This window comes from Ceratotherium simum, chromosome 2, assembly GCF_057802395.1.
Source record: "Ceratotherium simum simum isolate JZ-2026a chromosome 2, ASM5780239v1, whole genome shotgun sequence".
Lineage (NCBI taxonomy): Eukaryota > Metazoa > Chordata > Mammalia > Perissodactyla > Rhinocerotidae > Ceratotherium > Ceratotherium simum.
In genome coordinates this window covers 22,474,860-22,546,948 of record NC_141901.1, presented here as the reverse complement: position 1 = coordinate 22,546,948, position 72,089 = coordinate 22,474,860, and the positions used below count along the sequence as shown (strand labels likewise).

General features: G+C 39.3%; 1 protein-coding gene across 3 annotated transcripts; it reads left to right on the top strand.

Annotated features, from left to right (window-relative positions):
* Positions 1-12,264: 12,264 nt before the first annotated feature.
* On the top strand, positions 12,265-70,476 carry CENPF (centromere protein F). Of its 3 annotated transcripts, none has more exons than XM_014783344.2 (20): positions 12,265-12,405; positions 14,929-15,128; positions 15,986-16,182; positions 20,422-20,543; positions 21,245-21,336; positions 23,018-23,303; positions 24,414-24,616; positions 33,290-33,415; positions 34,785-34,913; positions 38,872-38,994; positions 44,581-44,716; positions 46,470-49,861; positions 51,129-53,975; positions 55,714-55,866; positions 58,469-58,645; positions 58,986-59,147; positions 61,507-61,669; positions 62,865-63,338; positions 65,014-65,192; positions 69,533-70,476. In XM_014783344.2, the coding sequence occupies exons 2-20, from the start codon at positions 14,967-14,969 to the stop codon at positions 69,734-69,736; spliced, it is 9,327 nt and encodes a 3,108-aa protein (XP_014638830.2). In that variant the 5' UTR covers positions 12,265-12,405; positions 14,929-14,966; the 3' UTR covers positions 69,737-70,476. The 3 variants fall into 3 exon arrangements, with proteins under 3 accessions (XP_014638830.2, XP_087295226.1, XP_087295229.1); XM_087439100.1 differs by lacking the exon at positions 12,265-12,405 and adding an exon at positions 12,448-12,691; XM_087439103.1 differs by lacking the exons at positions 12,265-12,405; positions 14,929-15,128; positions 15,986-16,182; ... (5 more) ...; positions 34,785-34,913; positions 38,872-38,994 and adding an exon at positions 39,082-39,371.
* Positions 70,477-72,089: the final 1,613 nt, after the last annotated feature.

Sequence of the window (72,089 nt, the reverse complement as noted above, 5' to 3'; positions counted from 1 at the left end):
AGAAGCCTGGACCTGTACCAGCCACTTTCTTTCTCTGAGGATCAAGTTTCAAACCAAGGAACAGAAAATATAATAAACATTGATTTTAATACTTTGGAAAAAATAAACACTAAGTAAGCATTTTTTCCTAAGAAATGCTACTGAAATTTTGAAAATATATAAATTATTTCACTTCATTCATAAAAATTACTATTGTGTAAGAGTCATAAGAATGTGTTTTGAATTTCTATAAGGTAATTGGTTCCAGAATGATGACATTTTATCTGTTTAAACTATTTGCTTTATTTGCATTTTTTTTTGCCAGTTACTTGTGTGAATTTTCAGAAATATCTTAGTCTCACTGACCTCAGCTACAAAATGAAAATTTTAGTCTAGTGGATGCCCAATGTTTGTTCTAGTTTCCCAATTCATCTTTTATATCTTTTTTGAATGTTTGTAATTTCTTATCATGTGCATGTGTTTTTATTTTATTATTTTGTTAATAAGAAAGATTATAGGGCCGGCCCTGTGGCTTGGTGGTTAAGTGCACGCGCTCCGATGCTGGTGGCCCGGGTTCGGATCCCGGGCGCGCACCGAGGCACCACTTCTCCGTTCATCCTGAGGCCGAGTCCCACATACAGCAACTAGAAGGATGTGCAGCTATGACATACAACTATCTACTGGGGCTTTGGGGGGAAAAAATAAATAAATAAAATCTTTAAAAAAAAAAAAAAGATTATATAAGCAGTTGGGTTATGAGCCATTATTTTTTCTGTTATTTTCCTCTACTTTAAACAGGCAAGTGTTATATTAAAAAGAGAGTAAACAAGAACATTAGCTACACTGAGGGAAGGGACAGAGGGAGCTAGAAAGAAAGGAGAATGTAGTGAGTCAGGGTATGTGGGACAGTAGTTAATTTTAAAGGTTTTCTAAGGTATAGGGAATCACCTAGTGGTGGGAATAGAAAAAGCTCTTTAAAAGTTTAAGACCCTTTTTCTTGTGCTTTAGTTCATATCACTGAGTAGTGTCCATATTGTAATCAATTTACTTAAAACATACCAAGATGTTGAATATTTACTTTTTATAATCAACTTTATTTAAATCATACTAATAAGCCTTTCTTTCCTAGAGGCATCAAAAATCTCCTAATATCAAGCTTTGAAAATTAATTCTTGTCTCAAAGAATGTGTTAAATTCACGGTTCTGTAGTCAAAAGAAGTCTAGATATGCACAAAACAAGCACGAAAGCATGACCCTTATCTACCAGAAACCCCTGGTCTGAAACAACCCACATCAGGCAAACCCATTATGATTACACTTCTAATTTCACAGGTGAAGTAGTTGCAGTTCTGTCTACGTAACAGAAGCTTTGGAAACATTTGGGAGTCCAAGATGGATTTTCCACTTGTCAAAAATAATTAATCATATGTATATGACACCTTCCATTTCGCTTGGGTTCTCCCCAAAGCAGAGACTATGATAAAGACTTGGATGAAAGTAGTTTATTTGGGTGATGATTCCAGGAAGCAAAGTGGGGAGCAGGAAGAGTGAGACAAGGAAGGAGGAAAAGGCAATAGAAGGGTGCTAGTTGGCAATTGTTGTGGTAGGCGCCAGGGGCTTAATTCTAATGGGATCTCGCAGAATTGGCCATGTGAAAGATGGAACGCTAAGGCATTTATCCACTGGCTCCTGACCCCATTCATTGAGGATGGCCCCTGGAAGCTATAACTGCGCCCGCATTTGCAGGCTGTACTTGTGTGCTGGCTTAGCAGCTCCCTCAGCTTCGGAGAAAGCCCTGGATCAGAGAAGTGGAGCAACTCATAGCTTGCACTTGAGGTAGAAAGAGTCTGAGACCACACAGAGTGGTCTACCACACTTGTGGCTGAAATCAGAGGTGGTCCAAGGGAATGTCATAAAAGTACTTGCTATAGACCACAACTTACCCTGCTCAGATCCACTTGTTCTCATATTAAATTCACTGTGTTGTATCTTCAAAATGGCGCCACAATCTCTATAGAGAATTAGTGGAATAATTCTCTTGTACAGGAGAATTAGTGGAATGAGCTATGGTCCGTGCTATTACAGCTGGTCCCAAGGCCATGACTGATATTCATCAACTATCTGCTCCACCACTCATTCTAGATTTTGCCCATCCTTGGCCAGCATCAGCTGGTCAAATTTATTTGCCTGCTGCGGGATTCCAGAACTTTACCTCACAGTGGTCAGGCCTTTGGTTGCCTTGCCTTTGTTGGATGGTAGTGGCTGCAATTACTCGTTCACTGTTATTATCAGACATAAAAGCACATAGGAGTACCCTAGTGATTCCTCTTAGTTCTGGACATATTATTCCCTGCCCCCTTTATGTAGCAGCAAGCCTAGTTTCTCATGATAATTTAGGTTCATTAGCCTCACCAGTATTGTAACTCCTGTCTTTGTCTGTTGGTCTATCCACATAAGGAAACCAGAGACCCAGTTGTAGCTTCAGGTTTTGTGGAACCCTTTTGTGTCACTAGGAGTAGTGTTCCATAATCCCCACTTTATCCAGTGAGCCCAAAGCAGAATGGGAAGCACAAATGGATTATTAGAAGTGATAATGAGAAGAGCTAATTCTTGTCCCATTTCTTGGTGTCTTGACCTGGATATTCTAGCTATTAAGGACACAGCTTGATATATTGGCTTAATACAGATGGTGCATCATGGAGGATAGTTCCCCAACTCTACAGGACGCTATGCCTGAACTAGTGCCTTAATAGGCAATTCCAAAATGGTATCTGTATTTGTTTCCTCAGGCTACTGTAACAAAGTACCAAAAACTGGGTGACTTAGAGCAATAGAAATTTATTGTATCACAGCTCTAGAGGCTAGAAGTCTAGTTGGCAGGATTGGTTCCTTCTGAGGGCCGTGAGGGAGAATTGTTCCATGCCTCTCTCCTAGCTTCTGGTAGTTTGCCAGCTATCTTTCATGTTCCTTGGTTTGTGGCAACTCCATTCTTTACATGGCATTCTCCCTGTGTCTCTGTCTCTGTGTCCAAATATAAGGACATGGTCATATTGGATTAGGGCCCAACCTAATGACCTCTTCTTAACTGATTACATCTGAAACAACTCTGTTTCCAATTAAGGTCACATTCTAAGGCACCAGGGGTTGGGACTTCAACATATGAATTTATAGGGAGCACTATTCAACCCATAACAGTATCAGACCAGCTGCTTCCAGGAAATAGGTAGGATATGGTAGAACTAGCAATCTCATGGTCATGTACACATTTCTCAATGAGTCCCTTGTTCCAAGGCAATTTTATGCAGGATCTCATGACTGTAAACCAGGTATTCTATAAGTCCTCAGAGAGTAAAGCTGGCAGAGGCACTGCAGAAAGAGAAGAGAAGCCCATATCTGGAGTAGGTATCAGTTCCTTCAGAGTGGAAGAGATCCAATGCAATTGACTTGCCACCAAGGAGGTGGTTGTTTCTATTCAAGATAGTTCCATACCGAGGACCCAGTGTCAATCTGACGCTGACAGACTGGTTATGCAGCAGAAATAGTGGCTAGACCAGCTTCGGTGAGAGGGAGCCCATGCTGTTGGGCCCATCTATAGCCACCATCCCATCGCTGACACCCTGGCTACTCTGATGATAAGACCACTGTGCACTTGGGTGACTGAGGACATCCACTGAACAATCCACCAGACAAATCTTCCTGTTCACCCGGTTGTTTTGTGTTTCCTCTGTGGTGGATACTCTGTAGTGAGCTTTAACATAAGACACAAAGACTTACATACTTTGTTCCCATTCCCATAAAGTCTACGTACGATCCTCTCCTTCCAGGCCCCTGACCTATCAGCTAAATCATTTGCCCAGGAGTATATCCTGACTTCAGGCTACTTTTGTCTTCATATGAAGTAGATAATCAACTGTTCTGCTTACAGCTCTGCCCACTGGAGTCCTCTCTTAGTGGTACTATAGGGAAGAGCAGTCTATTTTCAGGGCACGCCAACATACTAAGCCAAACCGTTCGTGACCCAGGGTCAGGCATTTTTCCCCTCTGCTGGCTTGTTTGGGGAACTGACCACAAGACCATAGATGTGCATTGAGAGAGAGCCCTGGTGAAATAGAGCAGGTGACCTGTGGCCACTTATTTATGAAGTTATCTGTTCCCTTTGGACCTGGCTGGGCCTTATCATAGAATGGTTTGCTGCTGCACCAACTAGCACCTCTGACTTGGTGGATCTGAGAATACTCAGATAGTGATGGGCAGTTGTGGTTACATACCTGATGTTCCAAGGTCAGGTGCTCAGTCTTTACTAAAGTCAGTAGCACAACAAGAGCTGCTTTTCAAATGGTGAGTCATTCTTCACTGAAGAAAACATGGCCTTCCTCCAGAATGCTGGGGAGTCTGTGCAATGAATCTCTTGTTGAGGCTTGCCAGAGGGTCAGCCTTATCTGCCATAGTTATCACTAGCATTATTAGATATTCCAGATGATATGGCTAAGTGCAGGGCCCTCCCTTGATTTTGCACTGTAGTGGCTCTCAGCTTTCTCCTGGGCCAATGTTTGAGTTTTCTTGGTTATAGAAATCAAGCTAAATGCAAGTGTGTTGTCCATCTATCTCTCGCCTAGGAACAGAACAAAATTTGTGTGATCAGGTAAAGTTAATACTATAAACTTTACATGCTTATATTAGAAAAAAAGAAAGGTCTAAAATCAATTATCTAAACTTCCACCTCAAGCAGCTAGTAAAAGAGGAGAAAATTAAACTTAAAGTAAATATAAAGATAGCAGAAATCAATAAAATAGAAAGTAGACAAATATTAGGGGAAAAAATCAATAAAATCAAAAGCTTGTTCTTTGAAAAGATCAAGAAGATTGATAAAATTCAAGCTGGATTGATGAGAGAGAGGGTGGGTGGAGAGAATATAAATTATCAGCATCAGAGATGAAAGAGAAAACATAACTACATACCATAAGGCCACTAAAAGGATAATAATAGAAAATTTCAAAAAACCATGTACCAATAATTTTGACAACCTAGATGAAATAGAAAAAATCCTTGAAAGACACAAGTTATTGAAACTGAATAAAGTAAAAACAGAATACTTGAAAAACTCTTTATCAGTTAAAAATTTTAATTCCTAATTAAAACCCCCCATAGGGAAAACTTCAGGCCTAAACATTAAAGAATAAAGGATACCAATTCTACACAAACTCTTTCAGAATGAAATGAGGAGGAAACATTTCTCAACTAATTTTATGAGGCCAGATTTAACCCGATACCAAAATCAGGCCAGTTTATAATCATACTTGATGACATAACAGATGGAAAACTATGAACCAATATCCCTCCTATACATCGTTGCAAAAATCTTCAACAAATATTAGCAAGTCAAATCCATCAATATATAAAAAGAATAATACACCATGACCAAGTGGCGCATGTAACAGTAATGCAAGGTTGCTTTAACATTTGAAAATCAAACAATACAATCTCCATATTAACTGAATAAAAGGGAACTACCATATTATCATCTCAATAAATGCAGAAAAGAATTTGGTAAAATCTATCACTTAACCATGATAAAAGCTGTCAACAAACTGAAACAGGAAGAAATTTAATCTGATAAAGGGCATCTATAAAAATTTGTTGCTATCATCATATTTGGTGGTGAAAGAAAGATTGCTTTTCCTTAAGATCAGGAAGACAAAAAAAGATGTCCACTCTCATCACATCTATTCAACATTATACCTGAGGTCCTAACCAGTGAAAGAAGGGAAGAAAAGTAAAGAGAAAGCGTATAGATTGGAAATGAAGAAGTAAATCCATGTTGATTCACAGATAACATATGTAGAAAATACTAATGGAACTACAAAAAAGCTACTAGAACTATTGAGATACCATGGGTTAAATTGTGTCCCCCCCCCCCAAATTCATATGTTGAAATCCTAATTCCCAGTACCTCAGAATGTGACTTTATTTGGAGATAGGGTCTTTACAGATTTAAAATGAGGTCATTAGGTTGGGCCCTCTTATGACTGTTTGTGTCCTCCCAAAATTCATATGTTGAAATCCTAACACATCAGTGTAATGGTATTAGGAGGTAAGGTCTTTGGGAGGTAATTAGGTCATACGGGTAGACCCCTTATGACCCCTTATGGCCTAATAACGAATGCTCTTATTGCCCTTATAAGAAAGAACACCAGAAAGCTTATTTCCACTTTCTCTCTGTTCTCTGCCATATAAGGGCACAGCAAGAAAACAGCCGTCTGCTGAGAAAGAGGCTTCTCACCAGAACCTAACCATGCTGGCACACCTGATCTCAGACTTCCCAGTCTCCAGAACTATGAGAAATAAATGTCTGTTGTTTTTTTTTTTTTTGTGAGGAAGATCAGCCCTGAGCTAACATCCATGCTAATCCTCCTCTTTTTGCTGAGGAAGACCGGCTCTGAGCTAACATCTATTGCCAATCCTCCTCCTTTCTTTTTCTTTTTCCCCCAAAGCCCCAGTACATAGCTGTATGTCATAGTTGCACATCCTTCTAGTTTCTGTATATGAGACGCGGCCTCAGCATGGCCCGAGAATCGGTGCGTCGGTGGGCGCCCAGGATCTGAACCTAGGCCGCCAATAGCGGAGCGCCGTGCACTTAACCACTAAGCCACAGGGCCAGCCCCTAAATTTCTGTTGTTTAAGCCACTCAATCTATGATAATTTATTATAGCAGCCTGAACTAAGACAGGCCCTAATCCAGTATGACTGGAGTCATTATACAAAGGGGAAATTTGGAGACAGACTTGCATATAGGGAGGATGCCATGTAAACATGAAGATAGCCATCTATAGGCCAAGGAGAGAGACTTGGAACAGGTTCTTCCCTTATAACCCTCAGAGGCAGTCAGCCCTCTCAACACATTGATTTTGGACTTCTAGCCTCCAGAGCTGTGAGACAATAAGTTTCTGTTGTTTAAGCTACCCAGTTTGTGGTACTTTGTTATAGTAGCCCTAGCAAATTAATACAAGAGAGTTTAGCAAGTTTGCAAGATACAAGGTCATTTTACAACAATAAATTGATTTCTATATACTAGCAACAAAATACTAAAAACTGAATTTTTAAAAAACCACTTATACTAGCATGCAAAAAAAATGAAATACTTATGGATGAATATAACAAAAGATGTATGTACACTGAAAATTATAAAATATTGCTAAGAGAAGTGTTATTTAGGAGACCTAAATAATTGAAGAGATATACCATGTTCACAGACCAGAAGCCATGGTATTTCTAAATTCTCCAAATTGATCTACAGATTCAATGCAATCCCAATCAAAACTCCAGGAGGCTTTTGGAAAAATTAATATTCTTATTCTAAAAGTTTTATGGAAAATAAAGGCAAGAATAGACAACAATTTTAAAAAGATCATAGTTGGAGGACTTACATTATTTAATTTCATGATTTACTGTAAAGCTACAGTAATCAAGACAATATGATACAAGTGTAACGATAAACGTATAGATCAGCAGAACAGAATATTGAGGCAGAAATATATCCATGTTTCTATATACAATTTATTTTATTTATTTGTTTTTTTGTGAGGAAGATCAGCCCTGAGCTAACATCCGTGCTAATCCTTCTCTTTTTGCTGAGGAAGACCAGCCCTGAGCTAAGATCTATTGCCAATCCTCCTCTTTTTTTCTCCCCAAAGCCCCAGTAGATAGTTGTATGTGATTGTTGCACATCCTTCTAGTTGCTGTATGTGGGACACCACCTCAGCATGGCCGGACAAGCGGTGCGTCGGTGCGCGCTCAGGGTCCTAACCCGGGCCGCCAGTAGCGGAGCGCACGCACTCAACCGCTAAGCCACGGGGCCGGCCCTCAATTAATTTTTAACAAAGGTGATAAGGTGATGCAGTAGAGAAAGGATAATCTTTTCAACAAATGGTGTTGGAACAATTGGATCTTTCTATGGAAAAATGTAAACTTCAACTCTTATTTCACACCATACACAAAAATAAACTCAAAATGGATCATGGACTGAAATGTAAAACTCAAATTATAAAATTTGTAGAAGAAAACATAGCAAAGTCTTTGCAAATTTGGGATAAGTGAAAATTTCTTAGGTAAGACACAAAAAAGCATGACCCAAGAAACAGAAAATTGAATAGACTTCATCAAAATAAAAAGTTTGTGCTTTTTGAAAGGCTCCATTAAGAAATTGAAAAGACAAGCAATACAGTTGGAGAAAATGTTTGCAAAACACATACCAGACAAAGACTTTGTATCTAGAGTATATGAGAAATCATAGGAAGAAGACCAAGAACTTAATAAAAATACAGGAAAAATATTTTAATAAACACTTCACTGGCTATAAGCACATCAAGAGATGCTCAACATATTGGTCATCAGAAAAATTCAAATTAAATCCACTGTGAGAAAACACACACACCAATTAGAATGGCAGAAATTAAAGACTGACAATACCTAGTGTTGGTGAGGATGGGGATCAGACAGAACACTCATGCATTGTGGGAATATAAAGTATACAGGCTCTAGAAAAGATTTTGGACATTTCTTGAAAAATTAAACATCCACTTACTATTTGACCCAGTAATTTCATTCCTATGTATTTCACAAGAGAAATGAAAACCTATGTCCATGCAAAGACTTGTACACTAAAGTGTATAAAAGCATTACTCATAATAGTTTCAAACAGGAAACAACACAAATGTCAATCAATGGGTAAATGGATAAACCAATTGTATATCCATTTGAAGAAATATTACTAAGAAATAAAAAAATAAATAAACACAGTGTTGTACAACAATAAGGATGAGTCTCAAAGACATCATGCTGAGGAAAAAGAAGCCAGACACGAAAGACAGACTGTAATTCCAGTTATATGCAACTCTAGAAAAACACAAATATAATGTATAGTGACATAAAACAGATCAGTGGTTGGCTGCGTCTTGGAGTTTTTGGGGTGGATAATTGGGGAGGGGGCACAAGGAAATCTTTTGGTGTGAAGAAATGTTTATGTTTTCATTTTGGCATTGCTTACAGAGGTATATATTTTTCAAAATTCATCGCACTATACACCTAAAATGAGTGTATTTTATATGAAATATATCTCAATAAAGTTTTTTTAAAAATAAGACCTAGATTTTCAGAATGGATAAAAACAAAATTAAATCATGTGCTGGTTGAAAGAGAAACAGCTAAAGCATATAGACATAGAAATGCTGCAAATAAGATGAAAAAATATATTCCATCTGATACAACAAGCGATTCTAGAACAAATCGAACCAAAACAACCACCACCACCACCACCACCATCATCACCACCACCCAGATAGCGTTCCTTCCTCATGGAACTGACACTGTAGTAGGAAAACAATCTCATAATTAGATAGATACATGTATAATTGTAAAATGTTTTTAGTCTTCATGTAGCTGAAACATTCACATGAAATAACAAAAAATAAATTGCTGCTTAAAATAAGTTATATTGTCTTTGTAATTCAGAGATAGAGACAGCTTTCATTTATAGAAAGTACTTTTATGGGGTTTTTTTTTGGAGAAAAACAATTGATTAAAGGGAGTATGGCAACTTATTTTATCAAGTCTGAAAAGAAAATGGGATGTGATGAGAGAGATGATGACCACTGCAAGGGAATGTAGATTGAGAAAGCGTTTCTTTCTAAAGGGAAAGATTTGGGGGCTGGCCCCGTGGCTTAGCAGTTAAGTGCGCACGCTCTGCTACTGGCACCCTGGGTTCGGATCCTGGGTGCACACCAACGCATCGCTTCTCCGGCCATGCTGAGGCCACGTCCCACATGCAGCAACTAGAAGGATGTGCAACTATGACATACAACTATCTGCTGGGGCTTTGGGGAAAAAAACAGGAGGATTGGCAATAGATGTTAGCTCAGAGCTGGTCTTCCTCAGCAAAAAGAGGAGGATTAGCATGGATGTTAGCTCAGGGCTGATCTTCCTCGAGAAAAAAAAAAAAAAGGGAAAGACTTGAATAGTTTAAGTGCTCTGAGGAAGACCCAGGAGTGTAGGCAAGTTAAAGATGCTTGTTTGCAAGTGCATAATTGAGGGCCAAGTTCCTGAGAAGCAAGGGGCTCCAGAACACAGAACAATTGTCCGCCTTAGAAAGAGTCAGAAATATGTTTCTTACGGTTGTAACAGGATAAATGGAGAGAAGAATGTATAGATTCTGGCAAGTTTGTAGACTGGGTGGCTGGAAGTGGAGGGTGTTCCTGTCAGAGGTAGTACATTTTCTGTCAACTAGGAGATGAAGTCATCTTCTGAGAGCTACAGGGAAGGTGGTGGTTGGAGGAAATTAGAGAAATTTTGGAGCTGGAAGAAAGGGCTGGGGAGGAGCACTGAGGCCGCACTTAGAGGCCGTACATTTAAAGTAGCTATCTGCACAGTCCTAGGATTTTCCTCCAGCCTCATTCTGCAGCAGCAGTGCTCTTCGGGAGGAAATGGAAAGTTGCATGAATTTGGGGAGACAGAATAAGGGGCAAGAGAGTTGAGGACACTAGCAAAAGAATGGTTTAAGTGATGGATCCTGCAGTCTAAGCTGGAGGGGAAAAAACAGAAAGACTCAAGAGCACTGATTCATAGGCAGAAAGTCAAAATGGTGGATGAACTGTCCAGAGAGAGTGGACTGACTCAGCAAGAGAGTGGATTTAAAAAGAGAACCACAAAAATGAAGTCACAGAAACATCACAGAAGTTGCTCGAATAGTCTCCACCACATAATCTCCTTGTTCAAGAAGTGAATGTATTTCTTTATTGTTTATTATAGAAGAATGTAGCACAAGGCTTGGCTATACAGTGGCCACTAATAGATATCTACTAAGGAATGAATGAATGAATGAATGAATAGTAAATGTAAATTTTTCATTCAAACCTTGAAAATCCTCTATTACATGTCTTTCTAGTTCTGTTTTCCTTAGGCAGCTAATAAATAGTTGAATAATTACCCTGGAAAGCAATGGAATTGTAATTGGTGTTGGAGTCAGACAGAATTTGGTTCAAATCCCAGAACCACCAGATACTAGACTGATATGGCAGTGTCGGATAAAAGTTCTCCTCCCTTACCTGCTCCCCCTTTCTCCTCGGGGATTCAAGGATAGTGGAGAACAAGGCCTTTCTCCAGATGGCAGTTTTTACCTCCCAAGACGATCTTATTTTTAAACTACTACGTGCAAAGTTACTAGGGAATTAAAACAGATTTTACTCTACAGGAATTTTTGAGTCTGATGGGGGAGTCAGACATAGACACATATATATATAAATATACAGCAAAAATCCTAAAAGTGAAGTATAAACGAAATTCTAGGAGAGGCATTGGAAATAATTATTGTGGGTGGGAATGGGGAGATTTTACAAAAGTGGCATTTGAATTGGGTACTGAAGGATGAGCAGAATTTCAGTGAAAGATAAGAGACAGTCTAGGCTGCAGGAATAGTCTGATGAAAGGAACAGAGACTGATACCAAAAGTTTGGAATCTTCTGAGGAGGACAACAGCATCAGAGATATATTAATTTAACAATTCATTGTTTTGCTTCTGCCTTTAGAAGTGTATTTTTAGTTGGATAGGGAAATAAAACAAGTACACAAATACACATAATACTAGCGGGCTTCAAAAAAAAAAAAAGGGAGAAATTACATCCAGTTTTGAAGATTCTTCTGGCTACAGTGTCCTCCCCTGGGATCCCAGCTAACAAGTGTTCACACTCACCTCTTTAGAATATGATCAATAGAGGACAGCTGTTGAGTGAGATCCCGCATGTTTTAGATTTAATTTCAAATTACTTAGTTTCTATGTGCCTCAGTTTACTTTTAAATAAAATAAGAATACTTTCCTCAAAGAATTGTTAAGAATGACACTGGATGTAGAATGCATGGTAGCATAGTACCTAGTACCTTTGTCCTAATTTATATATTTAATAAATAGGTAGATATGTATGTGCAGCATTACGAGTTTTCACCAGACAGCACTCTCGCGCTGGCTGTAAGGCGATAGACCACACCCTCCTAATCAGCCGGCCCATTCCCGGGCTTTTGCGGAAATAGCGGTTCAAAACATCTTCTAGCCTCAGCGAGAGCACGTGGTCTCCGCCTTCCCTAACAACAAAAAGCTCTCTAACTCCGGCGCTGGCACCCAGGTGGCGAGGGCTTGATTTTTAAATCCATCCGAAAGGACCAATCAAAGGCGGCAGTCCGAGTGCGCGGAAGCGGATTGGCTCACAGCTGCTGACAGTGACCAATAGGCTTGGAGGCGAGTTCGGTCGGGGACCGGAAGCGGGCGAATCGAAAACGGGTGGCGGCCGCGGGCAGTTTGAGTCGGAATTTAGGCTCTAGCCCGCGGAGGCTGCATCGGGACCCGACTCTCGGAGGGGTTGTTTTCCCTTCCCCGCCAGCGAGGTGAGCGTCCGGCCTGGGGTCTGGCTCCGGCGGCGTGCGTGGGGCAGCCGCTGGCTGTCTGCCCTAGGGTGCTGGGCAGGGATGCCCGTGGGATCGTGCTCCGGGTCCTGAAGGTGCAGCGGACCGCCCCCTCCTGCCTGACGGGACTGGAGAAGCCGCCCCGGGTGTGATTCTTAGGGGTGTCGGCGCCCCTTTGCTCCGGGTCAAGCTGTGCTCGCGCTAGTGTCCGGAGACCCTGCTCTGTCACCAGCTTGCATTTTGGGGGGTCAGTTTCCTCCTCTGTAAGGTAAAAGGCTTGGAGATCAGCTGGTATTGCCCAGCAGCTTTCCACTTTGAGGATCCAGTGGCTCCTACTTGAAATTTGGGCATCGGTCCTTTGTTGCATGGAGTAGATGCGAGCTTGCGTTTTGTCTGGGCGGCGGTTGGTGTGCCCATGGTTAGTTGCTAGAGCCTGTCTCTCCTGCCTTCCACATTTCGGACGCGTCTGTGTACCTGGCTCTGCTATGTTATGAGGACCCAGAAATAAATGACCTGAGTCCTACCTTGGAGCCTGATCTAGAGGAGCAGGCAGAGTTTTTATTCTCAGGCTCCGCCGTGGCACCCCCCACCCCCCAAACTCGGGTTTGTTGGTGGAAATGGGGGATTCTGATAAAGAAAAAGCGTGCAAACTGGGCCTGCGGTGCTGGGGGTGGCTGTCACACGTCACGTTTTTTTTGGCCCATGGCGTCTTGACGTAATGATTTCAGTGGCTGGCAGGATTCTTTAGGACAGTTATAGTTGTGTGCTTCTGGGGTACCTTACTCCCACCCCTGAATGAGCAAGCTAGGTCGGAATGGAAGGAGTAGCCGACTGGGACCGTGTAAATTGTCTTTTGTTGGCGGAGAGGCGTGAGACTCCTTTCAGTCATTTTTGGGCAAATAGGAGTGGAGTTGAAGATGCTGTGTTCAAAGAGCTGAGATCTGGAAAAAAAAATTAAACTAGCAGAGAAAACACAGCTTTCCAAGGCTTGATATCTACATTATGTGTTTTCTAAGACCGTTGCTTCTCTCGCTCAATTTTTGAAAATCTTTTTATCATTCTTAGTACTTTCATCAACTATTTATTAGTTGTTCTGATAAAAAAATTTCATTGATAAAGTCGATTGAAACAAAACACTAAAATGGTTGTGGACTTCATTTACTAAAGAATTCTCACTGTTGCCAAAATAACTGGAAAATGAGTCCTTTTTCTTTAAGTTCTAAAGGCTAATGAGTAAAGAACAGTTGCCATACTTTTCTCCCAGCTGATTTAAATTTTCTGAGATGTGGCTGAGAAGGAGGCAGGCCACTTCCCGCTTGGTACCATAGGCTGAAATATACAAACAAGCAAGTGTTTTCAAGGACTAAGATAATAGCTAAGGTACAGAAAGCTTATCAGGAGATACTGTTCTAAGGCTTTAGGAGGTCGCCAGCTTTACCATCCCCATTTTACAAATGAGGAAACTGAGGCACAAAGCTGTTAAATAACATGCCCAATGTCACACATTTTGTAGATGGCTGAGCTGGGATTTGCATCATTAAGACTGTAGACCTGTCTCCTGGTAAGGTCTGTCTGGAACATGACTTCACCGCATTTTGCAATGATTCTATTACTAATATGGCATTCACTCTGTTCACTCATGCATTAATTAACAAATGATAACTGCTTGGAAGGGGAGAGAGGACCTGTGCCATGAGAGACTATGACTATGACCAGGAGATAGGACCAGTTATGGATGGGTGTCCTCAGGGAAGGCTTCCCATAGGAAGAGGGACAAAGTGTGAGTGGGAATGAACAATGTACAGAGGGGAAAGAGCATTTGCAAAATAACTTGTCATACATTTTATTTGTTTATAGGACCTCTTTCACCCAAAAACTTAGAGCAAAATATTCATGTTTTGTATAATTAAAACCAACTAAGCAATGGAAGACGAGTAGCCGTATAAGAAGTCAAACATGAGAAATAAGCGAGGCCAGCCCGGTGGGTGGCGTGGCGGTTAAGTTTGTGTGCTCTGCTTCAGGGAACCCCGGGCTGTGGTTCGGATCCTGAGCGCAGACCTACGCACCGCTCATGAAGCCATGCTGAGGCCGTGTCCCATGCAGAGCAACTAGAAGCATGTACAACTATGACATACAACTATCTACTGGGGCTTTGGGGAAAAGAAGGGATAAAGGAGGAGGATTGGCAACAGATGTTAGCTCAGGGCCAGTCTTCCTCAAAAAAAAAAAAATCCCTATCTCTTGTAGTGATTACTGTTAAAAAAATGAGAAATAAGAAAATCGGAAAGCAAGGGGAAGCCAAACAAGCATGTGATGTACTTCACAATCCGAGTTATGGGGAGCGGCCTTTCAGAGGATGGAGGATAGATGTTATACTGCATTATCTTTTGAAATGTGAAGTTTTGAGACTTGATTCATGGAGCTGGTTGTGTAGACTCCTTAGTCTCTGAGACGTTAGGTTTCCTTGTACTATAGTAAGACCCACCGTCTGGTTATTCTTTTCAGTTAATTTATAAATGTTTGAATGATAAAGAAAGAGCAAAATGAGCTGGGCTTTGGAAGAATGGAAAGAAGGCCTGCCTACAAGAGCTCTTCAGAAAATTCAAGAGCTTGAAGGACAGCTTGATAAACTGAAGAAAGAAAGGCAGCAAAGGCAGTTTCAGCTTGAAACTCTGGAAGCTGCTTTGCAGAAGCAAAAACAAAAGGTATCGCAGAAATGCTGGTTTTTGAAACTGTTCACTCATTATTTTTGGGTTATTGATTTCATCTTGGTCTTTTAAATTTGGAGAGAAATGATTTTGCTATCTTCAGCTGGTAATTCTCCCCTCCTTTTTTGCGTCATTTTTATTTTAATTACCTCATTTTCTCTATCTTCTGTCCTCATCTCTGCTAATATTTAGAGCTGCTGAGTTTCATTTTCGCTTCCATTTGGGACCAGGAATTGGGAACTGCCTTTGCATTCTGCACCAACAAGGCCGAAAGTCCCTGGCTCTGAATCTGAGGACAGTATTAGAGCACTTTCTGGTCCAAATGGATATCGCTTTCTGAGAGTGCACTTTTCACCTTGGTATTCCCAGACCTCTTCTCTTCAGGACTAGGAAATGAAAACTTAAACAGTCTTTCTTTCTTACCCTCTGGATTAGCCAACGAGGTAGTGATACAATCACTATTTCTAAAAGGTTTTTGTAAGTGGGAGAATTTTCCAGTTTCTTACAATAACTGGCTTGAGCAGCTGAACTTGAAAAGGAACCACTAAGGCAGATTCATAGGGTTTATTTTTGATTTTTTTGATTCTTGAAAGCATATTAAAGCTTCTCTTTCTAGGATGGGTGTGTGTAGCCCTGACTAAAGACAATGTAATACGTGACTTTGTAGAACTTTCCTGTCTATAGGCTTCAAAGTGAGGTCATCTAAAATTTCTGTGTTCATTAGGCATTGACATCTGGGTTATTACAACCATATCTCAGAAAATTAGTTGTCAGTGTTAAACTCAGATTTACAAATAATACCTGGTAAATTTACGAAGTGGGAGAACTATTTCCTTTTGAACAATCCCCATTAGGTTGAGAATGAAAAAACTGAGGGCACAAACCTGAAAAGGGAGAACCAAAGCTTGATGGAAATTTGTGAAAATCTGGAGAAGACTAAACAGAAGATTGCTCATGAACTTCAAGTCAAGGAGTCACAAGTGAATTTCCAAGAAGGCCAACTGAATTCAAGCAAAAAACAAATAGAAAAACTGGAACAAGAACTTAAAAGGTAATTTTTTAAATGGTATTTATATGAATGTCTGTGTATGTGCGTCAGATGCATTTGTCTTTTCCTTTAAGGATGTAATTATACATTGCAAGATTTTTTTCCCAGCGCAACAAACAATGATTTGAGGAAAATTAATTCTCTTCTTATATACTTCAGTCCTATCATTGCAAGGCTTAGGACTATATAAATTCATTAAATGGTTGCTCGCTTATTCATTTATTCGTGCAGCAAATGTTTATCAAGCTGCTTTATGTGCCAGACACTGTGTGTGTTACTGGGTGATACTAGAATAAATAGTACCCAAACTGGCAATGGTGGTTACTGAAAAGAGGGAGGGAAGTTAAAGCATGGCTTATGCTGATGGCTTATGTTTTCTCTGAGTGGAAAAGCTGTTGTAGAGAATGAGAGGTAGGGAATTACAAAAGGCCTGAGGAGCACCGAGAGCCCGGTTGAGGTTGGAGACCAGGAATTTATAGTGGGACCAATCTATAGATTTGTATGATTTTTTTTTTTTCTTTAGCATCTGGGATGTAAATGCTGAGAAGGTAAACAGGAGGATGGATTTAGGGTTGTTTTTGGCCAGGGTAATGAGATAGAAGACGATGGAATAATTGAGGATATTGGGAAGAGAGTGGTTAAAGTCATGTGCCATGGAATCTAATTGGAGAGGGAGGGAAATGAAGTCAAGAAGAAGTTCCTACTGAGATCCCCATCTGACAGACCCATCTTCCATCTTAAGCATTAAGTAATCATTTTGCCAGTTTCAATGCCATAGTTAAGCAATAAAAAAAAAGGTGCTGATTATTACTCTTCTATTAAAAAAAAAAAATCCCCCAAACAACAAGAGGCATTAATCAAAATAAAGTTAGTGGGTCCTAAACACTGCTAACTTATAAATGGTATTTTCTTGTTCTAATAGTGGAATTTTGTGAAAATAACAAGAAATGATAAAGGCTAAAAGCAAAAAGACTAACAGTTTGTCCCATTGTTGATTTTGCAAATGCACACCCAGAAATTTTTAAAAAATTTATATTGAAATAACAACTGTTTCTTTAAGTCTAAAGTTAACATCTCACATAACCAAAGTACAATGACCAACCCAGAAATAAACAGTGATTCAATGCTATTAACTAAACTATAGACTTTATTAGGATTTGACTAGTTTTTTCAGTAATGTCCTTTTTCTGTCCCAGGATCTGATCTAGGATTCCACCTTGCATTTAGTTGATGTTTTCTTAGTCTTTTTTCTAAGCTATGACAATTTCTTGTCTTTTGTGACCATGACATTTTTGAAGAGGACTAGTCAGCTCCCTTGTAGAATAGTCCTCGATTTGGGTTTGTCTGCTGTTTTTTTCATTGATTAGATCAGGGGTTTTCAGCAATGGTACAGTTGACATTTTGGACTGGATTATTCTTTGTTGTGGAAGGCTGTCCTGTGCATTGTAGGATACCTAACAGCATTCCTGGCCTCTGCCCACTAGATGCCAGTAGCATATACCCCATCTCCAAGGTTTGACAATCAAAATGTCTCCAGGCATTGCCAAATGTTCTCTGGGAGGGCAAAATCATCCTGGATTGAGAATCACTGGGTCAGACTAAGGTTATGAATTTTTGGTAAGAATATTGCAGAAGTAGTGATGTGTCTTTCTCAGTGCATCAAATCAGAAGGTACATGATTTAATATGATTTTTAACCTGATCACTTGGTTAAGGTGTTGTTTGGGTTTCTCTACTGTAAAGCCCTTTTGTAATTAATAAATATCTTGATACCAAGACATTTTTTTTTCCTAGCATAGCGACAATAATCTTAATTCTACCTACATATCATACATATTTTTTAAAGTTAAAACATTTTAAAATCACTCTTATTTGTCTTTTTGTGAAGATAATTTACATGCTCAGAAGTCTTTTTTCTAATTTGGTTTCCTATCCATGTAGGAGGGTAGTATCTCTAAGTTGCATGTAAGAATGATAAACTTCTATCTCGTTGAGTTTTTTGTTTTCTTGTTTATTGTCCGCCATTCCTATCTCCATGAGAACAGGGACCGTGTCTATCTTGTTCATTACTGTATCCATTGCACTTGGCAATTGTAGGCCCTCAAATATTTCTTGAATGAGTGAATGAAAGACAGGCATTTGTTTTGGAAAAGAGGTGTTAGGGAAATGGGAATATGCACAATTATTCCAGCACCTCAGTATGCTGGAATAATTATTTCTTTGAAAGCACATTTTGGCTACTGGTTTTAATAATTTAGACAGAAATGTTTGTATTTTTAACATTTTAGGAAAAGGTACTTTTGTATACGTTTCTATATTTCATTGCAAAATGCCGTTTCGTAGCAACACTTGCAGATATAAAGTGCTCAGGATTGTACATGACACATAGCAGCTGTTATTGTTAGCATTATTGTTATCATTGTTATTAGTTGTTATTAGTTGTCATCATCACATCATGGGGTTAGGATACCCCCATAGCCCATTTTGTTTAAAAATATTCTTATTATGTATGCTGTGAATATAGATGTTTATAAAAGGTTGTGAACTGTATAAACTTGCGACTTGAAAAACTATTGAGTATAGTTTTCAAATTCTCGCTGGTAACCTTCAAGTGCAGTGCAGGAACTTATTTTCTCCATCAGTGGCCACTGATTAGGTTTCAGGAACACCTCGAACAAGTTTGGTTGAACCATTTGAAATGTTAGTCAAAAACTGTAGCATGTTGGCAATCTCAAAAAGTTAAACCTAGTAGAAAACAGCTTAATTTAGTCCTTTTTTGGCTGTAGTGGCTTGTGTTTTTATCCCTAAGATAAAGGAGAAACAAAAGGTTTGTAAAAATAATAGCAGGGTATACTTTTATTTAATATTTAAGATAAATAACTTTTATGTTTTTAAAGTGAAAGAATAGGGAAAAGGGGTAAGACGTGAATTTGAGAGGGAAAAGAAACACCGATTTTGAAAGGTCTTCAAAATTCATCTCTAGAATCACCAAGCTTGTTACACCTTAGGTATTCTGTAGACCTGCACTGTCCAATATGGGAGGCCCTTGCTACATGTGGCTACTGAGCACTTGAAATGTGGCTGGTGCAAATTGAGATGTGCTGCAAATTCACAGTGCACACCAAATTCTGAAGATTTAGTGCAAAGAAATATAAAATATTTCATTAATATGAATTAATAATTTCATTAATAATTTTTATATTGATTACAAGTTGAAATGATAGTATTTTGAAAATATCAAGTTAATTTAATCTCAATATTTTATTTATTTCTTGTTACTTTTTCATGTTACTAGAACATTTCTATTGGACAGTGCTGTTATCTACTGTGAGCTCAAATGTGATGATTTGATTTGCTGAGTGGTTATTTTCAGCTCACACGTTGCTTCTTTTCCCAGATTGAATTTGGAGCTGGGTGGAGCTAGGGCGTGGGGCACCTTCTTCACACCCTGGTTTGAGTAATGCGTCCGTGGCAAAGAGATTGGTGCACATTGTTAGTCATTCTAGTAGGGTATTCATTTTATTTCTTGTGTTAAGCTAAAATCAGAGACATTAGAGACTTGCAAGAATTGAGTCCTCTTTTAACTTAGGTTGTTTGATTCTGAAAGGTGTTCAGAGCTTAAATGGTAGGGATATTCTGTACATATATACAATATACAGCTTACTTTCCCCACTTCTTTGTAACTGTTTCCAGCCATCTCTTTTCTGGATGCTTTATATTAATTTGATTTTTATATCTGTGTTTTAAAAAAGTCATATAATACATGGTTTGTATGTCAAGTCTATGTTATTGTAATGACTTACTATGGTAAGTAATACCATCCATTCTCACAATTTGAATCCAAGCTACAATGATATCCATTTTCTCTTGTGTTCCTGAAGTTCTGGGTTCTATTATATCTCTCTGTCTTTCTTTGGCTTAGAATATAAAATTTGCCTGGAGTGTGTCTCCAATCTCCTCTTTGCTACTACAGTGGTTATTACAGATCTTCATTATAGCCTTTATAACGTTGTAATTATTGGTTTATATTTCTGTTTCCCTAACTAGCCCCAGTTCCTTTGAAGATAGGCGACTGAGTTTATGTCTGCCATGTAGATTAGTTCTTATTGAAAGTCTGTTGGATAAATGAAGTGGTAAGAATTCTTAGAGGGTGGATTCGTTTGTAAGTTTATTACTTGCTGGGTGCGTAGGTATTCTATAGCTTTGGCTCTGATTTGCATCCTCTTGGGTCCTCTTCTAACAGATGTAAAACTGAACTTGAAAGAAGCCAACAAGCCGCACAGTCTGCAGATGTCTCTCCGAATCCAAGCAATACACCACAAAAAGTTTTTGCAACTCCACTGACACCAAGGCAATATTATAGCGGTAAGGATTTTTTCCCTTGGTATAAATAGCTCTTTTATTGAAATTTCAATTCTGCCAAAGAAATGAATTAATTCAACTTTGAATTCAACTTCTAATTTGCTTGTGTTTGGGGAAAAAAACACAAACACTTGTTACATATCCATTTGTGTATCTGTTGAACTCTGTTGAGCCGCCACATTAAACTTGTTAACATTTCACTTTATCCTTCTGTGATGTGTTTTTAAAAATAACTCAGTTTCAGGGGCTGGCCCGGTGGTGTAGTGGTTAAGTTCACTCGCTCCACTTCGGCAGCCTGGGGCTCGAGGGCCTGGATCCCAGGCGCACATCGACGCACCATGTGTCAAGCCATGCTGTGGCGGTGTCCCATATAAAGCAGAGGAAGATGGGCATGGATGTTAGCCCAGGGCCAGTCTTCCTCAGCAAAAAAAGAGGAGGATTGGTATCGGATGTTAGCTCGGGGCTGATCGTCCTCACAAAAAAATAAAAATAAAAATAACTCAGATGCAGAATATTCAAAACACCTTTCTGTGTATTTTGATATTTGAGTAATTTGATCAGTATCTGTTGCCCTAACCAAAATGTTCTTTCTACTTAGTATACTAGGCTACTAATTTCTAGACTATCATAGTGATTGTTGATCTGTGAATTCCTTCATGAAATCAATGATCCAATTAAAACTGTGTCTCATTGTCTGTGTTTAGGTTCCAAGTATGAGGATCTAAAAGAAAAATATAATAAAGAAGTTGAAGAACGAAAAAGATTAGAGGCAGAAGTTAACGCCTTGCAAGCTAAAGTAAGTTAATTACGGGCCTTATCACAGAGTATGCAGTTAAAAAAGTACATCGATATAGGAAGAAGAGGTTAGAAAAAAATCTGTTTTACACAGAGCTAACACATTTTTCTTACATGGAGAAAATAAATTTCCTGCCACATTGTGATTATTTTTTAGTTTTAAAAATAGGTAAGATGAGTAAAATAGCTTGGGGAGATTAATTTATTCCTAAATATTAAATGTTCATCAGAGTCTATGGAAACTGTAGCCATGTAATTATTTCCCTATTAAGATCTAATGATAAAGGAACATGTTTGGAGAGGGTAGGACCAGAGTCATTCCTGACACTCACTGGCTTTGTCACCAGGAAGCAATTGCTTCATATTGGGTTCTTTTGTTACAATGTGATGGTTGCTACGAGGGACATGGGGTTTGAGGATCATTATTTATGAAATGTTTATTTCAGAGGAGAACATTATCAACATAATCTCTTTAATTCTTTTAAGTAAATTCCTGACAAGCGTTCTAAACTCCATTTTGATATGGGTAAATAAGAGAGGTAAGTGAGGAGATTTGCTTAATGTTGACAAAATAAACAAAAATGCAGGTTTTAGAAACCCCTGCTCATAGTTCAGGGACTGACCTTGAAAATATCTGGTATCTCTAGAATTTACCTTTACCGTTTCTGCTCACGTGATCTTATTTGCTTAAAAAAAAATCCACTTTGGCACTTAATGGTACATTTCCACTAAATATAAGAACTTGGTGAGATGGCACAATTCAGCAAACAGTTTAAGGCTGAATTTATAATTATATACCTTAAATATTGAGGATCAAAAAGTACCTGTTAGAGCTTTAACAATTTTAATTTTTTTTATGACCTTGTTTGAGGTCACTGGGATTCTGATATGTAGCAAAGGCACTGCTTATCAAGATGGATAAAAATTAAACAATAATTTTCTGGTTTGTCCTAGAAATATTATATGCTTTGTTATCCAATTCAGTCATTGGTACTGATTCTGCCCCTGACATTGATGCTCAGAGTTCTTTTGTGGCAGAATGTGCGTCTCCATAAACATGAAACCTCTCCCTATGGCAAGAAAAGCACTTGCTATAAAAAATTTAATGCAGCATCTATAGCCAAGTCTTGATATTTGTCAGAACGGAGGCAGAGAGAAGAACAAAAAGAAGAATTCAAAGCAGTAGAAAATCCACCAATGCGTATTATATAACATAAATACCTTATATGACATTTTTTGGGGTGAGTGATGTGGTGGAAAGTGAGAATCTTGGAAGAATTCTTTAGGTTAATAATTAATTTTGATTCTCTTTGTGCAAAGCCACAGGAGGAGGTGACCAAAGATGGCAAAGGAAAATCAATATCAGAATTCAAAATGGCAGTGAATACTCACCTGTGTTTAATGGAGTAATTGAGGGATGCAGAGTAAATACAAAAGGCCCGTTTTAAATAGATTGGGCCTCAAATGGTACTGACTTTAACCCTTCAATGCTGAAGTCTGACCATTAGAAAATCCCTCACTGGGTATTGGGACTCAGTGGTGCCCTTGACTTGATGAACATTCTTTCTTGGTACACAGTGGAAGTGTTGACTTCTTGGCATCATATCTTTATGTTCTATCTGAAAACAAATAGCCTTGAATATTGAGACTCTAAAGAGCTCTAAAGATTTCTGTTTTTACAGAAAGTGAGCCAGGCTGTTCCCCAAAGCACTATGAATCACCGAGACATTGCCCGACATCAGGCTTCATCGTCTGTGTTCTCATGGCAACAAGAAAAGACCCCAAGTCGTCTTTCAGCGAATGCTCAAAAAACTCCGATTAGGAGAGATTTCTCTGCATCCCACTTCTCTGGGGAGGTGACTCCGAGTAGATCGACTTTGCAAATAGGGAAAAGAGATGCTAATAGCAGTTTCTGTGATGATTCTAGCAATTCTCATCTTTTGGATCAATTGAAAGCCCAGAATCAAGGTAATTTCTTGAGCTAAATTAATTCTATATTAAATTTTCCTGAGATAATTTCAGAGGTTCCAGACATTTTTAGTCCTACAAAGTGCTTATGTGTTTTGTTAGACACATCAGTGGGCATCACCCCAGTCTGGTGATGTGAAATACTGTCTTTTCAATAATGAGTAAAGATATCGCAATTTTGGAATGTGCCTTTATTTGTACTGAAAAGCTGGTGCCCTGAAGCCTTCAAAAGTAGGATGAGTGGCTTTACTTTGTCTTCCCAGAAGCAGGGCGAGTAGGTTGGTTGTAGTTGACACTATCCACACTTCTCATCTGGCTCCCTTTGTGGCCTGTTGGACAAGCATGTGGCCTGGCCTGCTTTGGCCAGAGGTGTGGCACGTGTCTGCCGAACAGCTTTGCTCTGCCCTGCCAGGTTGTCCATATGGGAGCAAACCTGTAACCTTGGCTGCTGCACCACACTGCAGCTGACAGCCAAGGCTACCAGGTGGTGTTTTGGAATCTACTCTGCAGACTATGATAATTTCCACTGCTGTGATATATTGAAAATCACCGCCATTGTTCACTGGTGAGAGCTGTCATACTGCCAATGCCATTGGAACCAATGTTGTGTCGATGTGCGAAAAAAAATTATTGTTAATTTTGGCAATATAGGAAGTTCCCAGTCTTGATCTTTACTGGAGGTAAAACTGGAGAATATGGGAGGGTGAATTTGTCACTGCTTAGTGCTCATTTGCATTGATAGGGGCACAAAACAAATATTATTTTGCCAGTGTGTAAAACCAAGTGGTAATTTTAACAAAGGATGTTAAATGTGATGCACTTTTTGCAGCCGCGCTGAAATACTATTCATGATTTTAGAAAAGTGTTTTCTCCTCCAAGTCTCTCTGTGAAAACATAAAACAATTTTTCTTCTGCTTTCTATAGGATATTTGAAAATGAACGACAATGGAGACCAAACATTGAAATTAAATCCCACTAACGTAGCTTCTGTGTTTAATGTGAATTGATTTATATTTTTGCAGAGTAACATAAGTGATATATTCTGTTTAGTTGTAAATTATTCTGAAAAAAATATGTTAATTGAAGTATGGGTTTTGTTTGTGGTTTAAGAGCTGAGGAACAAGATTAGTGAGTTGGAACTACGTCTACAAGGACAAGAAAAAGAAATGAAAGGCCAAGTGAATAAATTTCAAGAACTCCAACTGCAAATGGAGAGAGCAAAAGTGGAATTAATTGAAAAAGAGAAAGTTTTGAATAAAAGTAGGGATGAACTAGTGAGAACAACAGCACAGTATGACCAGGCGTCAACCAAGGTACTTGACTTTTCGTGAGTTACTGAAAAAAATCTCCATTTTTCTATACAATCCTTTGGAAAGAGTACTTTGCACTTAGGTTTATGCAATAAATGTTAGTAATGAACCTTATTAATATATACTAGGCAATATTGATGCAGTTGATCTAGTAAATTCTTTTAGAGTTGGGTAGATCTGGGGTCAAATGCGGACTGCACATTTTCCCAGCTGAGTGACTTGGGCAAGTTGCTGATCTTGTACATCTCAGAGGGTGGTGGAGAATAAAGATTATGTGTATACAGCACCTGGCATGGTGCCTGGCACATAGAAGAGGTGCTTAAAGTAATGGAACTTTAAAAAAGGTTTAGGACATATGATAGAATTTAATTGATCTATTCGTGGGATCTAGTGTATATACTCCTGCCATTTAATCTTAAGACTTTAGTTAAGGCTAAGCTTCTTAGCCTGTTATTTTTTCTTTCTTTCTTCTTTTTTTTCTTTTTGTGAGGAAGATCAGCCCTGAGCTAACATCCATGCTAATCCTCCTCTTTTTGCCGAGGAAGACCGGCTCTGAGCTAACATCTATTGCCAATCCTCCTCCTTTTTTTTTCCCCAAAGCCCCAGTAGATAGTTGTATGTCATAGTTGCACATCCTTCTAGTTGCTGTATGTGGGACATGGCCTCAGCATGGCCGGAGAAGCGGTGTGTGCCTCGGTGCGCGCCCGGGATCCAAACCCGGGCCGCCAGTAGCGGAGCGTGCGCACTTAACCACTAAGCCACGGGGCTAGCCCCTTAGCCTGTTATTTTTGAGGGTTTTTTTTTTTTTTTTGAGTTGTTGTTGCTTTGGCCCTAACCTACTTACTTCTCTAGTCTTGTCTTTTTTTTTTTTATTATTCATTCATTCACTGACTCATCTGACAAATATTTATTGACTCCCTACTATATGTCGGGCACTGTTCTAGACCTGGGATGGAGCAGTGAGAAAATAGACAAAAATCATTGCTCTTGTGGAGCTTCATCCTGATGGGGCATCAGGGGGCAGCAGATATCCCCCATGGATATCTGAGTCACATAGGTAGTATGGTATATGGTGACAACTGTAGAGAAAAATGAATTATCTTTTAGGACCAACCATGATTATTCGGTGTTTCTCGAACCTAATCTTTATCTGGGCCCAGTGTTTTGCTCATCCTCGCCGTTCTGCTTGGCTTACCCTCCTCTTGGAATACTCTTGACCTGTTCCTCATCCTATGAGCTCCTTCCCTCATCTTGTAATGCAGTGAGGTCTTTTCTCCTGGGATTCCCCTTATGACCCTTTTATTGTCATTATTTGTGTTCTACCCCTGGGGTTCCCACGCTTGGCTAATTGTCAGAATCATTGAGAACCTTGCAAAATTAATCCTGTTAGGCCCATGTCTGAAGTGGGCCTAAGGAGTTTACTTTTAATAAGCTCTCTAGATATTTTTAAGGCAGTAGGTAAAAACCACTGTCATAGGTAGACCTATATCTCCTATTTGCTTCTTGGGGACAGGTTCTTTCTGTCTTTTTTAAATTAATCTTTTATTTTAAGATAATTGTAGATTCATATGTAGTTGTATGAAATAATACTTTGTTAAAATGATGGGTTACATTGATTGCTTTTCAAATGTTTGAATGAACCTTGCATCTTTGGATTGGTTGGTTATGGTGTATAGTTCTTTTTATATATTTCTGAATTTTATTTGCTAACAATTTGTTAAGGATTTTTGCATCTATATTTATGGGAGATATTGGTCAGCTGTTTTCTTTTTTTCTGTACTGTCTTTGGTAATTTATATCATAGGTAATACTAACTTCATATAATGAATTGGGAACCATGCCCTCCTCTTGTGTTTTTTGGAAGAGATTGTGTAGAACTGATGTTATTTCTTCTTTATACATTTGGTAGAATTCTCCATGAAACCATTTGGGCCTGGAGATTTCTTTCTTGGGAATTTTAAAATTACAAATTCAATCTTTGAAATAGTTATATAGGTATTAAAGTTATTTATTTCATGTTGGATGAGTTAGGATAGTTTGTATTTTTACAGGAAATGGTCCATTTCATCTAAATTGTCAAATTTATGTAGGTAGAGTTATTTGTAGTATTCCCTTATAGGTCAGTTGATAGTCCCTGTTTGTTTCTGATATTTGTGTTTTCTCTTTTTTTCTCTTTGTCAATCTTGGAAGAGATTTGTCAATTTTGTTGGTCTTTTACTGATTTTTTTAAAGAATCAGCTCTTTGGTTCATTGATTTTCTCTTTTGTTTTCAAATTCATTGATTTCGGCTCTATATTAATTCCTTCTGCTTGTTTTGGGTTTATTTTGCTCTTCTTTTTCTACGTTGCTGAGGTGGGGAGCTTAGGTGACTGATCTGACACTTTTCTTTTCTAATAGAGGCATTTAATGCTATAAATTTCCCTCTGAGTACTGCTTTAACTGTGTTCTACAAATTTTGATATATTGTATTTTCATTTTTTATTCAGTTCAATGTCGTTTAAAAAAATTTTTCTGAGACTTCCTTTTTGACCCATGGATTATTTAGAAATACCTTGTTTAGTTTCCAAGTGTTTGGAGATTTTCCTCTTTCAGTTAATGATTTCTAGTTTCCACTGTGTTCAGAGAACATACTCTGTGATTTGAATTCCTTTAAATTTGTTGAGGCTTGTTTTATGGTATAGGATCTGGTCTGTCTTGGTATATGTTTCATGGGCACTTGAAAAAAAAGTATATTCTGTTTTCGGGTGGAATGTTCTAAAAATGTCGTGAGATCCTGTTGGTTGATGGTGTTGTTAATTCTTCTATATCCTTACTGATTTTCTGGCTAGTTGTTCTACCAATTTTTGGGAGGGATGTTGAAGTCTCCCATAATTGTTGATTTATTTCTCCTTTCAGTTCTATCAGTTTTTGCTTTGCATATTTTGCATCTCTTGTTTGGTGCATATATATTCAGGATTGCTATGTCTTCTTCGTGGATTGACCATTATCATTAGATAATCTCCCTCAGTAATTTTTTTTATTCCGAAGTCTGCTTTGTCTGATAGTAATATAGCCACTCTTTCATTAATGTTTGCATGATGTATTTCTGTCTGTCTTTTTACTTTCAACCTATCTATATTTTATATAAAATGTAGACAGCATATAGTTGGGTCCTTTTTTATTTTATTTTATTTGTTTATTGAGGTCACATTGGTTTATAACATTATGTAAATTTCAGGTGTACATCATTGTATTTCAGCTTCTGTATAGAGTGCATTGTGTTCACCACCAAAAGTCTAGTTTCCATCCATCAACATATATATGTGCCCCTTAATCTCTCACCCTTCCCCTACCCTCTTCCCTTCTGGTAACCACCAATCTGTTCTCTATGTCTGTGTGTGTGTTTGTTTATCTTACACATATGGATGAAGTCATAAGATAATTGTCTTTCTCTGACTTATTTTGCTTAGCATAATAACTTCAAGGTCCATCCATATTGTTGCAAATGGCATGATTTCATCTTGTTTATGGCTGAGTGGTGTTCCATTGTATATGTATACCACATCTTCTTTATTCATTCATTTGCTGATGGGCACTTAGGTTGCTTCCAAGTCTTGGCTACTGTGAATTTTGCTGTAATGAACATAGAGGTGCATATATCTTTTTGAATTAGTGTTTTCTTTGCATAAATACCCATAAGTGGAATAGCTGGATCATATGGTATTTCTATTTTTAATTTTTTGAGAAATCTCCATACTGTTTTTCCATAGTGGCTTCTCCAGTTTACACTCCTACCAGCAGTGTATGAGGGTTCTCTTTTCTCCACATCCTCCCCAACCCTTGTTTTTTCTTATCTTTTTTATAATAGCCGTTCTGACTGGTGTGAGGTGATATTGCATTGTAGTTTTGATTTGCAGTTCCCTAATAATTAGTGCTGTTAAACATCTTTTCATGTACCTGTTAGCTATCTGTATATCTTTTTTAGAAAAATGTCTGTTCATATCCTCTGCCCATTTTTGATCAGGTTGTTTGTTTTTTTATTATTGAGTTGTATGAGTTCTTTATATATTTTGGATATTAATGCCTTATTGGATGTGCGATTTGCAAATATTTTCATTGAGTTGATGGGTTGTCTTTTTGTTTTGTTGATGGTTTCTTTTGCCATGCGGAAGCTTTTTAGTTGAATGTAGTCCCATTTATTTTTTTCTTTTGTTTCCCTTGCCTGAGCTGAGGAGACATGATATTCAAAAGGTACTGCTAAGGCCGACGTCATAGAGCATACTGCCTGTGTTTTCTTCCAGGAGTTTTATGGTTTCAGGTCTTACATTCAAGTCTTTAATCCATTTTGAGTTAGTTTTTGTATATGGTATAAGATAATGATCTACTTTCATTCTTTTGCATGTGGCTGTCCAGTTTTCACAGCACCATTTATTGAAGAGACTTTGCTTTCTCTGTTGTATGTTCTTGGCTCCTTTGTCGAAAATTAGCTGTCTTGGGTTGTGTGTTTTAATCCACTCTTCTACTATCTGTCTTTTAATTACTGTATTTAGATAATTTACATTTAATGTAATTATTGATATGTTATGGCTTAAGTCTGCCGTCTTATTTTTTTTTTTTTTAAAGATTTTATTTATTTTATTTTTTTCCCCCCAAAGCCCCAGCAGATAGTTGTATGTCATAGCTGCACATCCTTCCAGTTGCTGTATGTGGGACTCGGCCTCAGGATGGACGGAGAAGTGGTACCTCGATGCGCACCCGGGATCTGAACCCGGGCCACCAGCATCGCAGCGCGCGCACTTAACCACCAAGCCACAGGGCCGGCCCTGCCGTCTTATTTTTTGTTTCCTATTTCTTTTTATTTTTCATTTCTCTTTTTTCTCTCTTCCTGTGGGTTAGTTGAACATTTTTTGGAATTCCATTTTGATTTATCTATAGTGTTTTTGAGTGTGTTTCTTTGTGGAGCTTTTATAGTGATTGTTCTAGAGATTACATTTTATATGCACACTTTGTGACAATCTATTGGTGGTGTGATTTTACCAGCTCTAATGAACTATAGGCAATTTACTTCTCTTTTCGTCCTTTAAACTCCTCCATTTATAATATAATTTTCTTAGGTGTGTTTTCTACATACATTTAGACCCACATTAAACCACTTCAACTGTCAAGCATAATTCTGAAAACTGAGGACAGGAAGGAAAGCCTATAATATATGCCAATATTGTTGCTTACTTTGTTTTTCCTTCCTCCCTGATTCATTCCAAGTTTCCTTTTTTCATCCTTTCCTTTTCGTTTAAAGGACTTTCTTTAACTGTTCTTTTAGGATAGGTCACCTGGCTGCAAATTCTCTTAGTTTTCCTTTATCCAAGAATGTGTTTATTTCCTCTTTCTTCCTGGAAAATATGTCCTCGGGATTCTGGTTTGATAGTTCTTTTCTTTCCACACCATCATATTTTTCCCTTGAGTTCTGAAGTCCCTGGTCAATCTGCCTTCTCTCCTTGCAGAGTGTCCTTAAGTTTGTTTTAATATAATGTGCAGCGTTTTGCATTGTTCTTGGTGGGAGGAATAGGGAAATGTACATCTATTCTATCTTCCTGGGAGTGGTAGTCAAGGTTCATTTTTAGATATTTTCCAAGTTCAGTGCTTGGACAGAGAAATTTTTGATAAATATTGATTAGATGTATGAAGGTGCAGTGGACGGTAATGGGCCCATGACCTACCTTGATCTGTATATTTATTCTCTTCGTGCAGTCTAAGTTTGTAAATTGGTTTTTTAAGTTAGAAAGACTTGGACTTGAGCCCCGGCTCTGCCATATCCCAATTTTGTTACTTTTGGAGCTATTTAATTAATTTCTGAGCCTAAATTCAGTCGCCTAATCAATAAAATGCTATTAATAACACCTATTTCATAGGATTGTTGTAAAGACTGAGATAATTTTTGTCCAGGTTTTAGCATAGTGCCTGACACATGATGAACATATAATAATAGTTATTATTATATCGAGTTCCTTGTCAATTAAGCTCATTTTCAGTTGCATTTTTGCCAAGTCAGGCCTTCCTATATATAAGAATTATACTTATCCTTTAACATTTTGTCTTGTTGGTTTTGGTGTGATAAGATCACTGAATCCTTGTTCTATATAACTTATTTGATGAGGTCTCTTCTTATCAGATCATGAATTAAAATTTTTGACTAGGACAGTGCTGAGAACACAGCTGTAGCTTTAGCTAGAGAAAGCTCTAGCTTTCTTTCTATTAGAGACTTCCTCCAGGTTCTTGGGACTCATTTGTTCAGTGCTTTCTGGATTGCGTTTTTTCCAGTGAACTACAAATCCACCCATCTGAAAATTCAGCCCACCTTTCTCTGTCTTGCCTCTAAGGATAATATGACTTTGTCAAATGTGTTGCTGAAATAAAATTATGTTTTGTTTATGCTGTTCCCTGAGCTGCCATTAGAATTACCTATTAAATAAAATGGAGCTAATTTAACCCAAATCAATACTATGTTCATTAGTGAACATATGCTGTTTCTAGTAGGCTTCTTTTCCAAGTATTTACAAACTGCATGAGATACAAGGCTTGAATGCATGTAGAAACAGAGTGTTGGGGCTGGCAGCAAACCTGGAGTTCAGTACTCGCATTTTACAGGTGAAAAACTCAGGCCCAGAGTGATGAGTGAGAGCCCAGGGTCATATGCTACATATTTTCAAGGACTTGAGCTCTGTACACTATTTTAGAGCACTATGGAGAATCATGACACCTAGTGGTCAGCTACTCTTACATGGATTTGTGTGTCGTCAGTATGATAATGTGATTTTTAAAAAATTTGAGTGAAATATAAATACCTCTTAAGGATCTTTTTTAACCTACCATTTCTAGCAAGGAAGAATTGTTGATTCTGAGGTCCTTTAGTGGAATGTGTTGCAGTTTGAAGGATGGCCAGCAGAGGGAGCCAAGGGTTCATTCATCTACTCTGCCGTGCATGGTTTTCTTTCCTGAGAATTGTTAACCATCAAAATTTTGGACCATCATTTGGGCAATGATTTTTTGTCTGCGTTGTTTCCTGCTGTAGCCCCAGTGCCTAGAATAGTGCTTGACGTATAGTAGGCTCCCAATAAATATTTGTTGAATTCATTTTTATTATCATTATAGTTCATTTCTGTAGCCCTTTTCCTTGGGGATTTAAGAATTCAAGAATGGGGCCGGCCCCGTGGCTTAGCGGTTAAGTGCGCACGCTCCGCTACTGGCAGTCCCGGTTCGGATCCTGGGCGCGCACCGACGCACCACTTCTCTGGCCATGCTGAGGCCGCGTCCCACATACAGCAACTAGAAGGATGTGCAACTATCACATACAACTTTCTATTGGGGCTTTGGGGGGAAAAAAAGAAGGAGGAGGATTGGCAATAGATGTTAGCTCAGAGCTGGTCTTCCTCAGTAAAAAGAGGAGGATTAGCACAGATGTTAGCTCAGGACTGATCTTCCTCACAAAAAAAAAAAAAAGCAAGAATGATAAGGATAATGACAAAGGTGTATTAACGTCCAAGGCTGTGAGTTGATTTGAACCACTGGCTCAATATTTTACTTTTTGAATGTGGTATTTTTAAAGTTCTGATATTTGCAAAATCAGACCAGCTTTTAATGACCAGTTTTATATTTTCATCTTTGGTTGGTTAATAGTTGGTATCTGACTGGTCTTGTGGCAAAGTATTACATCATGTTTTCTTTTCCTCTGGATTCTCTGTTAAATTTCTAATATTTCTAGTAGTTCTAAAAGCAACTACAATGAGTCTCAGAGAAATATAGTAGTGGGATGATTTGCCAAATTGGGGCACATTTCTTTTAGACCAAAGAATTCTTCCTTCATCAATATAAAGTGTTCTAATTCCAAACAACTTGAGAGTTGTTTGGTAGGGCAGTTTAAGGATTTGAACACCATGGGGAAGATTCAGAGGAATGGTTTTCAACACTTGAAGATTTAAGACCGTTTTGTTCCAATTTAATTTTAGAAGAGCACCCTAAATTTTGATGTGGTTCATGTTTTATTTTTTTTATTTTTTTATTTTTTAATAATAATGGTTCATGTTTTAAAAATTATTTTAAGGATAACTGGCTATGTAAAAAGGCAAGAGAATGTTATTTGTGTTGCTTATGGCAGCTTGATTAAAAAAAACACTTGTGATATATCTGGAATACTATGAACCAGAAATTTAAAATGGCATAGTGGGAGCATTGTGGAAAAAAGCAGTTATTTAAAATTTCCCACAAAGTCTGTTATACTTGAAACAGACTACCGTATGAGGGTAATGGGCACCCTCTGATTATTTTACAGCCTCCAAATCACACAGGTCAACATTACTGCATTTTAACCTCTCATTTCCAAGCAACAAAATGTTAGATGAATCATTCAGATGTGCTGATTTCTTTTTTCATAGCAAATTATGAAATATTTATTTAAATGGTCTAATGCTTTACCTCCTTGCTAATAGTTCCCCAATATAAATTTTATGTGTGCTGAAATAATTACAGTGGTTTTAGGATTTGGCTAATAGTTTTAAACCCAACTTTTTATGAAATAAAAATATTAAAACACAATGGTAAGCTTGAACCAGATCTTGGGATGAATTTTTCTAAAATTCAAAATATTCGCTTCTTTCCCTGAATAATTTTTGTTTTCTGTTGAACATTTTTATTTGTTGTTAGTGTACTGCATTGGAACAAAAACTGAAAAAACTGACCGAAGATTTGAGTTGTCAGCGACAAAATGCAGACAGTGCCAGACGTTCTCTGGAACAGAAAATAAAGGAAAAAGAAAAGGAGTTTCAAGAGGTAAGGTAAATGGATTCAGGAGGAGTTTGTCCGGAAGGCTGCTGTGGGCATTTCGTAGTTTCATCAGTTGAAAAGAGAAGCTGTTGATCATCATTTGGGATGTTCTGCTGGAGAGGAAATGCTTTGTGAGGAAAAGGTCACTGTATTTCCCTTCACACTTTCCATCTTTCAGTTTTTGACTGGAGAAGGGACTTAGTAGTCAGAATCTTCTTTTTTATCCATGTTTTCTGATTTGTTTGAGATTTGGTACTGAGTAGGAAAGGATCGTAGCCAGCCCTGGTGGTCTAGCAGTTAAGATTCCGAGCTCTCTCAGCTGTGGCCCAGGTTCATTTCCTGGTCAGGGAACCACAGCACCTGTCTGTCGATGGTCATACTGTGGTGGCTTCATGTTACTGTGATGCTGAAAGCTGTTCCACCGATATTTCAAATACCAGCAGGGTCACCCATGGTGGACAGGTTTCAGTGGAGCTTCCAGACTAAGACAGACTAGGAAGAAGGACCTGGCCACTCACTCCCAAAAAAATTGGCCGTGAAAACCCCATGAATAGCAACAGAGCATTGTGTGATATAGTGCTGGAAGGTGAAAGGATGGTGCAAAAAGACGGGGCAAGATTCCACTCTGCTGCACACAGAGTCGCTAGGAGTTGGCGTCGACTCCATGGCACTAACATCAAAGGAAAGGAATCATATTTCTTTGAAACACTCTCTGTTGTGGAGGAAATTGTATTACATTCTCCAGCTGTTTTTAAAGCCTGTGGGTTGGCAAATAAATCAGAAAGGTAGTTGATGTGGTGGGGAAAGAAGTTGGCAGGCAAGTTAGGGCTGAAAATGCCCTTCCGTAAGTATTGGTACCAGTTTCCATTGAGTCAGCCTGGAAGTGTATCATACAGATTAAAGGCCTATAGTCTTTCAGTAAGAGCGACTGGAAATGTTAATCTGGTTATCAAAGTTAATTGGTGGCATATACTTCCTATCAGTCTAAATTGTAAGTGGATATGCTATTTGATATTTTAAACCCCAATTTTGAGTGTGTTTGATTTCTCAGCTGAGTTGTGTCCGTTACAGCTCAGCTCTACTCTCTTTTGCCCCTGGGTACTTCAAAACAGAGATGATTAATTTAAGATTGGGGATGAGGCGGAAATAGGCTAGTTTCCTTGTGTTCAACTGGCTGGCTCCTTCCCCTTTCCCTCAGAGACCTGGATTTGATTACCGGGACCAGTGCTCAGGCTGATTATGTTTATTGTTAAGTGGATGGTCAGCTGGCTCCCTATTGTCTCCCACTCATGCAGTCTAGCATTGCCCCTGGGATGTTTGTGACTCTCCCTTGTTGACCATCATCAGCTTGATGCTTGTGTCTTTTGCTTTTCAGGAGCTCTCTCGTCAGCAGCGCTCGTTCCAGACGCTGGACCAGGAGTGCACGCAGATGAAAGCCAAGCTCACACAGGAGTTACAGCAAGCCAAGAATACTCACAATCTCCTACAGGCTGAACTGGATAAAGTAGGGTGCTAACTTACTTGTCTCTCCTCAATAACCCCCTTTTCCTTATACATGTTATTTCTATACCACACCTGACGTGATCGTACTTGTAAAGAACAAATGCTCTATCCTCACTTTCCTTACTTATCAAAGAGGAGAGCAAACTGAACCTTTCGGGGTCTGGGTTTTCTCATTTACAGAAAGGGGGAGTGAGTGAGGGTCTCAGATCTGAAGGTCTGTGGAGGTCTCTGATATTCTGGTGGGTCTTGGTTACGTCACCAGGTGGGAGCTATTCCAAGTAGTTTATTCCCCCAAATAGTCATAGCTCTGAAAATTATAATCAGTTTACTTAACACTCACTCCAAAAATGATCTCATCCAGTATTATGGCTTTACATTATCATCTACATGATGATAACTCCCATGTTTGTATCTCCAGCCTGGATCTCTCTTCTGAATGTCAGACTTGTGGGTGTGTACCTGATATTTCCACTTCCGTGTCTAATAGGCATCTCACACTTAACATGTTAATAATGGGACTTCAGCTGTGTTTTTCAAACTTGCTCCTCCCTTAGTCTTCCTCATCCCAGTAAATAACAGTCCGTTCTTCACAATGCTCAGGCCAAAACCTCTATGTCATTTTCAACTTTTATTTTTCTCTCACACTTCAAAGTAATCCATTAAAACTCTGTCAGCTCTACCTTTATTTACACACACATGTATGCATGTATTTGTGTATGTGTGTGTGCATATATATATTTCTGTGCATGAGTATATGTGTATGTGTGTATTATATGTATAGTATATCTGGACTTTTTTGTGTTAAAATTTATATAGAACAAATGTTGAACAATAAATTATTATAGGGCATGTTCTCTTGCAATCGTTATCTATGTCACGGGCTGGAATCTTGTCAGCCACCCCAGAAACCCTTCTTGTGCTACATACCTCCCTGCTAAGAATAAACGTGACTTTTATGTCTATCTATGTTTTATATTGAATATGATTGCTTTCATCATCTCTAGTGCTATATCTGGTCTAAGACGCCATCATCTCTCACCTGGGTCACTGTATTAGCCTCCTTGCTGATCTCCCTGCTTCTGCACTTTCTCCTCAATATCTGTTTTCAGCTAGCAACCAGAGTGAGTCTTTTCAAGTGTAAGTCAAATCATATCCCTCCTCTATCAAAACTCTGCCGTCACTCCCCATCTCTCTCAGAGTAAGAGCCGGGTCCTTCCAAAGGTCTGCGGGACCCTCACTGGCCTCCCCACCACCTCATGCTCTGGCCTAGTCTCTCCCCACGCCCCTCTCTCACTCTGTCCTAGCCACCTGGCTTCTTGCCGTTAGTGGAAGACACCCAGCACATGGCAACTTTGGCTTGGCTCTTGGGGATACTTTTTCCCCGGACAGTAGGGTACATACCTTCACTTTCTTGAGCTTTCTGCTCCAGTGTCACCTTACCAATGACATCTTCCCTGTGGTCACTACAGATTCCCTACCCTCATTGCTTCCTGTTTCCTTTACCTTGCTTTATTTTTCTCCATGGGGCATATCATCTGACATACAAGACAGTTATTTATTTATTTATTTTTTTGTGAGGAAGATCAGCCCTGAGCTAACATCCTTTGCCAGTCCTCCTCTTTTTGCTGAGGAAGATTGGCCCTGGGCTAACATCTGTGCCCATCTGCCTCTACTTTATATGGGATGCCGCTACAGCATGGCTTGACAAGCAGTGCGTCGGTCTGTGCCCCGGGTCCGAGCCCGCGAATCCTGGGCTGCCGAAGCAGAGTGCGCGAACTTAACCGCTAATGCCGCCAGGCTGGCCCAAGTTATTTGTTTATTTTTATGTTGTCTTTCTTCCATCGCTCAAATCTTCCTGTGAGGACAGGGCTTCATCTGCTTATCTGACTACAACGTGTAAGCACTTCATACCCACAGCTTTAAAATGGCAGAACAGAGGCAGTGCCCTTGGTCATTCTTTTCTTGACCCATTTTGCCTGAGACGGTGACACATTTGAGAGTTTACCCTGAATATATCTGGTATTCATTTTTTGTTAGAGTTACATTTATTTTCTTCGTGTTTGCTTCTTAGTTTATTTTCTCAAATTAAAGATTTACCATTTAGGTAGAGTCTCTTCTTTTATGAAAAATATAGGTTAACTCTCAGTTTCAAGATATGATAGAGTAGGACATGTTGACCTCTCTTAGTAGAGACCAAGGGTGGAGGATTGCAGCTGGGATGGGGAGAGCTAACATTTATTGACATCTGTTATACGTGAGGGACTATCTAAAGTGCTTGTTGTATAGTCATCCCTCTAACTGTCCATCTTTCCAGGTTTGGTAAACAGAAAAAAATCCTCCTTTCCCAGGATAAATTGTTATTAACTGTTTAATGGGTTTCCTCCAAGGCCTTTAAAAAAAATTACTTTTACAAATGTATAATTGGGGCTTTTTAGTTTAATTTTTTTTTAAAGGGGAGTATTCTGTTGGTAGTGTCTGAGCCTTATTTATATTAGATGTTTTGTAGTTTATTTACTCATTCGCGTCCCTCCCCCCATGCATATTTAGGTTCTCAGCATTTTCTTATTCACTGTAGCACTATTGGTAATATCACTGGGCAGGTATCTGTATGCATGCTGATGCTTCTGTGGACAGATTTTTACATGTGAAATTGATGGCTTCGAGGGCATGTGTATTCTGTCCTTTGATAGATACTGTCAAATTACCCTCCAAAAAAATGTAGTTTACCCTCCCACCAGGTATAAGAGAGGCCTGTTTCCTTCCATCCTTGCTAATAGGAGATAAGCCTGGTTTTTATTTATTTATTTTTATTTATTTATTTATTTTTGTGTGTGTGAGGAAGATCAGCCCTGAGCTAATCCTCCTCTTTTAGCTGAGGAAGACCGGCTCTGAGCTAACATCTATTGCCAATCCTCCTCCTTTTTTTCCCCCAGAGCCCCAGTAGGTAATTGTATGTCATAGTTGCATGTCCTGCTAGTTGCTGTATGTGGGACACAGCCTCAGCATGGCCAGACAAGTGGTGCGTCGGTGCGCACCCGGGATCCGAACCCGGGCTGCCAGTAGCGGAGCACGCGCACTTAACCGCTAAGCCACGGGGCCGGCCCTAAGCCTGGTTTTTAAAATTTTGCCAACTAAGGAGTAAAAAATGTCATCTTATCATTGTTTTAATTCATACTTCCTTGATTAACATTCAGGTTATTTCAGAAGTTCTTTTGCTGTTCGTATTTTTTAATAAAATTTTCTGTTTCTATTCTTTGCTCTTTTTTTAAATTATTTTGTCTTTTTGTAAATGGAATCATAGATGTACTTGTTGTATTATGGATGTATCATTTTTATTCTGTCATATATATTGCAAATATGTTCTCCTAGTCTGTTTCTTATCCCAATTTTTTTTTAGTTGTTTATTACTATTTAGTTTTATTTATTTATTTTTTTGTGAGGAAAATTAGCCCTGAGCTAACATCCGATTCCAATCCTCCTCTTTTTTGCTGAGGAGGATTTGCCCTGGGCTAACATCCATGCCCATCTTCCTTTACTCTATATGGGATGCCACCACAGCATGGCTTAACAAGTGGTGCGTTGGTCTGCACCTGGGATCCGAACCTGCGAACCCCAGGCCACTGAAGCAGAGCATGCTGACTTAACCACTATGCCACCGGGCTGGCCCCAGTTGTTTTTTTTTTTTCCTGTGGTTAAATTTTTTTCCTTTGTGGCTTCCTCCTGAAACCCAGCCTTTTTCTTCTCTTATATGCTGTTGCTAAGTGATGTCACAGGTTGATATGACGGTATTTTAAGTTAAACCTTTATAGTGCTGTATTTAGCTGTCTCAACCAAAATTATATAACTGATAGCGATGGCATCAATTTTGTATTCCATGACTTTTTATTATTGAAGAGTCAATAGTTATATAAAAAGTAAAGAACATAAAAATGAAACTTTGCCTTGTTTTCTCTTTGTAGGGCATAGCAGTGAAGCACCAGCTAGAAAAAAACTTGGAAGAGTTTAAGCAAAAGTTCTGCAGAACTGAGCAGGCCTTACAGGCGAGTCAGATCAAGGAAAATGAGCTGAGGCGAAGCAGTGAGGTGAGTGAGGAGCAGAGAGGAGTATCTAGCCATTTCTGTACAGGATGAAGAGGGAGGGTTGAAGAGAATTTCTACACTGGTTTTCAGTGGTTTATCATGACTGTATATAATTTTCTTTTTAATTTGCCAGAAGTATTACAAAGTATTTTGTATACAACCTATGACGTAGAACATAAGTGCTATTTTTTTTAACTTTCTATTCCAGTATAATTACTAATACACATCTAGCGATTATAGGAAGACATGACTTGTATTAAGAATCCCTACTACCTTACTTTTTTTTTTTTTTAATATTGTTTTAGACCACCTGGGAGGTGGAAGGATGGAAGAAAGCAAGGGATTTTCCAAATGGAAAGAAACAAAATTGGCGATGGGATGTATAATTGAAATCCCTTTTCCAAGGGTTGGCTTTTGAGTCATCAAATATTAAAAACCATGTGGAAAGTCATAGATTTAAATGAATAAATATAATGACCCATAAAGAATTTCTAGATTTAAAATTCTTATAAAAACATCAAGTTATTGTACATTATGTTACTCTGGCTTCAAAAGTCAACACTAACCTTAGTATTGAGTATGTACATGGTTGACAGTGTCTTTGAAGATTCATGTTTTTTATACAAAATGGTGGATGAGGTAGTCCCGATGGCGTGGATATGAGTAGCACCCTGATGTTGCTTCTGCCGATAGGATTTTATCCATACTTAACTTTAATTTGGCTTCTCTCTGAATTTATTTAGTGGCCTGGAGTTTATTTTAAGGGCTTAATTAAGAACCGTTTCAGGATGGTTAATAGACTGAAATAATTTGAATAGAGCCATAAATCAGCATTGTGATTTTACGAAGAAGCACAGCAGAACAGTAGAAGTTTCTTTTTCATCAAATGTCACAGGAAAGAATTTTTTCCACTTATTCTTGAACTATTTTGCAATCACTTTTTAGACTGTCAAGATTCCTTTTGTTTAAAAAATTCTCTATAAAGGACAGTTATTTATCCAGGTGAGGAAAATCTGAATGGATTTATCCCCACAGCTTTGAAGTGTGTAGCATGATTGTAAAATCAGAACAGATGTTGCTAGAAGAGGCTCTTGTTAAAGCATCTAGCCTCAGAGGGGGAAGTCTTGCTGGAGACAGGAGGCCACAGCTCCAGGAACCCAACTGGAAGAAAACTTCATATCAGATGATGGTTTCATCAGCAAACGTTTTCAAATGGAAGTGTTTGTTTCAGCAAAACAAATGTTTGCCTTTTGGCCAGTGGGGACCAACCAACAGATGCTTCTGCTCACATTTCCACAGGCGGACTGGCACCGAACTCTTCCCTCTGTGAGCTTTCCTTTCAGCCAGGAACTCTCCCGCGACTCCACTGGCTGCTTGGTGGAAACATTTTGTAAAAGCAATTGTCTGGTGAAGAGGGTCCAAACACTTGTAAAACTGCTTGCTTGGCCAAGGCGCAGTAGTGGGCTGGACATTGCCTTGCAGGTGTTTCTGAAGCCTTGTGCATCCCCACAGGGTCTGGTTTGTCAGCTGTAGAGCTGTCGACGATGAGCTCGAGCCTGGACTGAGTTAAATGTTGCATTTATATTTCATTGATTTCTGCATTCACTGAGGGTGGTCATGTGAAAGTGTCTAGCACAGGGCCAGGGAATTCGTTTAGTATTTATCTTAATTTATGTTTGTGTGTATGTTTTCTTTTGAGGATGATATCAAGAATTCAAAGGATTTAGCTGACTCTTGCATTTTCAATTGGGATTGGGATCAGAAAAGTGATTTACCCAGTTAGAGCAGTGGTATAACTTAGTGGTAAAATGTTGGTGGCTTTAGAGTGAGTGCGATCTGAAATTACATTGTTTTTCTGCCACCTACCTACTGTGTGACCTTGGGACAATGACTTACCTTTCTGAGTCTGACCTTCCTCATCTGCATATAGGGACTAATAATACCTTCCCTTTTCAAAGCTGTATTAATGATTAAATTAAACACTGTAGGTAAAGTTCTTAGACCAGTGCCCACACAAGTGCTCAGTAAATTATTACAGTCCACCTGCTCATTGCTTTGGTCTTCATAACTCTTATGGCCTTTTGAAGTTACCACTGTTTACTGTCACCCTAGGCACAGAAAGTCATGAGCAGAAGACAGTACATATGAGATGTTTCACATTTCAAATTTTGCCTGTTCTGCTATTCTATCACTCTGAGTATCTTTCTATATTTAATTATAAGTAAGTACAAACAAATTTAGCACGCTTGTAGGTTTTGGATGCCGAAATAATGTGACAGTTGTACTGAAATTTTCCTTGTCCGTGTGTAGCAAACTAATATGCTGCTCACAATGAGAAATTATCAGTAGTGGAAACGTGATTTAATGGCCCAATCAAGGGTACAGTTAACGTTTAGTATCAAAGTGAATGGAGGGTTTAGAGAAGCCGCTCATCCAACATCCAGTGCCAGCCCATCGCGTTGGGTTAGCAGTAATGGACCATCATTTGACAGCCAAGATGAGAGAACGCTAGCTTGGGGACCTTCTCGAGTGTGGGGATCTGTATTACACTGGGTCCTCTAAGGAGCTTGGTCTGGCAGGTAAGAATGATGAGGTGGAAGGGGAGAAACACATCCTTTGCATCCATCCCTTGTTCACCATATAGACTTCACCCCAGCAGGGGATGTATTAAGCTTCATTCATGGATGGGATCATGAAGTGCCACACAGTAACTGAAATGTGTTTTGTCTGGCCCTGGGAAATGATGCTTCCCTTGCTGCTCCTAAACCGAAGTTGATCTGGGTGGAAATGTTTGCTAAGCTCTCACGCTGGCTGGTGGTTATAGGGATTTTTGTTGTGTTTTTCCAGACTAGTGTCCAACTTTGCAAATCATATGAGGATGTGAGAGATGCCTAGGAGAATATATCCTTGTATACTTAACTCATTGTTGACAATGAGCTACCCAATCAAGTCTTAAGTGGCTGTAGCCTCGCAGAAAACTAATTGCTGATGGATGGCAGCCTACAACTCCATTTTCAGATGTTCATTTTCTAAATTCTGGCCTTTTAAAATTCTTGGGTTGGTCATAGCCATAGCATTATAAGCCTGCCGGGTCCCAGGATTGGCTGAACATTTCTTCGTTAGAAACAAATATTTACAGAGCTAATGCCAGCATAGAGAAAGACATGTTAATCTTTCCATTGAGCTTACTGTTCATTTAAATGTCTCCAGTTACGGACCAAGATGGATAGAGACCAACAGATACATAAACATACGCTGCCCCCCATCCCTCCCTGGTTCCCTCCCTCCCTTTTCTCCTTGTTACCTTCCTTCCTCTTATTGGGACGCACCCAGCGTTGCACACAGTGTCTTCTCAGCTTTCTTGTCACACCTCCAGATGTAGATGCCATTTGATTAATTTTTTAGGGTAAGAAAATATTTTATAAGTTGCAAAATAAAAATGCTAAGTGAACCTAGGTGGTTAAAGTCTAGTGACTCGCTTACATTGAACTCATTCAGCTGATCTTAGCATTGATCACGCAGAAATGGCTGCTGTTAAATTTTGGGAAGAAATACTAATAATAATGCTCCATTACCCTTGTTAAAGTGCTTTAAGGTATTTTTCCTTTCACATCTGTGGTCTCAATTGAGTGGTGATTATTCTGAGCCTGAAGAGCAAACAAGCAATTATAGTTTCTATAGTTTAATGATGCTAGTTTAAGTCAATAACGTCGTTGCACCTTAATGATCGTTCTTTGCAGAATTTAACACTGACTGGTGTGAACATTAGCCTCTTGGTCTTGATCAGTTGGAGCTGCCCTTTAGTCCTGATTGATCTCTTAATTTGGTTGAGTATGAGTTGAGCTCGTGGAAGGGAGGCAGGATTAAGACAAAGGAGACAGAAGTGTAACTACAACAGGCTCTGTCTTATTTTGTTGATGAAATGAACATACATACATGAATACAGCAGCTGCCAGCAAGTCCTCAAGTACTTTCCATAGCCAGATTCTCCCTCTTCTTGAATTTGGCTTAGCTACCTCTGTACCCATCTGCTGGTAGTAACCAGACTGATAATTGAAGGCAGCCTTCCAGCACAGCGTTGCCAGGGCCATCTGTTTTCTAACGGTGCAGTAGGGTTTTGGAGGATGGGTCTTAATTGTTTCTTTAAGATTCAAAATTTTCCCCTGCTTTTCAGAGGGGTATTTTTGAAGTGCAATTTTAAAAGAAGTTAGCCTTATGAATTTTTTCCCCCCAAGGATGTGAGGTGCTTGGTTCTGTCAGTTTGTAATGATATATGCCAATTCCCCATGGTCCAGAGGGTGGCATATAATATAGGCTGAGATATTTATCAGCTATAAAATCATTGAAGGTTGAAAAACAGGTTGAGGAATATAAATAGAGGATTTATACTGTTTATTATGCAAGTCTTATTTGGTTAACAAGCAATAGTGTTTTTATTTGGCATATATATATTGCTTGGTCTTAAGATTCAGAAAAATAGACAGGTCGCTCTAGCAATAGAATGGAAGTGCACGTGTCTCTGCTACTTTATTGCACATCAATGCATGGATACTTCATTTAATTAGGTACCCAAAGAACCTATTTTCATTATGAAAGCTCAAATTCCCCCATCTAAAATTAATTCTTCTTTCCGCACTCCACCCCTCTGATTTCCCATGGCATCCTCCACCTCTTTTTAGTATTTAGCACATCCTGGTGTGTATTAAGTGGTTGGTATCACATCTTCCCCCACTGGGGGATGCCTGCCCTGAGGGCAGAGACTCAGTCTTATTTATATCTGCATGTTTCATAATGCCCATTCCAGCATCTTGCACATTGCAGATTTTCTTAATAAACATTTATTAAAGGTAATTTTACTCATGAAGACATTCTCATAACAGTGAACCTTAAGATGGCTTTAATGAAAAGTAAAAATTTGTCACATGAATTTTTTGGTTCATTAGCACACCAGATCTTTGCAAAGGTATATTTGATCATTCAGGTGTGATAGGAACTTGGAGCTTGTGTCTTTGAGGATCTTTAGGATTTTCCTTATGAGCAAGTAGCTCTTTAATAAGCATAGGCACATCCAGAAAGTTCAAAAGAAATATATTTCTTTTTCTTTTTTTTTTTGTGAGGAAGATCAGCCCTGAGCTAACATCTGCCAATCCTCCTCTTTTTGCTGAGGAAGACTGGCCCTGGGCTAACATCCGTGCCCATCTTCCTCCACTTTATATGGGATGCCGCCACAGCATGGCCTGACAAGCGGTGCGTCGGTGTGTGCCCGGGATTCGAACCGGTGAACCCCAGGCCGCTGCAGCGGAGCACGGGCACTTAACCTCTTGCGCCACCGGACTGGCCCCCAAGAAATATATTTCTTGAAGGAAAAAGATTATTGTCAGTTTTGGGTTTTGTGCTTTTTTTTGGCTTTTGTTCATAAATCATGTGACAGAAGTAAGAATGTCTAACTTCATTAAGGGCTCAAAGGGAAAGAGTGTTTCCTCCCCCAGTGAGATATACAAACAGTTCCTGTAGGGATCCTTACGAAGGCAGGAGTCATAACTTGCTTGAGCATTGTTTTGATTATAACCAACTAAATGTGTCCTTTAGGAAATGAAGAAGGAAAACAGCCTCCTTAAGAGTCAGTCCGAGCAAAGGGCCAGAGAAGTCTGCCACCTGGAGGAAGAACTGAAGAAGGCTAAACAGTGTTTGAATCAGAGCCAGAATTTTGCAGAAGAAATGAGGGGTAAGTAAACTTTGTGTTGTAGAGTTATTTCTCTAAGCTCCTGTTCCCATGAGGAAGAATGGATGGCCTTAGAAACTTTTTTGAATTTTTCCATATATTCTCCCAGAAAGATGTCTGCAGTTGATGTGGAGAAAGTTTTCCCTCTTCTACTTTTTAATTTCCAGAATGATAGTTGGACATTTTTTATTGGAACACATTGCGTCCCAAACTGCCTGGTTTTTCAGCACAACAGAAGGGTAAATATTTTCCACACAAAAGTAAATTATCAGTGCTGTCTCTCGCCCCAGAGTGCTATTCTTTGTGTCTCAAGTGTGTTTGTTAGTTATGTTCAGACAGATCATCTCCTCACTGATTACCATTTCCCAGATAATGGAAAAACCCTATATTAAATGCATATTTTACTAGCCTTTAATAACCATTGTTTTTTGATGACTTACTTGACTGAATGATTTTATTTCCTTACTTTCTGTGGAGCCACAGAATTATGCTATACACAGCAGATGAATCCACCATTAATTTCACATTTATTTGTAGGTACCATATGTCTTTTACTTACTTTTTTTTTTCTCACCTGAGGTGTTTGCACATCTAGGATTTCTTTTAACCTGACCTGTAGAACGTGTGTCACACTTCTCTGTGACGGTTTTCTTTTTTAAATTATAATCTCTCCAAGACAGCTTTCAGTTTTTCCACGGCAATAGGTAGAAATGTCAGTCTTCAGCTTTCTTGAAAGAACTATTGGAAAAGGAAGGGTTAGGGCATTTTTCAGTGTTGGTCACTAGTGTCATTGTTTTAGGTCCTCACAAGCAAAGTGGATTGATAATAGCCCTTGTGGTGCCATCTCCACAAGCCATCAACTCTCAGTAGGTAGAATGAGATTAGTGGGTTAAAAATAGGAATTGTTTTCCATTTAGTGTAACATCTGAGTTTATAACACGTGCTGCCTTTATCATCTAGTGAGATTCCCAACTGTTATTCTCCCCCAACATACTTGAGGAATATGAAGCCTTCCCATCACTGTTGAACGAAAGCATTGTGGTTATTCTCAACTAGGAGGGGCCAGTGGGTAGAGGTGAGTTATTAGGCAGAAAACAAGGTGGTAATGGAGTTTGAAAAATCTTCCAGATGATTCTCATGTCCATAGACACCACTCTTATTGTGAGGGGCTGCGATGTGGGTGACGTTGTTCCTCAGTAACACATATAGGCCTTGAGAGTTACTGATATATAGCATCATTTAGTCTTTTCTACTTAAGCCTGATCCTATGGATTTTTTGGCTAAAATGGTGGAGTAGTTATTTACTTTTCTGGGAAATCGGAATTACTCCACAGTGAAGTGGGATATTTCCATTTTAGTGCTGCTCTTGTTGCAGATTTCTCTCTTTGAATAAGTATTTCAAAAGGGGAAAAATACACATATACATAAACACATACATAGAAAAAGAAGAAAAGAAAGCTTCAAGTGCTTAGGAAACTAATCTCCTGGTATTTTATACAACAATACTTTGTTAAGCTGCTTAGAAAGAAGATGAACAAATATATTACCATCTTTAAAAGGACCATTTTCTCATTGTCTTTATATAAGACAATTTAGATAATTTAGATAATTATCAGGTGATCTACTTTCCAGGAGGTACCCAGGCAATAATGCCAATTTTTACAGGACTTGAAAAGCCATTTTAGAGTTTAGAATTCTTGTAGAATAAATATTTATTAAACACATGACAACTTAATAAAATTTATTTTTTTAATAGCCAAGAATACCTCTCAAGAAACCATGTTAAGAGATCTTCAAGAAAAAATAAATCAGCAAGAGAATTCCTTGACATTAGAGAAACTGAAGCTTGCCTTGGCTGATCTGGAAAAGCAGCGAGATTGTTCTCAAGACCTTTTGAAGAAAAGGGAACATCACATTGAACAGCTGAACGATAAGTTAAGCAAAACAGAGAGAGAGTCTGAAGCTTTACTGAGTGCTTTGGAGTTAAAAAAGAAAGAATGTGAAGAATTGAAAGAAGAGAAAACTCTCTTTTCTCGTTGTAAAAGTGAAAACGAACAACTTTTAAATCTGATGAAGTCGGAGAAGGAAAGCTTGCAGAGTAAAATTAATCATTTCGAAACTTGTCTTAAGACCCAACAGATAAAAAGTCACGAATACAATGAGAGAGTAAGAACATTGGAGATGGAAAGAGAAAACCTAAACGTCGAGATCAGAAACCTTCACAATGCAATAGACAGCAAGACTGTGGAGATTGAGACACAGAAGCAAGCTTATGTAGAACTACAACAGAAAGCTGAGTTCTCGGATCAGAAACATAAGAAGGAAATGGAAAATATGTGTTTGAAAATTTCTCAGCTTACTGGGCAAGTTGAAGATCTAGAACACAAGCTTCAGCTACTGTCAAGTGAAATAATGGACAAAGACCGGCGTTACCGAGACTTGTATACTGAATATGAGAGCCTCAGGGCCCTGCTAAAATCCAAAGATTCCTCTCTGGTGACAAACGAGGCTCATCACAGAGGTCTTTTGGCTTTTGAACAGCAGTCTGCAATGAATACTTCCTTCACGAATATAATTGCAGAACAAGCCAGCATGCCTTCAGAAAGGAGCGACTGCCATTTAAAAGTGGACCAAAGTCCAAAAAATTCATCCATCTTACAAAATAGAGTTGTTTCTCTTGAGTTTTCCTTAGAGTCTCAAAAGCAGATGAACTCAGATCTGCAAAAGCAGTGTGAAGAGTTGGTGCAAATCAGAGGAGAAATAGAAGAAAATCTCATCAAAGCAGAACAGATGCATCAAAGTTTTGTGGCTGAGACAAGTCAACGCATTAGTAAGTTACAAGAAGACACTTCTGTTCATCAGAATGTTGTTGCTGAAACTTTAGATGCCCTGGAGAACAAGGAAAGAGAGTTGCAGCTTTTGAATGAAAAATTAGAGACTGAGGCAGCAGAGACTCAAGAATTAAGAAAGAGCAATCATTTACTTCAAGAATCTCTAAAGGAGCTGCAACTTTTGTCTGAAACTCTGAGCTCGGAGAAAAAGGAAATGACTTCCATCATTTCTCTAAATAAAAGGGAAATTGAAGAGCTAACCCAAGAGAATGGGACTCTCAAGGAAATGAATGCAACCTTAAATCAAGAGAAGATTAACTTACTCCAAAAAAGTGAGAGTTTTTCAAACTGTATAGATGAAAGAGACAAAAGCATTTCAGAGTTATCTAATCAGTACCAGCAAGAAAGACTTATTTTACTGCAAAGATGTGAAGAAACGGGAAATGCATTTGAGGATCTTAATGAAAAATATAAAGCTGCACAAGAAAAGAACTCGAAGTTAGAACGCTTGCTCAATGAATGCACTGATGTTTGTGAAAATAGGAAAAATGAATTGGAACAGCTAAAGGAAACATTTACAAGGGAACACCAAGCATTTGTAACCAAATTAGCTTTAGCTGAAGAAAGAAACCAGAATCTAATACTAGACTTAGAGGCAGTGCAACAAGATCTGAGATCCAAGATTGCAGATATCCAAAACAATTCCAAGAGTGAGGCTGATGGTTTAAAGCAAGAAATCGTGACTTTAAAGGAAGAACAAAGTAAGATGCAAAGGGAAGTTAATGCCTTATTACAAGAGAATGAGCACCTGATGAACTTAATGAAGACTAAACATAAGCATCAAACTCTAGAATTGGAACCAATTAGGGACTCAGTGAAAGAAAGAGAGAGTGAGATAAATAAATGTAATGTTCAACTTCCGATGGATCTTGAAGTTGAAGATACTTCTTCAGACAGTTATAATGCACAATTGGCACAATTAGAAGCTAAGATAAGAAATATGGAATTAAAACTTCAGGAAAGTGAGAAGGAGAAGGAGTGCCTGCAGCACAAATTACAGACAGTTAGAAGAGACTTAGAAACTGGAAGTTTGCAACAGGACACTCAGTCTCAAGAAATTAGTGGCCTTAACGATACAGAAGAAAAGTATATTTCAGTGCTTCATGAGTTGTCAACAAGTCAAAATGACAATGCGCATCTGCAGTGCTCTCTACAAACAGCCATGAACAAGCTGGATGAGTTAGAGAAGATGTGTGAAATACTGCGAGTCGAAAAGTTTGAACTAATGTCTGAGCTGAATGATTCAAGATCAGAATGTATCACGGCAGCTAGTAAAATGGCAGGAGAGGTAGAGAAACTAGTAAATGAAGTTAAAATATTAAACGATGAGACTGGTCTTCTCCAAGGTGAGTTAGTGAAAGAAATGCCAGAAGGTGAATTTGGTGAACAACAAAATGAGCAGAGGTCTGTGTCCTTAAATTCTTTGGATGACGGTAATTTCTATGAGCACTTGACATTGTCAAACAAGGAAGTTCAAATGTACTTTGCTGAATTACAGGAGAAATTCTCATCTTTACAAAGCGAACACAAAATTTTACATGATCAGCACTGTCAAATGAGCTCTAAGATGTCAGAGCTACAGTCCTATGTTGACACATTGAAGGCTGAAAATTCGGTCTTGTCAATGAGTTTAAGAAACTCTCAAGGTGACTTGGTAAAGGAGGTAATACCAGGATCTGGGGAGGGGCGTTTGTCATTGTCATTCTCTTGTGTGACTGACAGCCCTGGTCTTTCAAGTTTGGGAGACTCGTCTTTTTACAAAGATCTTTTAGAACACACAGGTGAAATATCCCTTTTGAATAATTTAGAAGGGGATGTTTTGGCAAGCCAGTCTAATGTAGAGGAAGCATCATGCAGCAGTCTGGAGGAGGAGATTCTGACCAAGAAAGAAATCCCACCTGCCCCAGCGAGGAGTATTGAACAACTTGAGACCCTCTGTCAGATGTACCAGCAGTCCCTCAAGAAGCTAGAAGAGAAAATTGAAAGTCAAGGAATTATGAAAAATAAGGAAATTGAAGAGCTTGAACAGTTATTAAGTTCTGAAAGGAAAGAGCTTGGCTGTCTTAGGAAGCAGTATTTGTCAGAAAATGAACAGTGGCAACAGAAGCTGACAAGCGTGACTATGGAGATGGAGTCCAAGTTGGCGGCAGAAAAGAAACAGACGGAACACCTGTCGCTTGAGCTCGAAGCAGCGCTACTCCAGCTACAAGGTCTGGACCTAAGTTCTCGGTCTTTGCTTGGCACAGACACAGAAGATGTAAGTACATGGAGTTTACATGCTATTTCTCTGATTACATGCCTCGTAGGCGCTCAATAAATGTTTGTTGAATTGAAATCCGCATTAAATCTAAATTAAAATATTTTTAGGGTCCAAGGATACAAAGTTTTTTAAAAACAAACCAGAACTTTAGGAAAACGAGTAAACCTTATTTGGCGGGTAAATTCCTATCATGATTACATTTAAACACTGTTATATGGGAAATTACTAAAGATGTTTTTTAAAGTCTCCTGGAGAAAATTATATTATGGAGTCAGAAAGTCTTCAGGATGTGTATGTGTTTTTACTCTTTGTGAGTTGATAAAGCACATTTAAGTATTAAACTAGAGCTTATGAATTGTAATGTGATATGAATTTTAACCTCTCTTGCCCTTTTCAGACTATTTTTAATGTTATAGAGTTACATTCATGATACTAAATATAGGAGTTTATTACATATTACTGAATAATTTTCTAACAATTTGCTCTGATAGAAATCTATGATTTGGGATCAGTCATTTAAAGAGACACTTCTTTCTTTATTGAATATGAAATTGTTCAGTTACTTATAACTTTGTTTTTTCTAGTCTACCAGCTAAACTAATAATGCTGTACAGTTGGCGAGTCTCATTAACTGCCCCTGCCCCCCTCTGTAAGGTGGGGAGGGCAGGTGGTGATGTGGCAACAGTAGTAGTCACAGCAGCAGGTCCCCATTTTACAGATGAGAGGAAGGTGAGGCCCAGATCTGTGATTTATCCTAGAATATGGATATTAAGTGCTGGATCTGTGATTAATCCTTGGGCTGGGAATCTGGTCATGAAACCTTATTGTCTTCTCTTATTGAAGAACATCATAAGTGCTGAAAATGAAAGCTGAACATTTTATCTGGAATTTGGTAGCCTCTTATTTGATAATCACAAAGAGAAATTTTATATTTAGGCTACCTAAACTATTCTTAGCAAGAAAAAAATATGAAATTTAGATACATCACAATTTAGGTGATTAAATAGCTGATCGGAAGGGTTTGTCCTCCTGATAAATACCTTACCCAGTGCCTTGGCCATACAGAGCACTTACTGATGTTTGTTTAATTATGTTGAATATTTGGATGGAGAGAGGAGAATGTGGTGGGACTATGCCATTCGGAGAGATGTGTTTAGTAGAGGCAGGTAGCCAGTTTACATAAAATAATAATTAAGCCTATTTATTCTATTTTGATTGTTCTTGCAAAAATAAAATGCACTTTCATTATATATTACAACTATAGGTTATTCCAGGTGGAAACGATAGCTGTGACATAAAAGAATCAGAAGAAAATACTTCAGAAACTAAAGAGAGAACACCAAAGCGTGACTTGCATCAGATTTATGGAAAAGATGTTCAGCAGATCCTCAGTCTAGAGGTGGAGAAAGTAACTGAGACTGGTGTGATCACACGTACAGGAGAATGGTCTAGGGAGCAGTCCCCGGGAGCCAGTCATGAGACCCCAGTGGAAGACAAAACCCTGGGCTGTTCAGAATGCGTTTCTGAATTGTCACTTTCTGGTCGTAGTGCTTTGGTACCTATGACTTTTCTGGAGAATCAGGTAAACATTCAGAATCTCCAACTGCAGGTAAAAGAGACATCAGATGAGAATTTGAGATTACTTCATGTCATAGAGGAACGTGACAAAAAAGTTGAAAGCTTGCTCAATAAATTAAAAGAGTTGGACTCAAAACTCGATTTACAAGAACTCCAACTAACTACCAAGATTGAAACATGCATAGAACTGGAAAAAACAGTTGAGGAACTTAAGAAAGAAAAATCAGATTTAAGTGAAAAATTGGAATCCTTTTCTTGTGATAACCAGGAGTTACACCAGAGAGTAGAAAGTTCGGAAGGCCTCAGTTCTAGCTTAGAAATGGGCACAGAGAAATTGTCACATGAAATTATTGAGGATAATGTAGCCAAGGTGAATGACAACTGGAGAGAGAGATTCCTTGATGTTGAAAATGAGCTGAAGAGGACCAAATCTGAGAAAAGTAGCATTGAGCACCACGCTCTCTGTGTGGAAGCTGACTTAGAGACAGTTCAAACAGCAAAGCTATATTTAGAAAGAGACAATGAAAATAAGCAGAAAGTTATAACCTGTCTTGAAGAAGAACTCTCTGTGGTCATAAGTGAGAGAAACCAGCTTCATGGAGAATTAGATACTTTGTCAAAAGAAAATAAAGAACTGGGTCAGATGTCTGAAAAGATGAAGGAGAGAATACAAGAGCTCGAATCTCATCAGAGTGAGTGTCTACATCACATGGATGTGGTGGGGGCTGAGCTAAAGGAGAAAACACAGCTCCTTCAGACTTTGTCCTCTGATGTAAGCGAGCTGTTAGAAGATAAAGCTCATCTCCAGGAGCAGCTGCAGAGTTCGGAAAAGGACTCACAGGCACTGTCTTTGGTAAAAAGTGAGCTGGAACACCAAGTCGGGCAATTGAATGCAGAGAAAGAATTGCTCGTAAGGGAATCCGAAAGCCTGCAGACCAAACTGAGTGAACTGGAGCATGAAAAGCTCAATGTCGCCAAGGCCTTGGAGGCTGCACTGATGGAGAAAGGTGAGGTGGCCGTGAGGCTGAGCTCCACGCAAGAGGAGGTGCATCAGCTGAGGACAGGCATTGAGAAACTGAGGGTCCGCATCGAGGCCGATGAAAAGAAGCAGCTCCACGTCTTAGAGAAACTGAAAGAAAGTGAGCGGAAGAGTGATTCGCTTCAGGATAAAGTTGAGAACCTCGAAAGGGAATTGCAGATGTCAGAAGAAAACCAAGAGCTGGTGATTCTTGATGCCGAGAATTGCAAAGCAGAGGTGGAGACTCTAAAAACCCAAATAGAATTGATGACCGGAAGCCTGAAAGTTTTAGAAGCAGACCTTATCACGGTAAGGTCTGAAAAAGAAAACCTGACGAAACAACTCCAAGAAAAACAAGATCAAGCGATTGAATTGGACACGTTGCTCTCTTCATTTAAAAATCTATTGGAAGAAAAGGAGCAAGAAAAAATACAGATGAACGAAGAATCTAAAGCTGCAATGGAGATGCTGCAGACGAAACTGAAAGAGCTAAATGAGGAACTAGCAGCCTTGTGTGATGAGGAAACCTGGAAGGCCGAAGAAGCAAGTCTGGACTCACCGGCGCGGGAAGTGCATCAGCTGAGAAACAGCATTGAAAAGCTGAAAGTCCACCTGGAAGCTGATGGAAAGAAGCACCTCCAAATCTTAGGACAACTGAAGGAAAGTGAGCATCATGCAGATTTGCTTAAGGATCGAGTTGAGAGCCTTGAAAGAGAACTGGAGATATCAGGAGAAAAACAAGAGCATGTGATTCTTGAGGCTGAGAATTCCAAAGCAGAGGCAGTGACACTGAAAGTAAAGATAGAGGAGATGGCCCAAAGTCTGAGAGATTTGGAACTAGATCTTGTCAATCTAAGGTCAGAAAAAGAGAATCTGACAAAAGAATTACAAAAAGAGCAAGGACGAGCATCAGAATTGGAAACATTAAATTCTTCGCTTGAAAATCTATTGCAAGAAAAAGAGCAAGAAAAAGTACAGATGAAAGAGGAATCTAAAATTACAGCGGAGATGCTTCAAACACAATTAAAGGAGCTAAATGAGAAAGTGGCAGCTTTGTGTAATGACCAAGAGACCTTTAAGGCCAAGGAACAGAATCTGAGCAGTCAAGTAGATTCTCTTGAACATGAGAGGGCTCAGTTGCTACAAGGCCTTGACGAGGCCAAAAATAATTACATTATTTTGCAGTCTTCTGTGAATGGCCTCGTTGGAGAAGTAGAAGATGGCAAACAGAAACTAGAGACAAAGGATGAAGAAATCAATATACTCAAAAGTCAAATTCAAGACCAAGAGCAGCTCATCTCGAAACTGTCCCAGGTGGAGGGAGAGCAGCAACTTTGGCAGAAGCAAAAAATAGAGCTGGGAAATCAGATGGGGGAACTGGAGCGGAAGATCCAGGTGCTGCAATCCAAAAATGACACTTTGCAGGACACCGTAGAAGCACTGCGGAATTCTTACACGGATCTGGAGAAAGAGCTTGAATCGACAAAAATGGAAAAAATGTCCTTTGTTGAGAAAGTAAGTGGCTTAATCTGTTTACATTTGAGTAGGTTGTTGTGTGAATTATGTTTCCTTCCGGACAGTGTTTGCAATATTGGACCTAACTTTGTAAAGGCTTTAAGTTTGTGGGGGTCTTGAACTATGAGGACGTTGAGTTGGCTTCAGCAGTAGTGATGAAACCGAACCAAGTGGGCTCGCCCCCTGGTGAGTTCAATAAGACTCTACACCAGTGGAAGTTGTCTCACAAAGTAAAGTGTTTTTGCAGCAAATAGGAGGCCATGAGGAATCATTTCCAAAGTCATGGCGTCCCCAAACAAAGGAAAGCAGGAACTTTTATTTGGTTGGGAAATGAATATTCAAAAGGGAGAGGGGGGTATTCACTTGCACAGGCTGAGTTGGAGAACATGCTTCCACATAATGAGGCCTAAGCTCCTCCTGGAGAGATCTTTGTATTAAAAATAAGGCAAAGTTCATGGGCATAGCTCTTGTGGGGAGGCTTGGTCAGTTTCAGGATGGCTGGTGGTTACATCTCCCTTGAGTGCCTCACTTGGTCAGTTTCAAGATGGCTGGTGGTTACATCTCCTTAACACACAAAAGGAAAAGAAACAACTTGGAAAAACAGTTAATTGCTTCCAAACCCATCTTTGAGTTTCTCGAGGCACATAGTTGGTGACATTCACTCTTTCTTTGCTTTGGCACACATTTACATGGGACACTTCTATGGATTGGCCCAGGTTTTCAGGGTGGCACCCAGACATGGGAGAAGCTTTGGGTTCTACAGAGTTGCTGGTTCTAATTATATTTCCCTTTCAAGACAGTAGCCTCTGTATCCATGCCCAGTTGAGAACCACTACTGTAGAGAGTATAACAGATACTTAGTCAGGATCAGAAGGGATCCCCTTTGCCCCTGCCCTACCTTTTTGCCTTGAGGAGAAAAAAACTTAAACATATTCATATAATTATAACCAACAGAACCCCCATGGCTCCCAGTGTGTGTCCTGGGGATCTTGTGCTTTCAGCTCCTTTTATATCTTTGTGTAGTCTCCTGTTTTGTTAGCTGATGATTAGAGGGAAGATCTGCCATCAAGTGACTCAATTATTAAAGAAAAATTAAGTTTTTGCTCTATATGCTTACTTACTAATCTAGGAAAGCGATTCCTTTGAATTAAATTTTGGCTGGACAAATGTTAGAAGAAAAAAGGGAGTGTCCAGAAAATACAATCTATCATGACTATATTTTTCCAAGAATTTGCAGTTTTTGTACAGCTTGCAAGAAACGGGAGTTATAGTGGAGACGATTAGACAAACTGTACCGGGCTGTTTCAATTTTAAGGGGCAGATGCACACAATAGAGTTTTAATTGGTGTTAACTGATCTCAGGCATGCTTCTTGCAGATTAGTATGGCATTGGAGGGTTAGTCGAGACCCAAGAACTGATAAAAATCTAAGGTGCTGCTCCTGCAATAGTCTCTGATGTTTAAGTTTAATTCAAATTAATACCTTTATGCGAGATTTTAAGACTTAGTAATATTATCTTTCTTTGTCATTCCTTCCCTTATTGCTGTCTTTTATTGAATCTTTGCTGAGAAGAAAAGGTAAGCTTCCTAGTAGGTTTCGAGACTCTTAGTTAAGGGAGGATTAGCCGGGTTCCATGTTGAAGACTCAAGTGCATGTCATGAAATATGTCGTATCAGAGTGATTAATTTGATCAAAACAGACAACCCAAAGCTGATCCTAACAAAAGATTAAATTTCAGGTAAACACAATGACTGCGAAGGAAACTGAGCTGCAGAGGGAAATGCACGAGATGGTACAGGAAACAACGGAGTTGAAAGAAGGGTTTACTGGGGAGAAAAATAGGCTAACTGAAGAAATAAAATTAATGTCGGAAGAAATAAAGAGCAGCAAAGTAAGTTTTCCTGTGACAAATTCATTATACTCTGATAATTCAGTGTGTACACTGGCCTTGTTTGTTTGTGTAAGACCTTCTGTAATATACCAGACTTTTTTTAGCTTTTGAGAAAAAATAACCCGGTGCTTAGGTCATGATTAGACTTGCAGTAATCTTCACTATCCAGCACTGTTGTGAGCCCAGAAGGAGCCATGAGAGGCCTCTGAACACGTGAAAATACCTGTCGCAGAGTCCAAATATTTTTTCATAGAAGTCGACCCTTGTACGACATGAACTCACATCACAGATAGATTTCATGCAGTTTTCAGCAGGTTTATCTGCTTTCATAGCCTGCCACAGATTACAAGCCAGAATGTTCCTAGAGACAGATGCGCTGATCTTGCTAAGAAGTAACAAAGTAACAGAAAGAAGTCACAGTAAAATGTAGAGTTGGTGCAGTCTCCCGGTGTTATTTTAGGGCAGGGTTAATGTGGCGAATCTGTAGCATTTGGGCCACACTCCCTGCTGCTGTTTCCATAGCAAACCTTGCTGATTTGTGCCCTCCCTTTCTCCTGAATCTCTTAACACTGTGTCCTAGGTAGCAGCTACCATGCACGCAGAGCTGGCAGATGCAATGAAACCCATCTGCCAAACCTAGTTAAATGGTAGACATTCCTATATCCATATAGGCTTCATGCAACTTCATCCCTATGTAGTACTTAGAAAAAGAGAGCAAAATATAGTTGTGATTATGACCCTGAATAATCACAAAAACTTGAAATGATATTTGTAATAGCCTGCATAAGGAGTTGGGGAAATTTGTACTTTTCTTTAAATACAGGATTTAATCTAATGAAAATTGTCAAGTTTTGGCGTTTACTCTCAGCAGTTGACTTATGGAATTTCCTGACAAAGCTTTGTGGAAGGAGTTCCTGTGGATGGTATTTGAGTATTGCATCTGCTGAAATCTTGGGTACTGAGCAGCGTGGGAGAATCCCCAGCATATTGTTATTTGTATTTCATTTACAGGCTCTACTAAAAGGAAAAGTGATGTGTTCAGCCTCAAGTCCATACATATAAGTGTGTTAGTTTGCAATGGCTTTATTCATTCATTTATTCATTCTATAAATAATAAGCCCTACTAAAGTCAGGGGATGGAATGTTGAACCATAGCTATTCTGGGGTTCCTGTACTCAGAGCTTACATTCTAGACACACAATAAATCATTAAATAGGAAACATGAAATAATCATAAGCTGTTCAGTGCTATAAAGGAAACAAATAAGATTCTTTACTGCACGATAATTGGGAAGTGGGGTATGAGGGTAGGGAACAACCTATTTTAGATAGGGTGCTCAGAGAATGTCACCTGCAGGATGAGGAGTCACCATGCGAAGAACAGGGCAGAAGAAGGAGGCTTCTAGGTCTGGAGAGCAGTGTGATGAAATCTCTGAAATTAGAAAGATATTTATATTTTTTAGAAATTGAAAGGAAGCCATTGTGGCTGGAGTCAGATGGAAAGTGATAAGAAAAAAGATTGGAGCAGTAGGAAGGCCAGGGTAAAGAATTAGAATAAAATCTAAAGTAACACCAAATACAGGAGGCTAGAGTTTAAAGGGAAGGTTTAGGGTGGATACAGGAATTTGGCTAGTTCAGAATATAGGTTATTTCAAAATTATGGAAGTGGTAGAAAATATGATGGGGAAGAGAAGGTGGCTCAGGGCCTAGTCCAGAGGACCTCCGGCATGCAGGGTGAGATGAAGGAGGAAGAGCCAGCAAAGAAAACAAGAAGACGTGATGAGGCAAACCAAGAGAGTGTTGAGTTCTAGAAGCCAAAAGTGGAGACTATCTCAAGACAGAAGGAGTGGTCAGCAGCGTCAGATCAACTTAGAGGAAGAATGAGATGAGGACTGAAGAGTGCTCTTCAGATGTGCAAACGGAGGCTGATGATGCCATGAAAAGCTATTTCAGGAGGAGTTTGGGATGAAACCAGGTTGGAGGGGGTTAAAAAGTGAGTGGGCGATGAGGAAGTGGACACTGCATGTGTATTAACATGTATGGAAACAACTATTTGGGATCAGGCGCGGGGAAGCCAGATGCCTCCAGGGCTGGGGTTTTGCCAGTCCTGCACAGGGAAGGGAGAGAGGGGCAAAGAGTTGGGGGCATTTGGAAGGAAAGTCGTATAGTGATTGAATGTGGAATCTAGGCTGGTCGAGGAAAAAGACATAAATCTGAGGGGCTTGAATATGAAGGGTGGAGGTGGTGGTGGTGGTACTGTTGATGAGGTCAAGGAATGACTGCAATGCAAGTACTTAAATAAGCGAGCCTGGAAGCCTAGGAAGGTGTGGTCCCAGAGTGGTTTAGCTGAAGTCGAGGTTTCTGAGATTCTGTGGTCCCTGCGGACGTGACTTTGTGGGTGATTGGGCTGGAGCAGAGGAAATTTTCACTGGAGATGAAGTCGCAATTTAAAGTGAATACGTTGCTAAGGATTATAGCACTATTCTATATAGGTTTTGTCTTGCCTGTAAACTATTTCTTCCCCCTCAGTACTCAGAATTTCCTAAAGATATATATGCAAGTTCTTAATTATTTTCCTGTGATTTTCCTGCTTTTCTCATTAGGGTCGATTGAAGGAGCTTCTGTTAGAAAACAGTGAATTGAAGAAGAGTTTGGATTGCTTACACAAAGACCAGGTGGAAAAGCAAGAGAAAATGAGAGAAGAAATAGCTGAATATCACCTACGGCTTCAGGAAGCTGAAAAGAAACACCAGACTTTGCTTCTGGATACAAACAAACAGGTAAAAACGTGGGGTTTGGTTACCGGGGTTGCTGGAGAGTGTGTTTTGACCATGGTAATGAGGCATTTTTTGCACGAAGGTCAGTGTTCTGTGTTATAATCATGCTGTATAATCTTACGAAAGGTCCCATCGTATTAACTTCACTATCTTTCCCCCAGTTACTTGCATGTGTCTTATTTTATGACTTGATTTTTAAAACTACATTTCCATCTTGGAGTAGAATAGTAGGAAAGTCACAAAGACTGTTTGAAATGGTCCTTGGAACAGCAGTTTTTTGTTTTGTTTTCCCTACAATTGTTTAGCTGAGTCTCCTGGCTAAAGTAACATTTTTGTGCCCTAGTATGAAATGGAAATCCAGACATATCGAGAGAAATTGACTTCTAAAGAAGAATGTCTCAGCTCACAGAAGGTGGAGATGGACCTCTTAAAGTCCAGTAAAGAAGAACTCAATAATGCTTTGAAAGCAACCACTGAGATTTTAGAAGAATTGAAGAAAGCCAAGGTATGTTCGCTTCTCCTAACTTCATGACTTAGAATGGTTCATACAGATGATAGTGGTTTTAATGGTATAGAATTAAGTGCTTTCATTTTAATTTTTATGAAAATTATTTCGTAGTCAAAAAATAATATTGTTCATCAATTCTCCGCTGAGTTATTTTTAAAAATCAGTGGATGGCCTGCAGTCTCATAGCTTGAATAAACTTTATCCATTGCTCAGTGAATCCTTTCAAACTAGAGGATGTTCAAGACTTCTCAAGATGGATATGAAGGTCGAGCTGATAACAGATTAGGGCAGGCCCCTCCAGCTGTAGATAATAATTTGGTGGGTAATTCCAAAGTCCTGCTTGATTGATCTCCAAGTTCACTGCTATCAGCAAACCCACTTTCCTGTGGCTTATGGGGAGATCAAAGTATGGCACACCACTTGATCAGGCGCACGTATGTGTCCATTCTCCTCTTCCTCTCCACGCAAGGATCATAAAACTTGTTTCCTTAGGAAAAAAGGAGGTGAACCCTGGGCTCAGGATTGTTAGACTGTAGATGGTGCTGCAGTGATTCTACTTGGAAAGGGAGGCTGTTTTCATTCCTACAGATATTTTTCATAAAATGACTACCATCCAGAATGCATAATAATGAACCTGGAAAATAAATATCTTTCAGTAAAGGTCTTCACTTCTAGAGTGATTGAAATTTTTAAAATTGTGGTGTTAATTGTATATTGAAACAGAAAACTAGGTATAAGCTTCTTATGTTTATAGCTCTTACATGACTATCAAGGTGAAGGAACTATACCAATAAAATACAAACTAATAAAATTCAAGATAACATTAATGATCAGTTATGTTCTGCTGCTACAAAATGAGAGAAATTAGGTTTAATAATAGAAAGAAGTAGCTTCGGGTCTACTTTTTTATTTACTCACTTTCTGCTTTTTTGATCTTCGACAATTCTGTGGGGAATGTCTATTTATATATATACTATGTACAAAATGGTACATTGCTTATTAGCTGAGTCTATTCAGATATCATATAGTTTTAATAAGGTACCAGTTGATAAGCGTTGTTGAAATTGAATTAAATGGATTGCTAATCCAGTTATGGTTGGAATCAGAAATAGAAAATTCTGAAAGTGCAGATTTACCACAACATTGCTAATAAGTTGTTTCGAGATGAAATATACAAAGAATAAAATCTACTTGCAACACGACTGTGATGCTCAGGTTCTTTTTTTATTTTAAATAGTGTGGTCTGCCTTATATGTTCGTGATCTCTCTCTCTCTCTTTTTTTTTTTTTTGTGAGGAAGATCGGCCCTGAGCTAACATCTGCCAATCCTCCTCTTTTTATGCTGTGGAAGACTGGCCCTGGGCTAACATCCGTGCCCATCTTCCTCCACTTTATATGGGACACCGCCACAGCATGGCTCTGCAAGCAGTGTGTCGGTGCGCGCTGGGATCTGAACCGGTGAACCCTGCGCTGCCGCAGCGGAGTGCGCGCACTTAACCATTTGTGCCACCGGGCCGGCCCCTGTTCATGATCTCTTATCAGAAACTCTTGGAGCTAGATTGCTTTAGAATTCTGCATTTTTAAGATATTACATAATACAGTGCATAATATCCCAGCGGGGTCTGGGGTAATACTTCATAATCCAATTCATCTTTCTGCAGCAAAATGTATGACTATTCTCACAAGGTGAGATAAATAAAGACTATAAATAGCTTCGTATCTGTTCAGGTCGAGTTTTGCCCCTAAATCCTTTTCATAGCTTTGTTTGGATTTTGCAGTTGCAGTTAAGGAACTGCGAACGGTGCGGCTGAGAAGTGGGTGATGACACAATTCTCCCACCATTCTATTCCTTTCTGTTTGAGCAACTATAAAATTTGAATTTGTGTTTTGAGCGATAATTTGGTCTTCACTCCATGTGACTAAAACAGATGCCATCTTAGGTATTGAAATTGTGCAATAGCACAAGATTACAAATGGGAACACAATTCTCTTACTGAAAATTTTTGACTCACCAACAGTATGTCCGTGGACCCCTACCCCCACTCCCCAGGTGTGATTCCCATTGGATAAACACAGACATAGTGGGCTACTTAATAGGACATTATCTTAGGAACCAAGATTTATGCTTGCTGATACTAAGAAAGAGAGTGACAAAACCAGTGTCTTCTGGGGCGACCTAGGAAACTGAGTACAGTAGAGAAGGTGAATTGTTTTATGCATCTTTAAATGTTTTGTTTTAGACATAATAATTCTTAAGTTGGTAATATATGATTCTTAATTATATCTCTTAATTAATATTTCCATATGCTCATAAAAAGCAATTCAAAGTTTTAGGTGGAATTACTTTTGTTTTGTAGGTGGACAATCTAAAATATGCAAATCAATTGAAGAAGGAAAATGAACGTGCCCAGGGGAAAATAAAGTTGTTGATCAAATCCTGTAAACAGCTGGAAGAGGAAAAGGAAATGCTGCAGAAAGAGCTGTCTCACCTTGAAGCTGCACGAGAGAAACAGAAAACAGGTGGGCGTGAACTGGGCACATCAATAAGCCAGAACCGTTTTCCACTAGTGACACCCTACACGGATGGTGTATGTGCATAGGAAGTATTTTCAGTGCTCTGTTCTATTACTGTCGATTTTCAGCAGTTATCAGTTTTTCAATTTCTGAATTTTGTGCTCAGCTTGCAGACATTACTAGGATTCAGAATGAAGCCTGCATTTTGAAATAGAATTATTGCATCTTCTGTTCTATAAAACATACAAAAAACTGACAGCACTTTTTGCTAACAAGCCATTCCAAGAAGAGTTTTCATGTGGATGTCCATTTACCTAGTTCTTCCGTCAAAGGCAGATTGGCATCTGAGCTGGCATTGGTAATTTATAAACAGCTGATTCTGGTTGTCCTTGGCCCATCCTAGTGGGTCAACTAAATGGAAGGGTTGGGGAGCTATACTTTTGGAGGTGGAGATAAAATAAAAAAGAAGAGAAATGACAACTCTCCTTGTCACTTTTCTCTACTTACACCCCAGAGTGGAATGCCCTTACTGTGTGGGTAGATTATGGCAAGCGTAGTAGGAGTGGCTCTTCTGGACCACAGCTTTGCAGGGTGGGTCAGTAATCTTTCCTGTTGAGAAGAGTACTGAGGATAGATTGGGGCTCCAGGGAGTTTTTCCAATGGATTTAATGCTGACCATGGTACTACAAGTTGACTAAGACTTCTACTTGCCGTATCCCTCAAGCTCTTGTACATCAGCTCCTCCGTTGTTTCCAAATGGTTTGGGCTTGCCTTGTCACTGGCCCCTTCCTGTCTCCCAAAGCCGTAACAACAGAGACTTTATATTCTCTACCAACTTTTGTTGTTCATTCGTTTATGATGGAAAGAATGGACAGGGGAAAATAGAGGATGTGTAAATTAATTCATTTGATCTCATATGATCACTTTAAGAAAGTTTGATGGATTGGCTAAAATATGAGTTTGAGATTTCAGTGGGTTTTATTTAAGCTATCTCAATAAGTATGTAACTTACTAGAATATGTACCTTGGTATGATCCCTCCCAAACAAGAGTTGTTTGAACTATAAGAACATATACAGATACATCTCCCCATGTCCTCCAAAAAAATCAAAAAACAAGTGTAAGGTTACCTGCATTATGATGCCCAGTGTTAACTAGAGAAGCATCAAGTTACACATGATGTGTCACTTTATTTATGACAGGTACTGTTGTGGATGCTAATGTAGATGAATTAATGACTGAGATGAAAGAACTGAAAGAAACTCTTGAAGAAAAAAGCAAGGAGGCAGATGAATACTTGGACAAGTACTGCTCCCTGCTTATAAGCCATGAGAAGTTGGAGAAAGACAAAGAGATGTTAGAAACACAAGTTGCTCGTCTGAGTTCACAACCATCTAAACTTAGTCTCCAAAGTTCTCCTTTGCTAAATTCAGTTGTTCCAGGACCATCTCCAGTCCCTTCTGTTACTGAAAAGAAGTTATCGTCCGGCCAAAATAAAGCTTCAGGCAAAAGACAGAGGTCTAGTGGGATTCGTGAGAATGGGGAAGGAACGCCTTCTACCCCAGAGACGTTTTCTAAGAAAAGCAGGAAAGCACTCAAAAGTGGGATCCACCCTGCAGAGGACGTGGAATACACTGAGTTCGAGCCAGAGGGACTCCCAGAAGTTGTAAAGAAAGGTACGCATAATTTAAAAATTATGTGTGTTCTTTTGAAAGTCCACATAGAAATTCACATACAAGGAAGTCCACATAAAAATTCACATACAGGTCCAGCCCCTAGTGGTTAAGTTCAGCGTGCTCTGCTTCTGTGGCCCAGGTTTGGTTCCAGGGTGTGGACCTTTGCCACACATCAGTGGACATGCTGTGGTGGCAGCTCACATACGAAATAGAGGAAGATTGGCCACAGATATTAGCTCAGGGTGAATCTTCCTCAGCAAAAAAAAAAAAAGAAAGAAAGAAAAAAATCTCATAGAAAAGAGACAAACATTTATTTTTTACATTATTGTGCAACAGTATGAATTGATCTTCAGAAGTGATTGTCCACTTTTAAATTGATAAGGTATATATTTTCCTTTCTGTCATGAGAGAATGACTAGGATCTAATTACTCATGTCACACTACAAAAAGGGCTCATAGATTTGAAAATGACTGTCAAAAACCTGTTTAGAATTTGATATTTCTGTGCTGAAAAATCCCAAATCAAGGACACCCTTCAAGCTTTGCTACCTTTGGTCATGTCTGACCTAGGTAGTAGGTGAGCTGGAGGATGGGCCCGATGACGCTGGCCCCCTGGCTGGAGCCACTTACCACGTTTTTTTTAAACCCCAGTGGTCTTCCAATCGTTGCCCAGGGACTGGGGCCAGTCTAGGAACTATTTGTTCCTGGTCCATGACAGAAAAAAAAACGTGCGGAAATCAAGAGTAAGAGTTTAAAATTTTCATAGCAATTTGACATTGTTTCAACATCCAAGCACATAATCGTTTTTCTGTTGGTTGATTCTTATTGTATTATACAAAAATATCATTCCACAGCAGATTATTCCCCACCCCTCCCCTCCAAAAATATCAGAGCTGATTCTTTGCCGTAGATGGTTTCAGAAGCACTGTTCTGAGTAACTCTAGCCTTTAGGAAATCTAGCTCAAAAATAGTTAGCTATCTTTCTCATCACTGTTTTTTATTTGTAGTTAAAGGTTAAAAACAAAACAGAAACAAACACTGCTTTAGTTAGCCATTAATGCCGCCCTGGAGTGTGTGTGATATGCTGTCTTTAGTATCCTTGGGATTGACTTTCTCCTTATGGTCGCCACAAGTCCTGTCCGTCCCCTCAATGGAAGGAGGTGTGTGTGTGCAGAGAGTGAGGCCACTCTGAGCAAGGTCAAGTCTCTCCTCCCTCCTGCTCTGCATGGGAGCTGTCACCTGAAGTAGCTGTGACCATTTTACATTATCCCCCTAAACAAGAGCTAGCCTTTCTGTTTAATTTTTCCTTTCCATTTTATCGTCCTACTTTCTTGAATCCAAATTTTACAGTTAAGCCTGCTGGTGTGTTCTTCAGATCTTAGGCAAATGCGAGTTAAGACATCCACATAGAAGAAGCAGGAAAAAATTTTCTGCTTAATATTATTTTCTCATTGTGGTTTCTTATGTTTCTAATAAGAGAGAACCTGCTAGTTATTTATTCAATTTGATGACTCCCAGGGTAACTGTGAAGTTAATCCATGGTCCACTGTGGCCAGGAGAAAGTGTTTTTGGAGTTACCCTTATCTTCGTTAAAACTTTACCTAATGAATGTCGTTTCCACTGTAGATAGAATTGGACCCAGCAGCGTTGACAGTCAGCCTTTTTTTCCTCTTAGGGTTTGCTGATATCCCAACAGGAAAGACAAGTCCCTATGTCCTGCGCCGGACAACCATGGCAACTAGGACCAGCCCCCATCTCGCTGCACGGAAGTTAGCACCATCCCCACTGAGTCTCGACAAAGAAAATTATGCTGAGACCTCCAAACCAACAGCTGGTGGCAGCAGATCACAAAAGGTAAACGCCTGTGCACATGTATCTACCGTTTGAAATCCAGGAAGTTACAGCGTTATCTGGGTGAGGATTTGACACTGCGCCCTCTGACTCAGGAGCTCTTTAAAGTCTGACCTTCTAGATGCGGTATAAATAAGTCAGTGTTGGGGAGAGGAGTGAGCAGACCTGAGGATGAGCATTACATTATCCTGCCCACAATCTCGTCCTTGACGCAGCAGACCACTTATAAATAGTCTGATGGGAAATGGCGTTGTTAGATCGGAACTCAAAGGACATGTAAGAAAGTTTCGAGCATTACCGTTGAAGGATGTGAAGAGGTAGTTTCTCTTTGGGCATAGGCATTGGGCACTGCTTGTTTCATCCTTTTTCCTCTCACCCATCTGCCGCCCAACTGCCGATTCTTTTTTTGTTACTCTACTTTCTACAAAAAGCACATATTTCAGTAGATGTCTAAGGAAAGGAGCTCTGTTCATGGATTTCTCTGTTTTGATTGTTGAGGGTTGGGCTAGGACCTGAGTGATCTCTATGTACCTTGCAAACAGCCCAGGAAATGTTATTTAAAGCATAAGAGAATATTAATATTTGCTTAACAAGTCTTTGTTTCATTACTATAATCCATAGCAGCTACCATGTATATATACAAAATATATGCATTTTATTGAATTCTCATAGTTGATTTTCTCATTTTATTGAACTCTCACAGTGAGTAGTATTATAAAGGGATGAAGAAAGTAAGACTCATAAAGATTTAACCTGCCTGGAGATAATGCTAGTCTCTCTCAACTCCACAGTCTTGCTCTTTTCCCAGTGTTTCTCAAACTAGGGATCACAGGAATATTGTTGGAAGTTGCTGGAATAGAGTCAGGAATTTAAAAAATTTTGTGATTTTACTTTGCTTACTTGTCCGAGTTTGATTAAGTATGCAATCTGAACCAGCAAACAAAGCTTCGAAAGTGTAGTAACCCCTATTTGTGTAATGTAACAATTCTTAGATGAGCAGGCGTGCTCCTCAGTAGGATTTTGGATATCAAAATACAAAGACATTGGTGATTAGTTGCATCAAAACAAGAACATATTTGCAAATTTGTTATGTTGACGTATAAGAGCTTTAAGCATTGAGGAATTTATACCTGGTATTAAGTTTGTTCATAAATTATGTTATAATAAAAATTTTTTTAACTCAGGGGTGACGAAGAAGGGTCTTAGATTTTCTTTCATTCATTAAAATTGGTCCATCCACTACTTGTCTTAGAAATATTCCACCATTTTGTGCAAACCTCCTCCCCGCCCCCCGGCTCTTTTTCTCTCTCTCTTTCTTTCTTTCTCTCTCTCTCATTCACTCACATTTGGATTTAACTTTTGGATGCTGGTAACAACAAAACACTGAAGGGTATACTGGAGTAGGTCCTGACTTTCCAGTGACCATAAGAACAACTTCTTTTTGATAAAACAACTAGTGCTCCTAAAGAGCGAAGCTTCCAAGCTTGACCAAAGCTATTAGTCACAAGGTAACCCCTGACTTGCAATACAGGAGGGGTCGGGTTTAGGTTCTGGTGTGGGCTGTGCCATTTCCTTAGATGAGTGACTGGGAGCCACTCCTGACTCCTCAGTCCTTATAAGTACCCATTCCTGTTTGTCTCACACTTATGGGGATCAAATGAAGTATTTGGCTCTCGCAAAACAAAATCATGACACAGAGGCAGTACCCTGGACTTCCACCATTTCATGGTGGCTCACTTTATTGTAATAGCTGCTTGAGTTTCTGCCGTCTGAGTTCCAGTATGAGTTCTGTGAGGTTCCTGATTATGTTTATGCTACCTGTGTCCTCACGTCTAACACAGTGTCTGACGTTCTACAGATACTTGTTGAATGAATGGAGCTGTTAATGTTGCCGAGGTGACTGCAGTTATAGATGTTTAAAGGTGTGTTAGGAAATCATCTTATGAAATCACCATATGGGTCATTTTTTGTTTTTTTATGAGGAATTGATGTAAAAGCAGTTTGCATGTGGAGATCAGACTTATTATCTAAGAATAAGAGCTTTGCACACTAGGGGGCCAGCGCTCCACGCTGCTGTTGAGTCTGTTGAGTATGGAGTAGTAACCATGGTTTCCTGCAGATCTGTGTTCAGGGCATTAGCTACAGGCCACAGTAGGCAGCAGCGGTTATGAATTGCTAAGCAAGTCTGTGCACTTGTGCAAGTGAATGGGAGGGGGTTCCTCTTCAGAGGAGGTTATAGGCGACTTCACGATTAGATGCAAACTCTCCAAAACCTGGTCTATTGATTTTTAATTAAATTCAGCATTTTCCGAGTCACCTTATAAAATGCTTGCCTCATCTGTTAAGCATATTTCATCATTCAGTTAGAAAAATACAAAGCAAGATATCATTTCCTAAAGCAGTTGCTTAGAAGCTCAGGATTATGAGCCCCCTCCTGAAGTGACTGGCTGAGTTTTGAGAGAGATGATTCCCTAGGTCACTTAGCAGGACCTTTGTGACATCTGACAAGTTCAAAGGGGAAAACAGGTAAAATGCAGATGAGGTGAGGGGCATTCTCTGTTACGTCTCTGGGATGAATAAACCCAGGAGCTCCTGGTTTGCTGGGGACAAGGGAGTCGGTGATTGTGTGTAGACTTGGTCTGCTGAACCTGGGTGGGCGGTCACTGCCAGAGGACGGGCCACTAAATTGTAGAGGATGACAGTGATGCCGTCAGCATAGCATCCGTCAGAGTGGGGCCTTGCATGTTTTCTCCTAATGAGATTCCTTTTCACTGAGCCATCTGCACACTTGCCCTCTCCCCACTGTGGCTGCAGACACAGTTTGTAAGAAAACTGGGTTATGAGTGCATCTAATAGTTTAAATACTCGGTGAATTTGACCTCGTCAGGTTATGGGCAAGTCTGAGGCTAACTAACCAACATGAGGATCCAATCGAGTTTAAACTCTGATCACAGACTACAATTTCCTCAATTCAGTATCAGAGAATATGAGTCTGGAGGGGGAAGCTAAGGAGTTTTCCTGGCTCAGATTCTCTTTTTCCAATGTGATCTCTCTCTTTTTTTTAATCGTGAACCTAAAGGTTTGACTTGCCTGCATCTGATTGGTTCAAGGGAAACACCTGTCTTTTGCATCACTTTCTACTTGAAAAAAATTTTAAAAAGTACCAGTAAAACTCTGTTTTTTTCCTTCAACTTTCCATGGACGGGAATTTTCCATTAAGTCCTGATCCTTCAAGGCTGCTCTTTTTAAGTGTCCTGCACATAATCTGAGGCAGAGGCAAGCTTTCCAGGGATTTGATCTGTTGACCAGATTTACTATGTTTTCTGTAATGAAAAGTATTTAGCTGCCTTTTAAAACCACATACTTCCTGTGGAAAGAATATAAATGGGGAAATAATTTCCATTCTTTCTTCTTACTGCTTCAGAAGGAGGTCACGGGCAGTCAGTTGCTCTGGAAGTGATCTGTCCCCTCGCTGCTTCCCAGCAACAGCACTGAACACATGTCGCCCTTGTTGAGAATCCTTCCTCTTTTTCTTGTCAAGATCTTCCTACTTGAATCTTCCACTCTTGTCTTTTTTGATTAAGTGAATCTTTTCTGTACTTCATCTCTCTTGCTTCTCTTTCTTTTTCCGGACCCCTCATCTTCTTTCACTACTATGTAAACCTCAAAAAGCTACTCATCCCTCTCAATATGCTTCTTAAAGCCTCACATTTTCTGAGATCCCTCTTCTTTTTAAAAGGGGGAGTGACTCAGGGGATTTGCTCTTCGGCTATAATCCGAATCCAATATGGAAACAAAGCAACAATGTAAGGACAATGATTAAAATGCCATTATATGAGGAACAGGTTCTAGGTCTTTGAAATGTTGTAAATAAAGCTCCCACCCTATGAAGGTATTACTCACTTGGCTTATATTCATTTGAATGACAGCAGGGGCTCAATGGAAGCTGGTTGGGGTTCTCTCTTAGGTATATATTGAACAATTGCCGGGTGGTAAAGCACATTCTGGGCACTAGGGATACAAAGGTTAAGAGGACGTAGTCTTTGCCCTCAGAGAGCTTACCTGCTGATCTGAGAATGTCACACTGGCCTTGGGAGTGTCAAGGACACTGGCCATCAGAGGTGTCAAGGAAAGTTTGCAAGGTGACTTGTCAGAGGTCGCGTCCAACACCCTTCTAGCTTCTCTGTTAGGTGGGGCCTGTTGTTAGGGAAGAAGCAATAGCAAAACTGTGTACAGCTCTGAGAGAAGAAGAACTTAAACTTTGGTGACATAAGTGTTTTATTTTTCATGTTGTAGAAATGTGACTGTGATTGAAACCTGTAACAAAGATGTTTGTGTTGCAGGTCAAGGGTGCTCAACAAAGCCCAGTGGATTCAGGTGCTGCCTTCCGAGAACCCACCACGAAGTCTCTCTCGGTCAGTAACTTTCCCGAGAGAAGTTCGGCCGACAGCCCCAGGGAGGGCCTGAGGGCCAAGCGAGGCCGCCTTGCCCCCAGCCCAGAAGCTGGCCCCGAGTCCAAGAGCAGCGAGAACTGCAGGGTCCAGTAGAAGAGACCTTGTGTGTCAGGACTCCCGGAAGGTGGCAGTAGTTGAGTAGAAAGTAGTCAGGAAGCACATTATCAGTGGGAAGAAAACAATTCCTTATAAGTTGAAGTATATTGTACTCTTTAGATCTCCCATATGTAAGTATTAGAAGAGTTTGGAAGCACTGATCACCTATTCATCATCGATATTCCTCTTCTGTGATGTAAATGGTACTATATAAAGCCTTTTGGTAATTTTACACTTACATGGCAAGCACTATATTAACAACTTCTGTTTGTGTGTGGATTTTACACTAAAAAAATGCAAAACACATTTATACTTCCAGTTAACAGCTCCCAGGAAAACGTAAACTTTTGCTTTATGATTTTCCTATGTAGAGTGTTAGGCATAAAATAGTTTTAGATCAAGAATTTCTTTGAGCTGAATAAAATGAAAGAAAACCATGTTGTATGTGTTTAAGGAAAACATGTACACACATACATATATGAGTGTGTTCATCCTTCTCTTCCAATGTGTTTTCTAAATCTTTGCTTATTAAAGCTGTACATATTTGTGTGTGGAGGTGGTGGGAGTTGTGTGTTTATTTCCACTTAGCCTGGTTGCAGCTTCCTCGAAGGTGTAGTATATCAAGTTTTCTGTCATTGTGCTGTTTCTTTTTAAGACTAATTTGGTATGCATTCTCATAAATGGTGATCTTTATTAAAATATAGCATTTTTTTCTAATAAAAAAAAAGTTATCTTTGTTTTCTGTAAAAATGATTCCTAAATATAAATGCATTATAATCACTGGTACCATTTCTTGCTAACTTCAACAACCTCTTAGAAAAGTAAAAGTGTTTTAACAAATGATACTAGTATATTTAGTGAACATATATTTAGTGAACATTTCAGTTATATTAAAAGATGTGATTTGGAATATGGGTCATGAAGCTTATATAGGAATATAATATGTCCAGCTAGTGCCTGGCACATTGTGTGTACCCATTAAATCTCATCAGCAAGGTTACAAGTACGTGGTATTTTCCAGCTCATTTATTGATACAGGGTTTTGAAAATATGCAGGCATTATGAGCCATATCTAATCTAAAAACTTTGGAACAAGTCCTGTGTCCTTGAATCAGGGTAAAAGTTTTCCAGAACATGTGCTAGTAAAAGATAATTTGCTCTTGGCTTTCAGTTCAGATTGAAATATAAACCTTGACAAATACTATCATTTATATTTTAAAATTGTCCTTTGCAAGGTGGCTCTATTGTTCAATAACGCTTCAATAATATTAAGCTACTTAGTATTCATCTACTGAAAGTGATATCCTGACTCGGGTTTCTTCCTCCTTGTTTCTCCAGTTGCCGGGGGTTGTGGTCTGGTGCAATATCCTCATCATAAATTATCTCAAGGTTGCCATGTGCTCAAGGGCATGGCCCAGAGTAGGCATCGCTGGGATCAGGCCATCAGCTTTATTGGCTGTCTTTAGTTATTGGAAGATTCCACTCAGTAGGTCTGGCTGGGTAGTTTGGTGGGTCCTTGAAATCATCTTCATCTTTTCCTGGATGGATTGTAGCTGCTGCTCCTTGTTACAGGGAGTACTTGGCATGCCTTCTATTTTCATAATTGTAGAGAATTGTTCACAGTCTTATAACTGGACAGCCAGGACATTAAATATTCTTTTCCTTGAGCCAACAATGTTTGTTATACTATGAGCTGAGCTGCATATAGGGTGAAAAGTAAATACGCTACACAGTTCCAACTCGGAAGTACTTGATAAACCAGTTGAGGCGCAAATAAGATCCCAGCTGGCAAATCGTGTGGGGAAATAGACCAAGTCCAGAGATCTAAGAATTGGATTCTCATCTGTACAATGAGAGGCTTGGTTGATGATTCTTTCATCTTGAATATTCTATAGAAATGGAGATGGCCCTTTGTGTTATTGGGAGTTATCAAGAGTCCAAAGGGACTGCATCTTCAGTAAGAAGGGGATAAAAACCAACATTTAAGTGTAGCCTGATTTCCTAAGATCACCCCTGCACACACTCACCTCCTTTGAGATTTATTTGTGGTTTTTCTCACTTGACCCCAATCTATTTTGTTGGAACTATCAAATTGTCACAGATTTCTTCGAATCTGGAAAGAAGTCAGGACACGTCTTCCCAGGGGGAGGGGAGGACAAACTCTAGGAGGGGAGACCTGTTCTACTTTCCAACTGGCTTGAGTCCATAAAGACTTCTAACTACTCTTAGAGTGGCTCAGAACATGGATCTTAGAATTTTCAAGTTAGTTCTTCCAAAGTCATTCAGGCTATGGCTGTGTGTCTTGAAAGTAATTTAAATGGGAAGTAAACTATGATCAATTATTTTATTT

Coding starts and splice junctions, on each gene's coding strand:
- CENPF (XM_014783344.2), top strand. CDS start 14,967: ATGAGCTGGGCTTTGGAAGAATGGAAAGAAGGCCTGCCTACAAGAGCT. Junction 55,867..58,468: donor AAGAAATAAAGAGCAGCAAA/GTAAGTTTTCCT, acceptor TTTTCTCATTAG/GGTCGATTGAAGGAGCTTCT. Junction 61,670..62,864: donor ACGAGAGAAACAGAAAACAG/GTGGGCGTGAAC, acceptor TATTTATGACAG/GTACTGTTGTGGATGCTAAT.